This window comes from Salmo salar, chromosome 02, assembly GCF_965601325.2.
Source record: "Salmo salar chromosome 02, fSalSal1, whole genome shotgun sequence".
Classification (NCBI taxonomy): domain Eukaryota; kingdom Metazoa; phylum Chordata; class Actinopteri; order Salmoniformes; family Salmonidae; genus Salmo; species Salmo salar.
The window spans coordinates 56,963,552-57,035,123 of NC_138292.1; the positions used below are offsets into that span (position 1 = coordinate 56,963,552).

General features: G+C 43.0%; 1 protein-coding gene across 3 annotated transcripts; it reads left to right on the top strand.

Moving 5' to 3' along the window:
* The first annotated feature begins 14,201 nt into the window (after positions 1-14,201).
* LOC106588086 (integrin alpha-L) lies at positions 14,202-52,568 on the top strand. Of its 3 annotated transcripts, XM_014176755.3 has the most exons (32): positions 14,231-14,423; positions 15,082-15,150; positions 16,771-16,885; positions 17,717-17,814; positions 18,040-18,107; positions 18,454-18,568; positions 18,780-18,910; positions 19,837-19,979; positions 20,110-20,263; positions 38,045-38,180; positions 41,055-41,131; positions 41,382-41,505; positions 41,649-41,791; positions 42,028-42,168; positions 42,372-42,569; positions 42,692-42,822; positions 43,009-43,163; positions 43,658-43,824; positions 44,025-44,147; positions 44,302-44,372; positions 44,490-44,631; positions 45,053-45,151; positions 45,446-45,525; positions 45,756-45,833; positions 45,933-46,011; positions 48,937-49,044; positions 49,147-49,188; positions 49,308-49,424; positions 50,584-50,697; positions 50,805-50,834; positions 50,934-51,044; positions 51,140-52,568. In XM_014176755.3, the coding sequence occupies exons 2-32, from the start codon at positions 15,102-15,104 to the stop codon at positions 51,362-51,364; spliced, it is 3,564 nt and encodes a 1,187-aa protein (XP_014032230.2). In that variant the 5' UTR covers positions 14,231-14,423; positions 15,082-15,101; the 3' UTR covers positions 51,365-52,568. The 3 variants fall into 3 exon arrangements, with proteins under 3 accessions (XP_014032228.2, XP_014032230.2, XP_014032229.2); XM_014176753.3 differs by lacking the exon at positions 15,082-15,150 and having other exon boundaries at positions 14,202-14,423; XM_014176754.3 differs by lacking the exon at positions 14,231-14,423 and having other exon boundaries at positions 14,982-15,150.
* Positions 52,569-71,572: the final 19,004 nt, after the last annotated feature.

The window sequence follows — 71,572 nt, forward strand, 5'->3', positions numbered from 1 at the left end:
GGGCTAGGGGGCAGTATTTTCATGGCTGGATAAAAAAACATACCCGATTTAATCTGGTTACTGATCCTACCCAGTAACTAGAATATGCGTATACTTATTATATATGGATAGAAAACACCCTAAAGTTTCTAAAACTGTTTGTATGGTGTCTGTGAGTATAACAGAACTCATTTGGCAGGCAAAACCCTGAGACATGTTCTGACAGGAAGTGGATACCTGATGTGTTGAATTACCTTTAAGCCTATGCCATTGAAACACACAGGGGCTGATTAATGTTTTGGCACTTCCTATTGCTTCCACTAGATGTCACCAGCCTTTACAAAGTGTTTTGAGTCTTTTACTGTGAGATCTGACCGAACAAGAGCCTTGGAACGGTGATGGCCGATTAGACTCTGGCGCGCGAGTTCATGTTGGGTACCCTCGTTCCAATACGTTTTAAAAGAGAATGCATTCGTCCACCTTGAATATTATTCATGTTCTGGTTAAAAAAGGCACTAATGATTTATGCTATACAACGTTTGACATGTTTGAACGAACGTAAATATATTTTTTCCCCTCGTTCATGACGAGAAGTCCGGCTGGTTTAGATCATGTGCTAACAACACGGAGCTTTTTGGACATAAATTATGAGCTTTTTTGAACAAAACTACATTCGTTATGGACCTGGGATTCCTGGAAGTGACATCTGATGAAGAGAATCAAAGGTAATGGATTATTTACATAGTATTTTCGATTTTAGATCTCTCCAACATGGCTGTTTGTCTGTATCGCAAAGCGTATTTTTCTGGGCGCAGTGCTCAGATTATTGCAAAGTGTGATTTCCCAGTAAGGTTATTTTTAAATCTGGCAAGTTGATTGCGTTCAAGAGATGTAAATCTATAATTCTTTAAATGACAATATAATATTTGACCAATGTTTTCTAATTTTAATTATTTAATTTGTGGTGCTGACTTGACTGCCGGTTATTGGAGGGAAACGATTTCCTGAACATCAACGCCATAGTAAACCGCTGTTTTTGGATATAAATATGAACTTGATAGAACTAAAAATGCATGTATTGTCTAACATAATGTCCTAGGAGTGTCATCTGATGGAGATTGTCAAAGGTTAGTGCATCATTTTAGCTGGTTTTATGGTTTTGGTGACGCCTGTCTTTGAATTGACAAAACATTACACACAGCTATTGTCAATGTACTCTCCTAACATAATCTAACTTTATGCTTTCGCCGTAAAACCTTTTTGAAATCGGACAACGTGGTTAGATTAAGGAGATGATTATCTTTCAAAGGGTGTAAGATAGTTGTATGTTTGAAAAATTAGAATTTTGACATTTATTTGGTTTCAAATTTGCCGCTCTTGAAATGCACCTGCTGTTGATAGGGTGCACCACGGGTGGCACGCTAGCATCCCACATAGCCCCAAGAGGTTAACGAAGATTCCCTATCCCGACCGTTCATCACTGTGTGTGCTCCTAGAGGTGTGAGTATGGGGTGGTACCTAGCAGACCGACTAAGGGCAGGAGAGGGTTGGCGGTTTTTGGGAAGAGTAGGGACTCTGAGCTGCATCATAGTCTTGGTAATCTTTCTGATACATCCAGATCCACCACTTTCCAATACTAATCATCCGACACTGTTGTCATTGATAAGAAGTAAAAGATAAACTATATAATACACTGATGAGTGACATAGAATAAGGAGTCAAAGAAGATCAAGATGTAGGGTTTAAGGTAAACATTAAACAATTCCCTAGGAAAGCAAATAACTTTACAGGGATTGGGTTGGCCAGATTGAAGTACTTGGCCAACCCACCTCGGTTCACTTTAACTCCTGATGAGTACCAGTGTTATAGATACAAGAATGGCACCGAGAACTTAGATGATTTTAAGGGTTGAAAGGTAATCGTTAATGTGACTGACTTAGGTTTAGAAGTACAGGAGAAAATTCTTAACCTCACAGCACCTATAACTGATGTAGGGTGGGCTAGTACACAAAGGACACATACGACAGAAACTACCAAAAAGGGTGGTTAGGAACTTGCACCCCGGGGTTATTGGTCCAACCAGTTCGAGTTAGTCATCAGAGGCCAGTTATAGGAGGCTAAAGTAGGCACAGGAGGAGTTTTGACTCTCATTTCCAGGGCTCTGGAGAGATCGATGACGGAGCAGATGGTGAGATACGGACCGATTCCAAGTTCAGACCAGTGGGATGACAAATACCTACCGCCGAGCCTGGTGGAGGATTCATTTAATTACGAGGAGCCCATGTTAGATGAGACTATCTTTAAGGATTATCCAGAGTGACTTACAGTAGTGAATATATACATTTCATACATTTGTTTTCTCCGTAGCCCAAGCACACATCTAATATATGGTAAATTTGCCAGAAATTCTATATTTTGCAATGGCCATCTCAGTCTCCTGTGGTTTGAATTGAAGAGGGCGGTCCATACACGCAGACAAAGGATATCAAGGATCGAGAAAGATTCTGTATGAAGGAAAGGTCTAAGATCCCTCCCAACATGTTCTGCAATCTCAGAAATAATTTTATAAAAGGCTCAGTGTAGAGTAGTGTCTTTGTAGAAAATCAAAGGTGATGAATTAAAAATAAATAAAAGGTGTCTCTTTGATAAGAGAGGTCAAGGAACACGCAGCACTTGTCTGTAGATACATTTGACCTATCACAGGAAATATTGATACCAACGTTTTTTTCCACGGTGAGAGACTTGTTTTTAGAGAGGTGGATTTTTAAAAGTAGAAGTTCAAATTGTTTGGGTACAGACCTGGATAGTAGGACAGAACTCTGCAGGCTATCTCTGCAGTAGATTGCAACACCGCCCCCTTTGGCCGTTCTGTCTTGTCTGAAAATGTTGTAGTTAGGGATGGAGATTTCAGAGTTTTTGGTGGTCTTCCTAAGCCAGGATTCAGACAAGGCTAGGACATCCGGGTTGGCAGAGTGTGCTAAAGCAGTGAATAAAACAAACTTATGGAGGAGGCTTCTAATGTTAACATGCATGAAACCAAGGCTATTATGGTTACAGAAGTCATCAAAAGAGAGCGCCTGGGGAATAGGAGTGGAGCTAGGCACTGCAGGGCCTGGATTCACCTCTACATCGCCAGAGGAACAGAGGAGGAGTAGGATAAGGGTACGGCTAAAAGCTATGAGAATTGGTCGTCTAGGATGTCCGGAACAGAGAGTAAAAGCAGCAGGTTTCTGGGGGCGATAAAATAGCTTCAAGGTATAATGTACAGACAAAGGTATGGTAGGATGTGAATACAGTGGAGGTAAACCTAGGCATTGAGTGATGATGAGAGAGATATTGTCTCTAGAAACATCATTGAAACCAGGTGATGTCATCGCATGTGTGGGTGGTGGAACTGAGAGGTTGGATAAGGTATAATGAGCAGGGTTAGAGGCTCTACACGGAAATAAGCCAATAAACACTAACCAGAACAGCAATGGACTAGGCATATTGACATTAAGGAGAGGCATGCTTAGCCAAGTGATCAAAAGGGTCCAGTGAGTAGTGAGGTCGGTTGCGGTCACGGCGATTCAGACAGCTAGCCAGCTACTCTCTTCATTAGTTTGTTTTGGGCCCTTTTTGATTTGTCCTTCAGATTTGTTGTTATGTCACTGAACCACGAGATACAAGAATAGTCATAGTGTGTGGTAGCATACTATAGGAAGAGAGAGACTGTAGATTCATCTTACAACAACTTTATTATAAGATTTGCAAAAATGAAGCAATCAACCATTACCAAGAATGTTTCAGAGTTGAAAGCTTAACAAACATAGTCGGGTCTCTGCTTTTATAGAAAAAATACAATCCCTTTTTGTATGTGTAGGTCAACAGATAGTGTGTAAAAGGCAATTCGTTTTAAGATAGATGGTTGAGCCCTCGGTCTATCAACCTCATGCTAACTGCATTCACAACAGAAAACACAATAATGTGCTCCTTTCTGCAAATATAATATACTTGTAATATACTTGTAGATAATAAACCCATGGGATGTCGCATGCTGCGGTCACACCCAAAACGGCTCAGCTGTAAGCCCAGTCTTATGACTAAATCACAGAAAGACAAGTTTGTATCAGTTTAGAAAAAAACTATCATATAACAAGGCAGTAAAAAATGGGATGGCATGACTAATTACGTAATTTTTACATAATCAGTTTGTGCTTCTAGCTCCGACAGTGCAGTAATATCTAACAAGTAATATCTAACAAATTACACAACATATACCCAATACACGCAAATCTAAGTAGGAATGAATTAAGACTATATACATATGGACGAGCGATGTCAGAGTGGAATGGACTAAGATACAGTAGAATAGTATAGAAAACAGTATATACATATGAGATGAGTAATACAAGATATGGAAACATTAAGTGAATGAGATAGTATAGAAAACAGTAAATACATATGAGATGAGTAATGCAAGATATGTAAACCTTATTAAAGTGACTAGTGTGTTCCATTTCTTAAAGTGGCCAGTGATTTCTAGTCCATGCCTATAGGCAGCAGCCTCTAATGTGCTAGGGATGGCTGTTTAACAGTCTGATGGCCTTGATATAGAAGCTGTTTTTCAGTCTCTCGGTCCCAGCTTTGATGCACCTGTACTGATCTCGCCTTCTCGCCTTCTGGATGATAGCGTGGTGAACAGGCAGTGGCTCGGGTGGTTGATGTCCTTGATGATCTTTTTAACCTTCCTGTGACATCGGGTGCTGTAGGTGTCCTGGAGGGCGGATAGTTTGCCCCCGGTAATGCATTGGGCAGAGCGCACCACCCTCTGGAGAGCCTTGCGGTTGCTCGATGTGCAGTTGCCGTACCAGGCGGTGATGCAGCCCGACAGGATGCTTTCAATTGTGCATCTGTAAAAATTTGTGAGGGTTTTAGATGACAAGGCAATTTCTTTTAGCCTCTTGAGGTTGAAGAGGTTCTGTTGCGCCTTCTTCACCACACTATCTGTGTGGGTGGTCCATTTCAGTTTGTCAGTGATGTGTATGCCAAGGAACTTGAAGCTTTCCGCCTTCTCCACTGCAGTCCCGTCGATGTAGATAAGGGGATGCACCCTCTGCTGTTTCCTGAAGTCCACGATCATCTCCTTTGTTTAGTTGACGTTGAGTGAGAGGTTGTTTTCCAGGCACCACGGTACCAGAGCCCTCACCTCCTCCCTGTAGGCTGTCTCATCATTGTTGGTAATCAAGCCTACTACTGTTGTGTTGTCTGCAAACTTGATGATTGAGTTGGAGGCGTGCATGGTCACGCAGTCATGGGTGAACAGGGAGTACAGGAGGGGGCTGAGCACGCGCCCTTGTGGGGCCCCAGTGTTGAGGATCAGCGGAGAGGAGGTGATGTTTCCTACCTTTACCACCTGAAGGTGGCCCGTCAGGAAGTCCAAGACCCAGTTGCACAGGGCGGGGTTCAGACCCAGGGCCTCGAGCTTAACCTCTTACATCTAGATGTTCCGCTAGCGGAACACCTGCTCCAATAGCCAATGATAGGCGTAACGCGAATTACAAATTCCTCAAAAATCCCAAAACTTCCATTTTTCAAACATATGACTATTTTACACCATTTTAAAGACAAGACTCTCCTTTATCTAACCACACTGTCCGATTTCAAAAAGGCTTTACAGCGAAAGCAAAACATTAGATTATGTCAGCAGAGTACCCAGCCAGAAATAATCAGACACCCATTTTTCAAGCTAGCATATAATGTCACAAAAAACAAAACCACAGCTAAATGCAGCACTAACCTTTGATGATCTTCATCAGATGACACGCCTAGGACATTATGTTATACAATACATGCATGTTTTGTTCAATCAAGTTCATATTTATATCAAAAAACAGCTTTTTACATTAGCATGTGACGTTCAGAACTAGCATTCCCACCGAACACTTCCGGTGAATTTACTAAATTACTCACGATAAACAATCACAAAAAACATAACAATTATTTTAAGAATTATAGATACAGAACTCCTTTATGCAATCGAGGTGTCCGATTTTAAAATAGCTTTTCGGTGAAAGCACATTTTGCAATATTCTCAGTAGATAGCTCGCCATCACAGGCTAGCTATTTAGACACCCACCAAGTTTGACCCTCACCAAACTCAGATTTACTATAAGAAAAATTGGATTACCTTTGCTGTTCTTCGTCAGAATGCACTCCCAGGACTTCTACTTCAATAACAAATGTTGGTTTGGTTCCAAATAATCCATAGTTATATCCAAATAGCAGCGTTTTGTTGTGCGTTCAAGACACTATCCGAAGGGTGACGAACGGTTACGCGCACGACGCGTTTCGTGACAAAAAAATTCTAAATATTCCATTACCGTACTTCGAAGCATGTCAACCGCTGTTTAAAATACATTTTTATGCGATTTTTCTCGTAAAAAAGCCATAATATTCCAACCGGGAAACCCTGTTTTCGTTCAAAGACGAATGAATAAAAACATGGTGTCGCCTCGTGCACGCGCCTCAGTCTCATGGTTCTCTGATCGACCACTATCTAAATGCGCTACTGTTTTTCAGCCTGGGCCTGCAAAGGCATCATTCAGCGTTTTGCCGTCTTCTGAGAGCCTATGGGAGCCGTAGGAAGTGTCACGTTACAGCAGAGATCCTCAGTTTTCAATAAAGAGAGTGTAGAAGGCCAAGAAATGGTCAGAGTGCGCACTTCCTGTAAGGAATCTTCTCAGGTTTTGGCCTGCCAAATGAGTTCTGTTATACTCACAGACACCATTCAAAGAGTTTTAGAAACTTTGGAGTGTTTTCTATCGAAAGCTAATAATTATATGCATATTCTAGTTTCTGGGCAGGAGTAATAATCAGATTAAATCGGGTACGTTTTTTATCCGGCCGTGAAAATACTGCCCCCTATCCATAACAGGTTAATGATGGCAGAGGTGAGTGCTATGGGGCGATAGTCATTAAAGTCAGTTACCTTGGCCGTCTTGAAGCATGTGGGGATAGCAGACTGGGATAGGGAGAGATTGAATATGCCCGTAAACACACCAGCCAGCTTGTCTGTGCATGCTTTGAGGACGCGGCTAGGGATGCCGCCTGGGCCGGCAGCCTTGTGAGGGTTAACTCTTTACTCACTTGTGAGGGTTTAAATGCTTTACTCACATTGGCCACGGAGAAGGAGAGCCCACAGTCCTTGGTAGCGGACCGCGTCGGTGGCACTGTGGTATCCTCAAAGCGTGCGAAGAATGGGTTTAGCCTGTCCGGAAGCAAGACGTCGGTCTCAACGACGTGGCTGGTTTTCCTTTTGTAGTCCGTGATTGTCTGTAGTTCCCGCCACATACATAACGTGTCTGAGCCGTTGAATTGTGACTCCCCTTTATCTCTATACTGACATTTAGTTTGTTTGATTGCGTTGCGGAGTGAATAGCTACACTTTTTTTATTCTGCCATATTACCAGTCACCTTGCCCTGGTTAAATGCGGTGGTTCGCACTTTCAGTTTCGCATGAATGCTATCATCTAGCCACAATTTCTGGTTAGGGTAGGTTTTAATAGTCACAGTGGGTACTACATCTCCTATACACTTCCTTATGAACTCAGTCACCGTATCTGTGTATGCGTCTAGATTATTTTCACAAGCTACCCGGAACATATCCCAGTCCACGTGATCAAAACAATCCTGAAGCGTGGATTCCGATTGGTCAGACCAGCATTGAATAGTACGAAGCACGGGCACTTCCTGTTTGAGTTTCTGCCTATAGGACGGGAGGAGCAAGATGGAGTCGTGGTCAGATTTGCCAAATGGAGGGCGGGGGAGGGCCTTGTAAGCATTCCGGAAGTTTGAATTGCAATGGTCGAGAGTCTTAGTTCGCGCGAGTAGGACAGTCAAGATGTTGATAGAACTTCGGCAGCCTAGTCCTCAGATTTGCTTTGTTAAAATACCCAGCTAGAATAAATGCAGCCTCAGGATATGTGATTTCCAGTTTGCATAAAGTCCAGTGAAGTTCTTTGAGAGCCGCCAATGTTTCGGCTTGAGGTGGGATGTAACATCCGTGGCGATGACGGAGGAGAATTCTCTTGGGAAATAATATGGTCAGCGTTTAATTGTGAGCTATTCTAGGTCGGGTGAACAAAATGTCTTGAGTTCCAGTATGTGCCCAGAATTACACCATGAGTCATTAATCATGAAACACAGACCTCCGCCCTTCTGCTTTCCGGAGAGATATTTATTCCTCTCTGCATGATGTACTGAGAATCAGAGATGTTGTCAGGGTCCTCATAGTCTCTGTATCCAGGAACTTGGTGTCTATTTCCAGGAACTTTGTCCTGTAGTGAACCTTCCCAATGACTTTCAGAACCATGAGTTCACCTGTCATGTGTTGGTCCAGATTACATCCCAAGTATGTAATGCAGCATTTCTCCTTCACCGCTAGACCATTACACTTGACCGAGAAGTTGGAAGAGTTTCTCACTTTGTGTTTGGAACCAAACAGGATACATTCTGTCTTGCCTAAATGCAGAGACAGTTTGTTGTCGGATAACCACTTACTGACTTTAGTCAATTCATTGCTTAGGGTCTTTTCAATGGTCTCCTTATTCTTTTGTGAAACCAGTCATCCACATACTGGAACAGAGGGCATGAACAGGCTGAATCCATGTCATTTATGTAGAGCAAGAATAGGAGTGGATCCTGTTACAAAAAGAAGAATCTCACCCAGTCATAACACATGGTATCCAGTATAGCATAAATACCCCACAGGGAACAAAACACAATTTTAAGCAAAACAAAGACACAAATAGCATACAAATAAAGTGGAAAGACAGGATTAAAGTTGCCACTAGTATCAATACAACTGGAGGAGAAAGTTATGCAAGCCAATGTTGGGTAGCATGGTGGTTTCATTCGGTGGCCACATCAACTTTGATAAAATAATATGGTGTATAGGCTTCTTAACCTATAAGAGAAAACATTGGGATATCAATAAGGCTACCAAATAACTAGGAAAATGCAGAAGTTCCAGAAATAGAATGGCACTACTAATTTCTCTTGCTTCTAACCAGATCAGTAGAGCTGTTAATAATACTTAAGAGTCTAAACCGAATAGCACATTCATGAATTGCAAATAAAACAGTAAAAAATAAATCAAAAGGAATAAGGCTTTAAAATGTCTGTCCCATTTCTAGGAGATACTGTATAAGAAAGCTCTGGATGTTGTTGTTATTGGACACACATTGAACCCCATTTTTTGGGTAGGCACAAACTACCTCCATACTTCCATTAATCTTTTAAACTGGTACCGGTTACCTTCAGACGAGTCCTCTGACAATTGTGGGGGTCGTAGTGTTCTCCGTTTTGCTCTATATTTCCATAAAGTGGCCATACAAGCCAAACCGTCCGAACGATACAGTTGTTTTCATGAGAAGACCAATTTTCAGGATGTTTCATGGTTTTTCAAAAAACGCTGTAGCTCGGCAATCTTCCACCACAGATGCAGAAGGCCGCCATAAGCGGATTCGGTGGATTTAGCCACAGCCCATGCAAAAAAACAGATATCTATAGCTTAAACTGACTGATTTTGATAGGAATTTTTGTATTACATGACTTAGACTGACTCTTCGGAGCGTCAATAGAGTCTAGAGCAGTGGTTCCCAAACTTTTCATAGTCGCGTACCCCTTCAAACACCTCCAGCTGCGTACCCCCTCTAGCACCAGGGTCAGCGCACTCTCAAATGTTGTTTTTTGCCATCATTGTAAGCCTGCCACACACACACTATACAAAACATTTATTAAACATAAGAATGAGTGTGAGTTTGTCACAACCTGGCACGTGGGAAGTGACAAAGAGCTCTTATAGGACCAGGGCACAAATAATAATATAATCAATAATTTTACTCTTTATTTAACTATCTTACATATAAAACCTTATTTGTTCATCGAAAATTGTGAATAACTCACAACTAGTTAATGAGAAGGGTGTGCTTAAAAGGATGCTCATAACTCTGCAATGTTGGGTTGTATTGAAGAGAATCTGTCTTAAATCATTTTCCACACACAGTCTGTGCCTGTATTTAGTTTTCATGCTAGTGAGGGCCGAGAATCCACTCTCACATAGGTACCTGGTTGCAAAGGGCATCAGTGTCTTAGCAGCGCGATTTGCCAAGGCAGGATACTCTGAGCACAGCCCAATCCAGGAATCTGGCAGTGGCTTCTGATTTAAATTCAATTTTCACAGCACAGCTTGTTGCAATTTCGATGAGGCTCTCTTGTTCAGATATCGGTAAGTGGACTGGAGGCTGGGCATGAAAGGGACAACAAATCCAGTTGTTTGTGTCATCCGTTTTGGGAAAGTACCTGCGTAATTGCACACCAAACTCACTCAGGTGTTTCGCTATATCACATTTGTAAGCTTTAGTTCATTTGCACACAAAAAATCATACAATGATTACAAGACCTGTGTCCTTGTTAATGCAGACAGAGTAGAGCTCCAACTTCTTAATCATAACCTCAATTTTGTCCCACATATTGAATATAGTTGCGGAGAGTCCCTGTAATCCTAGATTCAGATCATTCAGGCGAGAAAAAACATCACCCAGATAGGCCAGTTGTGTGAGAAACTTGTCATCATGCAAGCGGTCAGACAAGTGAAAATTATGATAAGTAAAGAACTTTAAGCTCGTCTCTCAATTCAAAAAAGCGTGTCAATACTTTGCCCCTTGATAACCAGCTCACTTCTGTATGTTGTAAAAGCGTTACATGGTCGCTGCCCATATCATTGCATAGTGCAGAAAATACACGTTCAGGGGCCTTCCTTTAACAAAGTCAACCATTTTCACTGTAGTGTCCAAAATGTCTATCAAGCTGTCAGGCATTCCCTTGGCAGCAAGAGCCTCTCGGTGGAGGCTGCAGTGTACCCAGGTGGCGTCAGGAGCAACTGCTCCATCAGTGCAGATACCAACACATCTTGACCACCAAAGTCCATTTGATGTCACAAAGCTGTCCGGTACTTAAAAAATATCCTCTTCTGTTGTCCTATTTCCAGTGGTTTGCAGAAGAGGATGTCTTCCTTAATTTACCCCCCATAAACGTAACGGACATATACCAGAAACTGTGCCAGGCCCGCCACATCTGTTGACTCATCCAGCTGTAATGCACAGAATTCACAGGCTTGTATGCGAAGCAGTAATTGTTTCAAAACATCTCCTGCCATGTCACTGATGCGTCAGGAAACTATTGTTTGATGATGACATTGCCTGTATAGTTTTTTGGGCCTTTTCCCCCAGAATTGTCCCAGCCATATCCGCGGCAGCTGGAAGAATTAAGTCCTCCACAATAGTATGGGGCTTGCCTGTCCTAACTACTCGGTAGCTCACCATATAAGACTCTTCTAGCACTTTCTTATTAATGGTACCTGTTGTTTTTATACGTCTTACTACTCGAAAGTCGTCTTAATTCTCGCTCAAAAAACTCCTGTGGCTTATTTTTCAAATTGGCATGTTTTGTTTCTAAATGTCTGCGCAAGAGTGAAGGTTTCATAGAGTTGTGAGATAGTACTTTTGCACATATAACACACTGTGGCTTAGGAAAGACACTACTTCCAATATAAGTGAACCCCAAATCAATGTAGTTCTCATCATATGTGCGCCTCTTCGATGGTCCAACGTCCCTGTCTGTTGTTCTGTGCTTTCCCGGGTAAGGGGGCAGTAGCTCTTCGGCTGCATCAGATTCACAACCGTCAGTGTCCATGCTAGCTGAGCTAACAACAAATGTAGAATTACTGATGCTAGCATTAGATGTGCTCGTGGAAGCAGAACAACTTGTGTCGTCAACAGGTGCAGGTGTAGTACTGCTGGTAGTAGTGTAACCGATGTGAAATGGCTAGTTAGTTAGCGGTGGTGCGCGCTAATAGCGTTTCAATCAGTGACGTCACTCGCTCTGAGACTTGAAGTAGGGTTTCCCCTTGCGTTGCTTTTGTGGCACGGTGGGTAACGATGCTTCGTGGGGTGTCAGTTGTTGATGTGTGCAAGGGTCCCTGGTTCGAGCCCAGGTTGAGGCGAAGAGAGGGACGGAACCTACACTTTTACAGTAGCAGTAATACCAGTAGAGCTGGTATGTGTCTCTATGGACGCGGACCTTAGGAAATGGACTGTTTGAAAATGTGAATTTATTTTATATATATAAAAAAAAAATTATAGATGTGAATCACATTTTAATTTGGCTTACCCCCGACGGCATTGCCCCAGTTTGGGAATACCTGCTTGAGGGTTTTAAACCAGTGGCAAGTATGTAGGCAGTTCTGCAATTAATAATTTGCAGAAATTAGGCTTTTCGTTTAATACATATTATTATATATTGCTTTTCTAAAACCCAAAGATGCTACATAAGCAACTATAAGGAAAACCAACACAAAAAAGCAACAAATTACCTGGGATAGGGTAGAAGAGGAGGCAGGAAGAAAGAGAAAACACAAACAAAAACTTCTAGATGGTGTGTCAAAACAGAAGTGAAATGTTGCAATCACCAGAGGACATCCTCTGAACTTTGCACTCTACAATACACTGCAATAAGTCATGCAGTGACAGTCCAAACACATAGGGGGTTCCCAACACTAATGTAATATTTCTTATATTTAACCTTATTTTGACAGGGAGTCATATTGTGACCAATGTCTCTTTTGCAAATGAGACCTGTAATTACAAAGATACACACATCAAATACAATTATGATATGCAAAACAGCACAAACAGCAAACATTAAGGTGTTGAAACATTTCACACTGTGCAAGTGTGAAACTGATGTCACTGCATAGCCAAAGAGCATTGTGGTTAAAAAGGTACCAACACCCTTCCCCTGACAGACATTTAGCAACTAGCTAACTATTTATCTTATTAGAGCAAATGTCAATGTGTACAATGTGGCAATTAGGACAAAATTTGATTAAAATTATTAAGTAAAATTGAAGCAAGGAGAATCTCAATCAAACTGGTATCCAGAAGTGTCTGAGGTTAGACAAAGTAACTGTTCTTGCGCTGCTGCTAGGCCTATGTGATTTCAAACACAATTAATAAAACGAAACTATAGTCATACGTGAAATAAAATGAAACTCAACTGAATAGCCAAATAAGCTTTCTCATATGTTTGTTGTTGCCTCTGTAGTATTGTGGTGGATGAATCAGAATTAGTTGGGTAACATAGATGATTAAGCTGTTTTATTAGTATAATATGCTTATGTGAGATACTTGTCATTAGAAAGTGTCCTTTGCACTCTGGTATGTTTCAGTTGCACGTTTCCCTTAGCTGGGGCTCAGTCACTTGGGGCCCAGAGAGGGGGAGAGGTCAGACTTGTCTTTTATATGTGAATGTGTCTTTACCTATTCTTAAACCATGTGAAGGGATGGCGTGATTAATGGGAAAACCAAAGACTTGTCTCCACAATGTCTGTGAGCAAGTCACTCCCTCCTTTTCTTTATTGTGGGGAGGTTTATGGTAGTGTCTGGGACCATTGTATGTCCTCTCTTAGATCTTGCACTTATCCTGTGATAGTATATGGCCTAGAGGCTCACTCCCCCCAGTGAGCCTGTCCAGGAGTGGGAACAAGAGGTGTTTTACTGAGGATGGGCCTCTATGAGATAGCACTGACAGAGGAGATTTATGATGTATTTTGATAAGAACGCCTAAAAAGCATTCCAGAGGACATGAGCTAATCGTTCTGTTCAATACCGTACCAGGGAGGGACGGTTCTAAGGGGACCAGATACTGGGCTATATAATGAACCCTGTTGATATAGCAGTTACTGCCTGCTGTGTGGATATCTGTCATACAAAACTTAACCTTGTGACCCATTCTATGTATCTGTGGTTTGTCATGTACGTTGAGAGGGGTGGACCTTGAGTATAAAAACTCTTTGTATTGAGGTGTAGGCACCTTATTCAATGGTTCATTCGAGAGAATGCATTATTGAAGGTCAAGTGCTTTTGCAAAAGTATCTTAAGTATTAAAGATGTAGTTTAACTCAGACTGGTGTGTTTGTAACTCTCCTCATTTGGTAATGCAGAAATTAGCCACCACAGTATGTACTCTGTACCGGTTTTCTTGACAGGGTTCTCACATTTGATACTTATAAGGTATTTTCACTGGGGAAGTATAAAAGAAGGGGATGGGGCAATGTACCAATACCAATAGTGCAAAAGAGGAAATTGCATAAAACATGTACATCCACTTTCTCACCCAAATGATAATAATCCACCGCAGCTACTTTGCAGCTACTTTCGTGAGTGGAGACACTCTCATATAAGACGAGGCACACAGGAAACAAAGTGCAAGAATACAAGTCATTTTCATTTGCAAAGGTTGAGTGGTGCAATATTTTCCTCACCTCATGCTAGTGAACAAAGTGAGGGAGAAGATGTCCAGGCAGGGACCCCTCTGCCTGCTCACCTGCATGGCAGCCATGGGTAAGCGCTGACTATCAGGATTTCACTCAGCTTAATATTCAATTACATATTAAAGTGGTTGGAGAAAACCTCAGCTGAACTCGTAAAAAAGTAAATGACTTACATATTTTAAATTACAGTTTATTTTTTGGGGAGCTGAGTATGAAATACTGAAGTATGTTGAACCGTTCACACCATTGTAACCAATAAGTATAGTTGAAGTAGAGGAGGATATGTTTTCAAATGGATGCTTAACTTGCACAGGGATCATTTATGAATCTTCCACTAACATGGTTCTGTGGCAATGCACCACATAACCAATAAGCAAAGCATTAACAATGAAGGTTCCAACACACACTGGACCAGAGCCATTTATTTGGGCTGGACTAACCAATTATGGGACCCAGGGCAAGAATGTATTTAACCAACTGTTAGCCTAAATGTAATTCAGAACACAGTGCCATGTTGTAACGATTTGGGAGAAGCCCAGGTAACGTATAGGCTAACCTGGGAATGTACATCCACATACTCACCCAAATGATAGTGAACTACCACAGCTACTTTTGGGGGTGGAGACACCTCATATAAGAAGAGGCACACAGGAAACAAAGTGCAGGAAGACAAGTAAGTTTCATTTGCAAAGGTTGAGTGTTGCAATATTTTCCTCACTGCATGCTAGTGAACAAAGAGAAATAGAAGATGTCCAGGCAGGGACCCCTCTGCCTACTCACCTGCATGGCAGCCATGGGTAAGCGCTGATTATCAGGATTTCACTCAACTTAATATTCAATTACATATTAAAGGGGTTGGACAAAACATCATTAGCTCAAATAGTAAAAAGAAGTAAATTACTTTCAATATTACACGTTTTAAATTACAGTTTAGTTTTAGTTTTGCTATTCCTGACTAAATCTAAATATGTTGAACTGTTCACACCATTGCAATCAGTAGACAAACTTGAAGTACTGTAGAGGAGGATATGTTTTCAAAATGGATGCTTAACTTGCACAAGGATAATTTATGTAAAAGGAAGGTGCCTAATGTTGCCATTGCCATCGACTAATGGGGATCAAAAATTCAATGCTCTGAATTTAATTTACTTGTTAGATGCTCCATTGTCACTATTTGGGGGCTTTTTAGAAAACAGAACTAGTCATACAGTATCTTGTGGTTTCAAGTCAATAACGGTAACCGACTTCCACTTTTTTAAATTTAAGGCAGTAGTTGGTTGGGACCATAGGTCACTTAACCTTTTAAACCTAGATACAACTTCCTTGTCGATTCATGTGTTTTAGTCACTCAATGATAAGCATTAACTTTTGGCCATTTATCACACATTTTTCATAGTGAAAAAGTTATAAAGAAGTTATTTACAATGTTACAGCTACATTAACTATTGATGGCAGTTCTGGTTGAACCACAGTAGCCTATAGCACACCTATGTTCAGTCAAAAAAATGTAAATGATGATTCCTCAAAATACGTTTATGCACCTTTTCATCCATGTGCACATCTTACACATTGAACCTTTACTTGTTTTCACCAGAGCCTGCGCCAGACTATGATCAGCTGGGGGTATTTATTATGAAGAGCTATATGATATTTAAATCTGTCTCTGGTGGATATTCTATGACCCGGTCTTACATAGCACAGGTCAGGGGGTATGGCAGCCTAGGCCTACGAATGATTGATTAATATATGAATTACCCAAATTTGTAACACATCTCTGTCTTCACTATTCCCGTCTTGCGCAATTCACGCATCTCTGCAAGCATCGGCTCCACTGGCCTCTCTCTCTTCCCCTCTCCTCTCTCTATTGATAATAGCTCTTGTACGAGTATCCTAGCTCAATGCAAGTCCCAGGAATAGCAATATAGTTTGGTCACTTATTTTGAGCAATTTCTTTTAACTAATAGGGAGAAGCAGCTTGCTCTTGCTTGTTGAGTATAAAATAGGCTACAGGGTTGGCAATGAACTGGCGGGCAGTTTGACTGGCTAGAGCATGTAGCTCTGGTGTAGTAATATTTATATCAATAAATGACTGTATCCAAATGTTGATAGAAGGTTTTTTGGGTGGGCACAAAAGTCAAAAGTCAAAGTCATTGCCCCCCGCCCCAATGCCCCCATAGTGCCGGCACTGGTTTTCACTGACCACAATCTAAAATATGAAAATATGCCAATTTCCTGTGTTGTAGGGAAGATCGGATATCGAACATTTGTGTGAAATGCTGTTTAGATGACGTATTTTATTGTAAATCGTGGATTAGGCCTTATAGACAGCAAATATTAAAGAATATAATTTTTATGCATCTAACCCAAATAGTTGTGTCTATCATCCGATTGTACCCTTCTTTATTTTCACTCGCCAGCTGTCTCTTCAATGGCTTTCAACATCGATGAAGCAAACCCAAAAATCTACAAGGGGGCAGAACAGGATTTCTTTGGATACAAAGTCCTGCAATTCATATCTGGCAAGGAGAAAGGGCAAGTGTTACTGTTATCGTCATAGTGAAAAATGCTAAGTATTACAAACTTAATCTGCAAAACAATATCACAAACCTGAGGAAACAAAAATGACCAGAAAAATGCACCTGTATCTGCAAACATGCACTATATATATCCATAGCTATGTATTTAGAAATATATATATGTTTCTGTAAGCTCCAAAAGTATTGGGACAGTTACACATTTTTTGTTGTTTTGGCTCTGTACTCCAGCACTTTGGATTTTAAATGATATAATGACTATGAGGTTAAAGTGCAGACTGGCAGCTTTAATTTGAGGGTATCTTCATCCGTGTCTGGTGAAGCGTTTAGAAAGTACAACACCTTTTGAGTGTTAGACGTACAAATATCACACCCCAAGACATGCTAACCTCTCACCACTACAATAACAGGGGAGTTTATGCCTCTGTAACTTTCTCACTCATTGTTATTCAAGACTCATTGAGGATTATCCTTTCATGGTAGCATCCACATATTATATTCTTCTTTCGTTTCTTAAATGATGTGAGCTGCATCCAATGCCCATGACTAATGTGCATCAGTGTATTAGTTATGCATACGTTGATGGAATGGAAATTCTGACTTGTGTTCCGTCAAATCACACCTCTGACAACATCCTGCTTTCCTCCTTCACCATGCCGTTGCTATTCTAACCTTAGTAACCAAAAGAAAACAGATATACAAAAGTAATTTACCACATTGTCAGAAATGTTATGCAACCATTCTTGATCTAAAGTTTGTCATATGTATAACAAGTGTATGCAGTCTCATCTAAATTGGCCAAACTAACCTTTTTATTTTTCGCACACAGGGTAATGGTCAGTGCGCCACATCAGAAGAACGGATCTGGTGGAATCTGTAGATGTGCTCAAGACCGAACAAACTGTACAGACTGTTACACTCCTCAAGGTAGAGATGGATGTTGATGATGCACTATACTGTACTTACTGGACTGCAATTTAGAAAGGTGGCTACCTTAACAAAATGAATAATTATAAGTATTATTAGAACATGTAACACCTATCACGGTAACCATGGCTAATCGAGTATTAAAATATTGTTGAAATGTCAACAAGATCTTGAAAATGAGAAACACTAGTTGATTCTGCAAGTCTGCCTTTTCCCTTCCAACAGAAACTGACACAATCAAGTACATTGGACTGTCTATGGCTGGACAATCTACTTCTCCTCCAACGTTCACTGTAAGATAACCACCAAACATTTAATTTGATCATGTTCTTGTTTTCAAATACTCCATATGTAATATGTTTGGCAGCATTTACATAGGCAGCCCAATTCTGCATTTTTCTTCACTAATTGGTCTTTTGACCAATCAGATCAGCTCCACCAATTAGTGGAAAAAAGATCAGAATTGGGCTGCCTGTGTAAACCTGAATGACTTGTTTCACTTGAGTTATAAAACAATAGCTAAGCAATCTAAAAATGATCATGCCAAATTCCTGTAACTCTCTCTTTTGAAGACATCTGAGGTCCACCAGAAAATCCATTATTTTATCACATTTACAATGACGTATTCTCCTCATTCAGGCCTGCAGCCCTGGCCTGGCACACGAGTGTGATGGGAACTCCTATCTGAACAGTATCTGTTATCAGTTCAACAGCCAGCTCCACATCACCTCGAACTTCACACCTGCCTTCCAAGGTATAACAGTGAAACTTGAACATATCTGTAGATAAAATAACCTAAGATTTTTTGGTATATATTGACTGTTTATTCATGTCATGCTAAATTACATTAGGATTAGGTCACAAAATATTAATTGTGAATGATAAGATCTGGATTCCTGAATATGTGAAGAATGTTGTGAGTGTTGTACATCATATAGACTTATGTAATTCACTTTCTCTAACAGAATGTACTAAGAAAATAGTGGACCTCGTTTTCCTCTTTGACGGATCAGGAAGCATGACAGCGGATGAATTTGATAAGAACAAAGGTTTCATAAACAATATCATGACAACCCTAAAAAACTCCTCAATCAAGGTATTCTTCCCTTTTAAAGTTCATAACTTAAATCATGCTCGTGAGGTTGCTGAACATACATCTGTTTCTCTACACTCTTAGAAGTAAAGGTGCCTAGAAGAACCATTTGGGTTGCCATTCCGGCGGAACCTTTCCAGTTCAAACAGGTTCCTTGAGGAACCTCTTCTTAAAAGGGTCTTGGAGGAACCCCTGTGTAAAGGTTCAAACCATAACCTTTTTCTGATGGGAGGAGTTACATTTTGAACCTTTTTAATAATATATTGTAGTGGTGGCAGCCTATCAGATTGGAGCCGTGGCTTTCAGATAGGCACTTTTTGGACACCCGTTAGCGTAAATGTCATTCCTGTTCATCATGTTAAGTTTCACACTGCAAACTAAATCCTTTAATATTTATACATATTATATATTTCAATAAAATTGTAATAATATTAATTCTGTTCACATATAGTAATAAAGTGGCAACTATTCCCATTTTGGAAGAGCACAGGCTCTTGAGGAACACCTCTGTAAACCTCATTGACAATACAAAAATATTATTGTTTAACCTTCACATGTGATGACAATACAGCAGAACAGATAAACAGGAGTGACATTTACTCTTACGGGTGGCCTACAAAATATATACTGTATCTTAAAGCCACGCCCATACTAAGCCACGCCTCTACTCCAGGGTTCCTCCACGAACCCAATGCCACATTGAACCATTCAAAGTTCCTCCAAGAACCCCTCAACTAACCAAAGGTGCAAATATGAACCACTTGACTAGCAATGGTTCCTTGAGGAACTCCAGGGGTTCCTTGAAGATCTTCAGGGTTCCTCAAGTCACCACTAATTCTAAGAGTGTATGTGCAATGGAAAGTATGGTATTATGGTAAAGTATGGTATTAGTCAATATTAGTCATCTTTTCCTCTTTTGTAAACGACAGTTCGCAGCGGTTCAGTTCTCAACAAACACCAGGACAGTTTTCAACTTCAGAGACTACCAAGAGGAGAGAGCCTTGACTAAACTTTGGGAAGAAAAGCACATGGCTTATCTAACCAACACACATAAGGCAATAGACTTTGTCTTGTAGGTCCCAGTTGATAATTATTAATCAGTTTTACTTTCAAAGTTCTAACCGAATACTCTGAATCTGATCAAAGAGGAATGTGGTGTAGGAAAGATAGCTTGATCTGTTGTTTGAATACATCTATTTCAGGAACAACATTTTTGAAGACCAAGCTGCCGGCGCCACCGCAGATGCAACTAAAGTACTGGTCATAATAACAGATGGAAATCCCAGTGATAATGATAGAAGGTTAAACTCTATCAGAAGAAGTGATGAGAAAAACATCATCCGCTTTGTCATCGGGGTAAGTCCTATAATACCTATAATACCCCCTACACAACACCACACAATTGTATGACTTAATTCAATTACAACTGTTCATCCTCATGTTAGTTAGCTAATGCTAAAGCAGCAGTATTTTTATCTTCTCCATTTACCATAAACTGTTGTGGGATAATTAGGAGTACAGCAACACCTTCCATCCCTGGATTGAGATACATTTTCAAATTGTTTCACTTGAAGTTCACCGAGGTGCAAATATATTGGCATATGGCCGTTTCGACTAGTTGATCACCAGTGTATACCAGTGTTAGTGCTTTTAATGTATGATTTCAATGTATGCTGCTTACATTCATGTGTGTTTCCCAAATATTACACTAGTTGGGAGTTTTTTAAAGCTGCAATGTATGTACCTTTTTGGGCCACCTGACCAATTTCACATAGAAATGTGTGTTATAGATCTGTCATTCTCATTGAATGCAAGTCTAAGAAGCGGTAGCTCTGGTAGATATCTTCTATGTGCGCTATTTCTATGCTCCCCGTTTTTAAGTTTCGATTTTATATCTTTTACTTTCAGCTTTGTACACCAGCCTCAAACAGCTGAAAATACAATATTTTTGATCATGGAAACTATATTCTACAGCGGTTTGATTCTCCACACTTGCTTGTTTTGTCACAAACTGAAATTAAGCGAACTATTAGAAGTTCATCAACCAGGAAATATCAGAGTGATTTCTGCATAGTGCATCTTTAACCTATTAGAATCCTTTAACATTGTGGTACATGCCACAGGGCCTACACACAACAAAGGCCATACTCTTGATCTCGTGCTGTTCTATGGTCTGAATTTTGATAACTTGGAAACTATTGATGTGTGTGTCTCTGACCATCTCAGTATTGTTTTTAAAATGCTTTCTCCTCCACCTAAAAATGTGTCTGTTCCCACTCCCTCACCCATCAATACCTCCACAACTGCTAGTAAATTTACAAATGCTTTTTAATCCTCTACTAAGGATCCTGTTCTGTGTCATCACACTGATGATTTGCTGAACAGGTTCAATTACATACTGTATGTCAGGCTACGTTTGACTCAGTGGCACCAGATATAACCAATAATAAACTGTCTGCCAGAGTCTCATCTTGGTTAGATGACCACACTCGTTACCCTTAAAAAGGGTTTAAAAAAAATGCTGAACGTGAAAGGAAAGCCTGCAAACTTCAAGTATTCTATGAGATAATGAAGGATCTGATGATAAATTACAATGTTGTGGTTAAAGATGCAAGAGCAAACTACTTCTCTACCCCTGATCTCTGAGAACTCCCACAACTCGAAAATTCTGTTTAAGACAATTGAACATATTGTTTGTGCCAATCGGGCTTCAGCTCACTTCACAGCACTGAAACTGGTTTATTGAAAATCAATAATGAAGTGCTGTGGTGGTCAGGACATTTTGTCATACAGTTATTGTCATGCAAAAGGATTTAAGTAGTTCGCTCTTGAGAAGTAGTTTGCTCTTGCATCTTTAACAACATATATATAATTTGAAACATGTTGTAACGAGTGCACAGGGAGACGGGAAGCAAGTTCAGGAGAGCATAATTTAATAAACAAAACAATAAACACGAACAACGCACAGACAGGAAACTGAAACAGAAACAATAACGCCTGAGGAAGGAACCAAAGGGTTCCAATGGGTGTATATGTGTGTGTGTGTGTGTTTATATATATCAAATCAAATGTATTTATATAGCCCTTCTTACATCAGCAGATATCTCAAAGTGCTGTACAGAAACCCAGCCTAAAACCCCAAACAGCAAGCAATGCAGGTGTAGAAGCACGGTGGCTAGGAAAAACTCCCTAGAAAGGCCAAAACCTAGGAAGAAACCTAGAGAGGAACCAGGCTATGAGGGGTGGCCAGTCCTCTTCTGGCTGTGCCGGCCGGGGTGGAGATTATAACAGAACATGGCCAAGATGTTCAAATGTTCATAAATGACCAGCATGGTGAAATAATAATAATCATAGTAGTTGTCTAGGGTGCAACAAGTCAGGAACTCAAGAGTAAGTGTCAGTTGGCTTTTTCATAGCCGATCTTTGAGAGCATCTCTACCGCTCCTGCTGTCTCTAGAGAGTTGAAAACAGCAGGTCTGGGACAGGTAGCACGTCCGGTGAACAGGTCAGGGTTCCATAGCCGCAGGCAGAACAGTTGAAACTGGAGCAGCAGCACGGCCAGGTGGACTGGGGACAGCAAGGAGTCATCATGCCAGGTAGTCCTGAGGCATGGTCCTAGGGCTCAGGTCCTCCGAGAGAGAGAAAGAAAGAAAGAAAGAAAGAAAGAAAGAAAGAAAGAAAGAAAGAGAGAAAGAAAGAAAGAAAGAAAGAAAGAAAGAAAGAGAGAATTAGAGACAGCATATTTAAATTCACACAGGACACCGGTGTCGTGTCTTTGGGGTACCATTACACTGAAGATATGTTTATCAATTAGCTCCCTGTAATTATTATCACGCGATTAAACTGATTAATCGTTTAATTGTAATTAACTAGGAGATCGGGGCACCAAGGAGAATATTCAGATTACAAAGCTATAATTTTCCTAATATAACTTTCCTGTACTATAATATTCTATTCTATTATAGTATAGGCCGATTATCTTCTTGTTGAATGGTGTATGTTGAATGGTGTATTTTACCTCCAGTCCAGTCTCATTCCAAACGTCGTAAATTGTTGTATCTGCACGAACCCAGTCTTTACTGAAATCATCCATACATCAATTGTCTTAAAATCATTTATTTACTACACTAAGTAATTAACAGAAAAACATACACACAGTAATTATCGTCACAAAGGATTGGTATAGTAATGTGCCCTACTGGCTAACAAGCATGGCTGGTCTGTTAGACAATGGGTCATAAACGGTCAGCTGAGAAGTTTACACAGAGTTCATTAATATTAACAATTGACAATTGAAGGCTCACTCATTCGGGAACAATTGCAATCAATATATATATTTACGCTCATGTGTCGTCGTGATCCTTGTTCGAGAGTTCTGTTCTGTTGGGGAGTTTTGTCCGCGTTCTCTTTCTCTCTCTCTCTCTCGGTTAGAATGGATCTTTCAGAGCGACATTCATTAATGTCGTCATAGAATGGTTGTTTCGTTGGTCTTCGCGTTTGATGATATAATTTACTTAGCTGCAGACTAATAATTAATATCAAAGACTTGTTCTTATTCTGTCGGTATCAATAGTCTAAAAGTTAACCACGTGGTATGGTTCACTTTCAGTAGAGGAATTGGAAGGTAAAACCTATTAGCCAACGGAGTGTAGGCCTGGTCTGGGGAAATGTAAATCAAGGGGTGTTTTATAGTGCCCATAGAACAGCTTGTCAAATGACGCCTGGTCCTGTATGGGTCCCTGGGGGCGTGCCTATGGCTGAGTTAGATTTGGTTACAGAAATACAATTCTATCACATTACATCAGTACATAGCATCTCAATGTCTTACAAAAGCTTTATCCTTATTAATACATTCTATACAACCATTATGATGCTATTATATAAACAGTTTTATGGTAATATGGCTATATTGTCTCTTCTGAGTATCACAAAATTGTACCAAGCGGATCAGTTCGTAGCTGGATTCTTCACCAATCTTCCATACCTTCTCCAGAACACAAAATGTCGCTTGGCTTTCCAATTCTATGAGTTGGAAGAATTTCCTGTGTCTCTCTATGGGCCAAGTGGCCAGAGACTCTCCTGGAATTTTAGAGTTTTTACAACCCTTTACACACAGGGTGGATTGGGGTGGGAGGTAGGTTGGGTGGTGGTGCAACAGGGAGGGGGGGGTCAACTGTCCTCCCTGTACCAAAAGAGGCCAACGTCATGACATACCCCCTGGTGGTTTGGATCTTGTTTATCCTGCAAGTTACAAATCAACATAAAATCATGATCACGTGATGTCCCATTGGTAGATCATCGTTGCAGTCCTCTCTGGTGGTTGAACTTGGTAGGCTCTCTGAAAGCGGAGCCGTCCACCACAAGGATGGGCAGTTGATGTCCGGTTGGTGATCGCCGTTGCGGTCTCCTCAATTGGTGTACCTTGGTAGGTTCCCTGGAAGCTGTAAAGTACCCCAGGAAGGGCCAGGGGATGTCCTGGTTGGTGATTGCCGTTGCGGTCCCCCCCTCTGGTGGTTTACCTTGGTAGTCTCTCCGGATTTGGGGTCGCCGTTCCGGACCCGTCGTCCAGACTGGAAGATCTGGGCAGTAACTTAGGCAGATGTTAACAACGCACACACACTCATGAAATATATATAATTACATTCATTCCCCAATGAGCGGCGTTGTGGCACTAAGTGATGGTTGTATGGGGAAATGTTTATGGCTCTATCACTTCCTAAGTGTCAAAGGAACTGAACCGAAAAGGAATGAAAGCATAAACAAAACAAAAATATACAAAATATAGTTCACACAAAAAATCATCTAATTGGACTGTATTCTATATACGTCCAATGTTCTGGCAAAATGATTATCATGGCATTGTCTCTAATGACATATCTAGGGTTTTTCCTACTTGGTGTGTTGCTTAGGCGCTATCCTAAGTTGATAACTATATGATAAGTCTACAGCTGTAATGCACCAGTTTTGGGCAGTCTACAGGTATGACCTACGGACTTCTGGGAAGAAAACTGGTGAGTGCTGTAGAGTCAAAGGCCTAGAAGTAAATGTTCAACTTTACTAAGGCTGGTATATTGCTTGGGCCCTTAAGTGGTCCTAGCATAAATCCTAATTGGATGTTCCGTTGTGCATGTGCGCTTATGCTTACACAAGCGCGCATGTCAAGGGAAGAAAACCAAGTATCCGGGCAGATTACAACTTGTTCAGAATGAGTCTGACGTAGTCAGGTAATTTTCAGGTCAATGCCTGGAGGTCAGTCAGAATTGGTGTCAAGGGAGTCTGTAGTAGTTTTTCTACAAGTCACTGTCTTCCCCTATTGTAGTGGCGATAGGTATGAAGTCTATTTCATAGCTATGTTATCCACGGAGGAGCTAACCTCACGACGGAAGTACTCTTTAAGTATTGGACCAGTCATACGTGGTGTGATCGTGGTTCATGACTTCTAATAATTTTACTCCTGAATGGAGGGTCCTATTTATTAGTGACATGTGTGTTAACCATTGGAAGAGTGCACTGGAGATTCCCCTCCACGTGTTGCACTCTGAGTGACTCCTATGTCGCTGTTGTCAATGGTAATTTGATTGGTTAAGTCTCTAACCTTCTTACTGATTGTAGCTGGACTGACTGTTGCTCGTATTGGTACTGGTACTCAAGGGGACCAGTTATCCTACCGATTTATTCTGAAATATTATCTACCGGAACACATGATTGGAGCATTTTACTAGTTGTATCGTAGTGGAACCTACGCATGGCAAAGAATGATTATTGATGCCATTAGTTTTGGAGGTGGACAAGTCCACTGGACTTCCTTTACGACCAGTGTGGTACACCTCAGTACTATCTTAGATGTCTTCTAAGATAATCCCCGTCTAGGGGCCTGTCTGCTCCTCACTGTTCTCATAGGAGAGTTTACAACTAGATTTGATGTATGCTCTGGCGGCCTCGTACGGTGTTGTCCGTAGTCTTGACCCCCCCACCGGCCTCGATGAGGCTCATCATGGGTCTGGGCTACTATTCCCCCCCTTTGTGCCTCGGGACCCCCCCACCAGCGGTTGGTGTTGGTGTCCGATGCGCAAACGAGAAGATCGGACCCTACGTACGAGTTTTCAGCAGCCGCGTTGTTATGAGAGTGGCTGTAACCTTTCAACCAAATCTCCTGGTGTTTGTGCTTCAAAACGCTCAGTGGCTGTCGAGGCATGTCAGTCACCACCGCGTCCGCGTGTGGCAACCTCTTCATTACCTGCGAACTGAGACGAGGATATCGGTCTGTGATATCGCAAAGTGTTTCACAAGTGGGAGTCATCGGGTCAGTTGCTGGACTGACGCCATTAGTGTCATTGTAAGGGGTGACAGTCCCCCCAAAGCGGAAGGTGTATCATCGGAAGCAGAGTATACTCTGCGCATCAATGTTTTTCTTGCTGGGACGGCCGCAGTGCTTGTGGAAGTGTCCAAAGGGAAAGAAAAGTTCATCTCAACTACCGTATTACATGACTGCAAGGAGGAGGGAAGTTTCTTATTCACAGAGACAGCTGTCTCGAAATCATGAAAAGAATGGTCAATCAGGTTGGCTGATGGAATGTGTTGAGATATCGTACTATCTCCGTGGATTGGATTTTGTACCAAGAGGTTTCTAAACGTCTTTTTCTCAAGGGGTGCTTTCGACAGATACCCCTCGTGAAGGACTGCGTTGCAGCTAGCGTTAGGGGGAGACGGTGTGGTCAGTGGAGAAGGCACTGTGGCCTGTGACCATACCTGGTTGGTTTTCCAATCCATCAATGGGAGTAACCGATCCATCAAGTCTGCGCCAAGTAGCAGGGTTACAGTTTCGAGGCTGGTAACATACACAGGGTGAACGAGCGATACGTCCTGGAAGTGTAGTTTCAGCATGACTCTCAATGTGAGAGGCGAGGTAGTCTGAGTGACCCCTCGAAGTTTAGTGTCGCATCATTCCACTTTTAACCAACGTTTAGTTGGTTTCAAAGCCCTTTTGAGATCATCAAACAATGTTTGAGTGATGAGTGATATTGTCGCACCCGAATCAATTAGCGCATGACAAGCTAAACAGTCCTCCAGGACTGTTTCCAGGTATGGCCGTTTAGATTCGTGGTTAGTGGACATATTCCCCACAAAGTGGAGTGGTCGTTCGCAACGACGTGATGTGCCATGTCTGTTCAAGATGGAAGCAGATTGACTTTTCCGATTTTGAGTGGGCTTGGCTTTAACGAAGCGTTTGACCTTTTTCTTCGCAACTTCTGTATCAGAGTCTATAGACAGAGCCCGGGGGCTTGTTTCTTGATCAAGCGGGCCCTGGATAGGGTTTTGAATGAGAGCGGGAGAAATTTGAACTTTAACGTCCATGCTATGGGTGTTAATTCCTGCGGACCTGGTGTCCGGTAATTCCCCGTCTAGTCCTTGTGACTTATCTTTTACCCTTTTCTCAAATTGTTCTCGCTTAAGTTCTTCCCGTAATGGGACTTCTGGAGAACATTGGTCTACGTTTTGATCGTCCTTCAACCCTTTGTTACCCTTGTGCTCTGACACTTTTGGTGGGTTGGGTGCAGGAACGTAGCGAACGGGTCGATTGTAGCGGTAGTCATGTTGATGGCTACGTACTTTACAGTTATTTCGACCGCGGAGGTTATTGGAATCATGGTTTCGTGGTAGAAACTGTTGTTGTGCGTCATCTCTCGACGCTCCAATACCTGATAATGCACCCTCTAACTGGAGTGAGTGCTCCTGGTTAAACTTCAAAACTGAGTGGTCAGGGCTCTTAGCGTTGTGAACTTTTGATGCCTCAAAAGCTGAGCTTGCAAGCTCTCTGAGTTGTAAGATAGGCAAGCCAACGTGGGCTGCAGGGCCCAAGTAGGTAATGAAGGTGGGATACATGTTCGACAGAAACCGTTGTTTGAATGGTAACAGCTCTTCCATTCCTGTTTCTGTGAGTAGGCCAAAGTAAGCTGAACGAAGCCTATGATAGAAAGCTTGTGGGTGTTCGTTCCGAGCTTGTTTGACGGTGTTAGCCAGCGAGCTATCGTGTTTGCGAGTCGCAGAACCACTGAATTCTAATTTCAAAGCTGTGGCAAGTTTAGCATAGTCATTTAGCACGTGTTGCTGTTGTAGACGAATGGACCTCGTCACGTGTCTATTCGACGTTCGCTTCAACAGGTAAACCCTGTCAGAACCCGTAGCGTTCGGGTAGCCACCCAACGCGTCCTCTATGTCAGCTAGGAACGTCTCAGTATCGTTTGGCTGACCTGGAACGGGGTCAAAGGTGGGGAAATTCTTGACGAGTTTGTCAAGGTATTCCGCGCCAAGCGGGCGGAGAGGGTTGGCTTTATCCTGTGGAGAGATTGGGGCCGAAAGGCCAAGAGAAGAAGCCAAGCCTTGTTGTTGTTGGCCAAGAGGCGCCATATTACTCAGTGCCAAAGGGCCAAGAGGAGAAGACTGAGGGACACATGAGGGAGGCAAGGTCTGAAACCTATTGTCTTCACTCCTGTGAGTACAGGGCTCCGGTTGCTTGGATGGGAAGTCGCGCTGTAGAGCGTGACCATTCTGGATTTCCTCCAGATGGTACCTAAGGGTGGAATTCTGCTGCATTGCAGAGTCCACTTGAGCGCTTAGAGTACTGATTTTGGACACGTGAGTGTCACACCTGCTCCTTTCGGTCTCAAACTTATCTGTCATGGTTTGCAGATAGAGGTCTTGAGTACGGAGCGAGAGATTCAGTGATGAGATTTCCTCTGCTTGCTTAGAAATCAATATTTCCAACCTCATCACCTGAGTTCTCTCATCATTCATTTGGTCAGCGACTTCAATAAGTTCTGCTGATTTATCATCCAACTTTGTCATTGTGTTCATTAACTGATCGTCTTTGGTCTGCAGCGCTTTGAGGAGCACCGTGTTATTTTGAGTAACATTCAACAAAACAGCATGCATGTTGTCAAGTTGAGCGCTCCTGTTTGTAGATAACTCTTCAGATTTATCTAGTTTGGCATGGACATCATCGTATTTAGTATTGGCTAAATCGAGTTGTTCCTGTAGAAAACGATTTTGTTGAAGAGCTTGTGCTTGTTCATCGTCATACGTTTTTGCAATTACATTTAATTGTTCAGTTTTCGAACGCAGTTCCATAGCTAGCAGAATTTTTCCCTTTTCTGCATTTGTCATTGGTTTCCCGGTTCTCTCCACCTGTCCCTTTATGTCTACCGTTACCTGCTCGTGCTTCAGCTGTGCACTGCGGTATTGGACAGATGGCAATCTCGGATGGCAAGACATCAGAGCTAGACTGGAGAGAACCTTTACGAGGCCTGCGCCCGATGGTTGATTTTGGAAAACATTGTTGTCTGCTTTTCCACTAATGGCATAATTAGGGTTGTTATCGCTGCTGAGGTCAGAGATCAATCCATTTACGGGTGGAGGTTCACTAATTAGCGGGCAAGTGGGAACCACCCCCTCTGATAGCTTGCACATTATTAGAACATTTGAAAGGAAAAATGTTTTTCCTAATTTTCCAAAATTTGGTTTTGGAATGTGGAAAACTGCAAAGACGATTTTAATCTATTTATAGACGTTAATGAACCATCAGTACTGTACAGTACTGTGGAAGTTGGACGTGAATGAATTTGCAAAAGCAAATTGAATTAATCAATGCCAATGATTAGTCCTACCTGGGTAGGCTATCTGGGTATTAAACTTGAATTACCTGAGAGGTTGCTTCATCAAGGTTAATATGCAAAGTTTAAGTTGTCTCATTTAATTGGAAGAACCTAGAAAGGTATGTTCGACAATTTAACTAAATAAATTGAATGAGACGATAATCCATACAATCTCCATTGATTGGATATCATAAGTGTAAACCTTAGTTCAAATGTTGGGACCCTTCACCACTAGGGTACGCTCCTCCCTGGGGCTGAGCCACATGGGATTCACTCCCGTCAGTAATGGGTTTGGTGAATGTGCTTTGCTAAAGCAGATTTTACTGATTAATCTATTTATGATATATCAAACCTGTATAGGCTATTAACCTGAGAGCATTGCTTCATCTAAGTTAAGTTTGGAAAAAGTTAATCATGTCTCATTGTAGACGCCCAATCAATTTTGGATATTATTTGAAAGATCCACTTGAAAAGGTAAATCTGGCAATTTCACTTGTTAGTTAAATTGAATGAGACGTCATATCCAGTCAATTGTGATTGTCTGGATATGTTACCGTGCTCCACGTTTGGATTTCCCCTAGAGATGTACTGGCAATTCTTCACCACCAGGGTGCAGAATGCTGAAATTAAACGGAAGTACAAAGGTCGGACTTCCGTCGCGCCAGCGGAGAAATTTTAAACGTGTTACGGTGGAGGGTAAAATGTTCCCTCTCTGTTAGCTTACCCGTAATGCTAAGCTATTGCTACTTGGTTCAGGAGTATCCTTCCAAGCACCCAAATAGGATCCTTTCACTTATGGAAAGGGTGGGTTTTCTAGTGACGTCTCACCTTAACCCCATTCAGCATATTCTGCTGGCGTTTATGTTGACCGGAGCGACACGGTACTTAACTACAAATACGCATACGGTCTGCCCACACTGTCTTAGTGCGGTAGGCAAATTATTCGGCTCGGTTTACCGGACAGTTAACTTGTAATTTCTAACCTTACTCTAGAAGTTAATATTGACCGACAGAAATAGTACCGTTTGGCCTAACGGACTAAATCTGGAATTTAATCCTCACTGCTATCGACATAAGACCAGAGCTACTCTAAATAGCTTCTCTCAATGGAAAATGCACAATCACTTTGTTTACATAGCAGGCTGTTTGTACAATTCTGTTTGCACAATTGATATATAGAATTTCACAGCAAAGTCCAATTCTATCTTAGATTCCTCGCACGGGGGCTCCAAATGTCGTGTCTTTGGGGTACCATTACACTGAAGATATGTTTATCAATTAGCTCCCTGTAATTATTATCACGCGATTAAACTGATTAATCGTTTAATTGTAATTAACTAGGAGATCGGGGCACCAAGGAGAATATTCAGATTACAAAGCTATAATTTTCCTAATATAACTTTCCTGTACTATAATATTATATTCTATTATAGTATAGGCCGATTATCTTCTTGTTGAATGGTGTATTTTACCTCTAGTCCAGTCTCATTCCAAACGTCGTAAATTGTTGTATCTGCACGAACCCAGTCTTTATTGAAATCATCCATACATCAATTGTCTTAAAATCATTTATTTACTACACTAAGTAATTAACAGAAAAACATACACACAGTAATTATCGTCACAAAGGATTGGTATAGTAATGTGCCCTACTGGCTAACAAGCATGGCTGGTCTGTTAGACAATGGGTCATAAACGGTCAGCTGAGAAGTTTACACAGAGTTCATTAATATTAACAATTGACAATTGAAGGCTCACTCATTCGGGAACAATTGCAATCAATATATATATTTACGCTCATGTGTCGTCGTGATCCTTGTTCGAGAGTTCTGTTCTGTTGGGGAGTTTTGTCCGCGTTCTCTCTCTCTCTCTCTCTCTCGGTTAGAATGGATCTTTCAGAGCGACATTCATTAATGTCGTCATAGAATGGTTGTTTCGTTGGTCTTCGCGTTTGATGATATAATTTACTTAGCTGCAGACTAATAATTAATATCAAAGACTTGTTCTTATTCTGTCGGTATCAATAGTCTAAAAGTTAACCACGTGGTATGGTTCACTTTCAGTAGAGGAATTGGAAGGTAAAACCTATTAGCCAACGGAGTGTAGGCCTGGTCTGGGGAAATGTAAATCAAGGGGTGTTTTATAGTGCCCATAGAACAGCTTGTCAAATGACGCCTGGTCCTGTATGGGTCCCTGGGGGCGTGCCTATGGCTGAGTTAGATTTGGTTACAGAAATACAATTCTATCACATTACATCAGTACATAGCATCTCAATGTCTTACAAAAGCTTTATCCTTATTAATACATTCTATACAACCATTATGATGCTATTATATAAACAGTTTTATGGTAATATGGCTATATTGTCTCTTCTGAGTATCACAAAATTGTACCAAGCGGATCAGTTCGTAGCTGGATTCTTCACCAATCTTCCATACATTCTCCAGAACACAAAATGTCGCTTGGCTTTCCAATTCTATGAGTTGGAAGAATTTCCTGTGTCTCTCTATGGGCCAAGTAGCCAGAGACTCTCCTGGAATTTTAGAGTTTTTACAACCCTTTACACACAGGGTGGATTGGGGTGGGAGGTAGGTTGGGTGGTGGTGCAACAGGGAGGGGGGGTCAACTGTCCTCCCTGTACCAAAAGAGGCCAACGTCATGACACCGGATAAGACAAGAGAAATACTCCAGATGTAACAGACATACCCTAGCCCCCGGACACATAAACTACTGCAGCATAAATACTGGAGGCTGAGACAGGAGGGGTCAGGAGACACTGTGGCCCCATCCGATGAAACCCCCGGACAGGGCCAAACAGGCAGGATATAACCCCACCCACTTTGCCAAAGCATAGCCCCCACACCACTGGAGGGATATCTCCAACCACCAACATACCATCCTGAGACGGTATATATATATACTATATATATATATATAGTGTATATATGTGTGTGTGTGTGTGTGTGTGTGTGTGTGTGTGTGTGTGTGTGTGTGTGTGTGTGTGTGTGTGTGTGTGTGTGTGTATATATATATATATATTGTGGCAAACCTCTTCAAAGTTAGGAGCGTTTGTCACAAATTAAGTGGGAAACTGTCACCAAAGTCAGCCCAGAATGAAAGTTCTTTCGAACATGACAGTACCTGTGTGTTTGTTTCGCTGTCCTGGTCCACCCGGGCCGCATGTAAGGTCAAGGATAGCAGGGTTCGGTACACAAATCTGGTTCTCGGTAGGTCCAGGTCTAAACACCAACAGGTAAGTCCAAAACAGTCCAGCTCGTACACGGTAAATCCAGCCAATGTAGATTGTCTCTTTCTCTATGGTTCATAGATCCTTCCCGCCCTCTCTCTCTCTTCCTGGTTTTTCTTGACCTTTTATCTGTGGGTCGGCTCCACCTTCTGAAGGTTCCCCTTGCTTCTGGGAATTGTAGTTTTGGCAGTCGGCCATTTTGTGATCTGTAGTTCTGATCGGGGTGGCCATTTTAGTGATCGGGCAGAGCCCGTTTATTAGTTCTGCCCTCACATATCTGCCATTTATCACTCGACCCCCTTCTTTGCCACAATATATATATATATATAGAAGGTAATCAGGGAAGTGATTGAGTCCAGGTGATTCTGATGACGCGCCGCCTGGTGCGCAGCCTGGTGACCTAGAGGCCGGAGAGGGAGCACACGTGACACATGTCCGATAAACTAGATTTATAGTTATTTGGAATCTTTAGTTGTCAATGATACAAACCTTTAGAATGCCTTAGAAATCAAAAGATATATGGGCTGTTGGTGATTTGAGAAAGTCGCAAAAAAATCTTGCGCTCTGTTCATTGTCTCAGGCTGCACACACTCCCATCAAGTGATCATATTTTCGCACATTTAAATATGGTCATTAAATATTTACTTTACTAATATGTCAAATTAGTTTTGATTTAGAATGGCCTATTGTCAAATGGGCAGGAACAGGGGCAAGACAAAAAAGACATGTCATGGGTATGCACTCGAATAGCGAATGGAGGCCACTTTCCCGCTTGTACATTTTTAACTGGCATTGGTCAAGCTACTCCGGTTATTTCACTGCGTGACAGGTGATATTTCACCCAAACTCTGTATGCCATGGGCTCTCCAACCCTGTTCCTGCAGCTACCGAGTGCTTAATTTGGGAAACCAAGTGAAATCTGTTCGGGAACATCGATAGTAACATGTTTTCACAACTAAACATATTTCATTAAACTGTTCAGCCCCTCTCTCTGCACACTTTGTGTTGAGATATTCTGTAGCTAAAGGTTTCAACCTATTCATTTTGAAAATATTTAAAATTCCCTATTACTAGGCCATTCAAAATCAAATACAAATGTGCTATAATTGTAGGCTAACTCTGAATTAGCATCATTAGGCTAGACCAATTATGTACCAATCTTAAATCAGTGTTTTTTAAAAATGTTTTTCTGCCATGTGTAATATGCGGTAGGCTATGTATTGTATACAGTGCCTTCGGAAAGTATTCAGACCCCTTGACATTTTCCACATTTTGTTATGTTACACTAAAATTGATTAAATAAAAAAAATCCTCAGCAATATACACACAATACCCCATAATGACAAAGCGAAAACAGGTTTTTAGAAATGTTTGCAAATGTGTGTGTAATGTGTATATATATGTATTCAGACCCTTTGCTATGAGTCTCGAAATTGAGCTCAGGTGCATCCTGTTTTCATTGATCATCCTTGAGATGTTTCTACAAATTGATTGGAGTCCACCTGTGGTAAATTCAATTGATTGGACATGGGAGAACCTTCCAGAAGGACAACCATCGCTGCATCACTCACCCAATCAGGCCTTTATGGTAGGGTGGCCAGACAGAAGCCAATCATCAGTAAAATGCACATGACAGCCCCCTGGAGTTTGCCAAAAGAGAAACAAGGTTTTCTGGTCTGATGAAGCAAGATTGAACTCTTTGCCCTAAATGCCAAGTGTCACTTCTGGAGGAAACCTGGCACCATCTCTACGGTGAAGCATGGTGGTGGCAGCATCATGCCGTGGGTGTAACGGCTGTCGTCGGGAATAGAGGACCAAAACGCAGCAGGAATGTGGATGCTCATCTTGTAATTTATTTTAAATAAAGAGAACACCAAAATAATAAAACGAAGAACGCACGAACAACAAAACAGTCTTGTCAGGCTCACACAGGCAAAACAAGAAACAATCTCCCACAACACTACACCAAACAATTACCCGTATATAGGACTCTCAATCAGAGGCAACGAGAAAGCACATGCCTCCAATTGAGAGTCCAACTCCCCATTAACCTACACATAGAAATACCACAAACCAGAAAGAACATAGAGATACAAAACATAGAACATAGACCAAAACCCGGAAATAATAAATCAAACACCCTATTACAAAAATCACCACCCCGAACCACATAAACAAAATACCCTCTGTCACGTCCTGACCAAACTACAATAACAAATAACCCTTATACTGGTCAGGACGTGACAGTACCCCCCCCTAAAGGTGCAGACCCCGGATGCACCTCATAACTAACCAAAAAACCCAAAACAACAACAACAACAACAAAAAATACCCCTAAACTAAAGGGAGGGAAGGGAGGGTGGCTGCCGTCACCGACGGCACTTGTGCTACACCCCCCCTCCCCAACCCACCTATACAGGAGGTGGTTCTGGCTCCGGCCTACTGTCCTCCAGAATGCAGACAGACTTGATTAGTTTCGGGCCGTAGGCAGACTCCCCTTGTTCCGGATCGTAGGCAGACCTCTTCCTTTCCACACTGTAGGCAGACTCATTAAATACATAGTTAATCATTTTTAGTTCCGGATCGTCAACTGACTTACTTAGTTCCGGGTTGCTGATAGACTCCTTTGGTTCCGGGTCATAGGCAGACTCACACGGTTCTGGGTCACCGACAGACCCCTTCGGTTCCGGGTCGCAGGCAGACCCCTTCAGTTCTGGGTCGCAGGTAGATTCCCTCAGTCCCGGGTCGCAGGCCGACCCCCTCGGTTCCGGGTCACAGGCCGACCCCCTCGGTTCCGGGTCACAGGCAGACCCCCTCGGTTCCGGGTCGCAGGCAGACCCCCTCGGTTCCGGGTCGCAGGAAGATCCCCTCGGTTCCGGGTCGCAGGCAGACCCCCTCGGTTCCAGGTCGCAGGCAGACTCCCTCGGTTCCGGGTCGCAGGCAGACCCCTTCGGTTCCGGGTCGCAGGCAGACCCCCTCGGTTCCGGGTCGCAGGCAGACTCCCTCGGTTCCGGGTCGCAGGCAGACTCCCTCGGTTCCGGATCGCAGGCAGACTCCCTCGGTTCCGGATCGCAGGCAGACTCCCTCGGTTCCGGATTGCAGGCAGTCTCCCTCGGTTCCGGACTAGACACTGTTGCCGGATACTCTGGACTGCACACTGGTGCCGGATACTCTGGACTGCACACTTTTGCCGGATACTCTGGACTGCACACTGTTGCCGGATACTCTGGACTGCACACTGTTGCCAGATACTCTGGACCGCACACTGTTGCCGGATACTCTGGACAGCACATTGTTGCCGGATACTCTGGACCGCACACTGTTGCCGGATACTCTGGACCGCACACTGTTGCCGGATACTCTGGACCGCACACTGTTGCCGGATACTCTGGACCACACACTGTTGCCGGATACTCTGGACCGCACACTGTTGCCGGATACTTTGGACTGCATACTGTTGCCGAACTCTTGAGGCTGGGCTGACGCACTGGAAGCCTGATGCGTGGTGCTGGTACTGGAGGTATCAGCCTGGGAACACGCACCTCAGGGCTAGTGCGGGGAGCGGGAACAGGCCGAGTCGGACTGGGCTGGCGCACTGGAAGCCTGATGCGTGGTGCTGGTACTGGAAGTATCAGCTTGGGAACACGCACGTCAGGGCTAGTGCGGGGAGCGGGAACAGGCCGAGTCGGACTGGGCTGACGCACTGGAAGCCTGATGCGTGGTGCTGGTACTGGAGATATCAGCCTGGGAACACGCACCTCAGGGCTAGTGCGCGGAGCGGGAACAGGCCAAGTCAGACTGGGTTGACGCACTGGAAGCCTGATGCGTGGTGCTGGTACTGGCGGTCTCGAGCGCAGAACTGGCATCGCTCTTACTGGCTGGATGCCCACTTCCCCCTGGCAAATGCGGGGCGCTGGTATTGCGCGTACCGGCCTAAAAATACTTGGCCTCGCCACAATACCCATTACCCCGAAGCACGGGACCTGTCCATTCACTGGTTGCCCAGAAAAGGTATGGGGATTTGGCCTGGGGCTCACTCCTCGCCCAGCCAAACTACCCATGTGCCCCCCCCAAAAAAATAATTGGGGCTGCCTCTCGGGCTTAAACGCCAGTCGTGTTCCCCGGTAGCGTTCCCGGTCCTCACTAGACTTCCTCCATGGGCCCTCTCTGGCCAGAATCTGCTCCCACGTCCATTTCTCCCGCCAGTCCATATTGAATTGCTCCTTACTCCGCTGCTTGGTCCATTTGTGGTGGGAGATTCTGTAACGGCTGTCGTCGGGAATAGAGGACCAAAACGCAGCAGGAATGTGGATGCTCATCTTGTAATTTATTTTAAATAAAGAGAACACCAAAATAATAAAACGAAGAACGCACGAACAACAAAACAGTCTTGTCAGGCTCACACAGGCAAAACAAGTAACAAGCAAAACAAGAAACAATCTCCCACAACACTACACCAAACAATTACCCATATATAGGACTCTCGATCAGAGGCAACGAGAAAGCACCTGCCTCCAATTGAGAGTCCAACCCCCCATTAACCTACACATAGAAATACCACAAACCAGAAAGAACATAGAGATACAAAACATAGAACATAGACCAAAACCCGGAAATAATAAATCAAACACCCTACTACAAAAATCACCACCCCGAACCACATAAACAAAATACCCTCTGCCACGTCCTGACCAAACTACAACAACAAATAACCCTTATACTGGTCAGGACGTGACAGTGAGGATGTTTTTCAGCGTCAGGGACTGGGAGACTAGTCGGGATCAAGGCAAAGATGAACGGAGCAAAGTACAGAGAGATCCTTGATGAAAACCTGCTCCAGAGCGCTCAGGACCTCAGACTGTGGTGAAGGTTCACCTTCCAACAGGACAATGACCCTAAGCACACAGCCCAAACGCAGGAGTTGCTACGGGTCATGTCTCTGAATGTCCTTGAGTGGGCCAGCCAGAGACCGAACTTGAAAATAGACCTGAAAATAGCTGTGCAAAGACGCTCCCCATCAAACCTGACAGCTTGAGTGGATCTGCAGAGAAGAAGGGGAGAAACTCACCAAATACAGGTGTGACAAGATTGTAGCATCATACCCAAGAAGACTCAAGGCTGTAATTGCTCCCAAAGGTTTTTCAACAAAGTACTGAGTAAAGGGTTTGAATACTTATCTAAATGTGATATCAGGTTTTTATTTTATCTACAATTGCATTATGATATATTTCTTGGCAGGTCAAGAATGTCGATTTGACGAAATTAAAGTCCCTGGCATCAGAGCCAAAAGAGAACAACACTTTCCTCATCGAGGACTACAACGGACTAAAAGGAATCCTTGACAACTTTCAAAAAAAGATTTTCAACATTGAAGGTACAACTCCGGATTCAGATAAACTCTTAGTACTACTTACTTATTTTTCAGCAAAGTCCCTGTCAACTGAAAGTTATTATTCATAAAAAAACACAAAGTGGCACTACTGGTCACTTCCTGAAATATACTACATTTTACATTTTACATTTTAGCCATTTAGCAGACGCTCTTATCCAGAGCGACTTACAAATTGGTGCATTCACCTATAATATCCAGTGGAACAACCACTTTACAATAGTGCATCTAAATCTTTTAAGGGGGGGGGTTAGAAGGATTACCTTATCCTAACCCAGGTATTCCTTGAAGAGGTGGGGTTTCAGGTGTCTCCGGAAGGTGGTGATTGACTCCGCTGTCCTGGCGTCGTGAGGGAGCTTGTTCCACCATTGGGGTGCCAGAGCAGCGAACAGTTTTGACTGGGCTGAGCGGGAACTGTGCTTCCTCAGAGGTAGGGAGGCGAGCAGGCCAGAGGTGGATGAACGGAGTGCCCTTGTTTGGGTGTAGGGCCTGATCAGAGCCTGAAGGTACGGAGGTGCCGTTCCCCTAACAGCTCCGTAGGCAAGCACCATGGTCTTGTAGCGGATGCGAGCTTCGACTGGAAGCCAGTGGAGAGAGCGGAGGAGCGGGGTGGCGTGAGAGAACTTGGGAAGGTTGAACACCAGACGGGCTGCGGCGTTCTGGATGAGTTGTAGGGGTTTAATGGCACAGGCAGGGAGCCCAGCCAACAGCGAGTTGCAGTAATCCAGACGGGAGATGACAAGTGCCTGGATTAGGACCTGCGCCGCTTCCTGTGTGAGGCAGGGTCGTACTCTGCGAATGTTGTAGAGCATGAACCTACAGGATCGGGTCACCGCCTTGATGTTGGTGGAGAACGACAGGGTGTTGTCCAGGGTCACGCCAAGGCTCTTAGCACTCTGGGAGGAGGACACAAGGGAGTTGTCAACCGTGATGGCGAGATCATGGAACGGGCAGTCCTTCCCCGGGAGGAAGAGCAGCTCCGTCTTGCCGAGGTTCAGCTTGAGGTGGTGATCCGTCATCCACACTGATATGTCTGCCAGACATGCAGAGATGCGATTCGCCACCTGGTTGTCAGAAGGGGGAAAGGAGAAGATTAATTGTGTGTCATCTGCATAGCAATGATATGAGAGACCATGTGAGGATATGACAGAGCCAAGTGACTTGGTGTATAGCGAGAATAGGAGTGGGCCAAGAACAGAGCCCTGGGGGACACCAGTGGTGAGAGCACGTGGTGCGGAGACAGATTCTCGCCACGCCACCTGGTAGGAGCGACCTGTCAGGTAGGACGCAATCCAAGCGTGCGCGGTGCCAGAGATGCCCAGCTCGGAGAGGGTGGAGAGGAGGATCTGATGGTTCACGGTATCAAAGGCAGCAGATAGGTCTAGAAGGATGAGAGCAGAGGAGAGAGAGTTAGCTTTAGCAGTGCGGAGAGCCTCCGTGACACAGAGAAGAGCAGTCTCAGTTGAATGCCCAGTCTTGAAACCTGACTGATTAGGATCAAGAAGGTCATTCTGAGAGAGATAGCAAGAGAGCTGGCCAAGCACGGCGCGTTCAAGAGTTTTGGAGAGAAAGGAAAGAAGGGATACTGGCCTGTAGTTGTTGACATCGGAGGGGTCGAGTGTAGGTTTTTTCAGAAGGGGTGCAACTCTCGCTCTCTTGAAGACGGAAGGGACGTAGCCAGCGGTCAAGGATGCGTTGATGAGCGAGGTGAGGTAGGGGAGAAGGTCTCCGGAAATGGTCTGGAGAAGAGAGGAGGGGATAGGGTCAAGTGGGCAGGTTGTTGGGCGGCCGGCCGTCACAAGACGCGAGATTTCATCTGGAGAGAGAGGGGAGAAAGAGGTCAAAGCACAGGGTAGGGCAGTGTGAGCAGGACCAGCAGTGTCGTTTGACTTAGCAAACGAGGATCGGATGTCGTCAACCTTCTTTTCAAAATGGTTGACGAAGTCATCCGCAGAGAGGGAGGAGGGGGGGGGGGGGAGGGGGAGGAGGATTCAGGAGGGAGGAGAAGGTAGCAAAGAGCTTCCTAGGGTTAGAGGCAGATGCTTGGAGTTTAGAGTGGTAGAAAGTGGCTTTAGCAGCAGAGACAGAAGAGGAAAATGTAGAGAGGAGGGAGTGAAAGGATGCCAGGTCCGCAGGGAGGCGAGTTTTCCTCCATTTCCGCTCGGCTGCCCGGAGCCCTGTTCTGTGAGCTCGCAGTGAGTCGTCGAGCCACGGAGCAGGAGGGGAGGACCGAGCCGGCCTGGAGGATAGGGGACAGAGGAGATCAAAGGATGCAGAGAGGGAGGAGAGGAGGGTTGAGGAGGCAGAATCAGGAGATAGGTTGGAGAAGGTTTGAGCAGAGGGAAGAGATGATAGGATGGAAGAGGAGAGAGTAGCGGGAGAGAGAGAGCGAAGGTTGGGACGGCGCAATACCATCCGAGTAGGGGGAGAGTGAGAAGTGTTGGATGAGAGCGAGAGGGAAAAGGATACAAGGTAGTGGTCGGAGACTTGGAGGGGAGTTGCAATGAGATTAGTGGAAGAACAGCATCTAGTAAAGATGAGGTCAAGCGTATTGCCTGCCTTGTGAGTAGGGGGGGAAGGTGAGAGGGTGAGGTCGAAAGAGGAGAGGAGTGGAAAGAAGGAGGCAGAGAGGAATGAGTCGAAGGTAGACGTGGGGAGGTTAAAGTCACCCAGAACTGTGAGAGGTGAGCCATCCTCAGGAAAGGAACTTATCAAGGCGGAAAGGAACTTATCAAGGGGGAGGAGGATTCAGGAGGGAGGAGTACTGGTATTTATTTTTGGTGATAACACCTTACTCAAGAAATTCCACAGTAGAAGTATTAATGTATCGCTAGTTATATCAGTGTCCGTATGTTCTAGGTTCCAAGACTGCTCTGGCTGGAAACTTGACTAAGGAGATGTCTCAGAGTGGGTTCAGTGCTGTCTACGTTGATAAGGTGAGATACACAATAGTATGTCCAGCATGTTTTATCATCTTAAATGTTCATTTGTAATATGTATCAATTGTTTTAAAATGTTTAGTACAATGCTTCTACATTGTTCTGCAAATCCTTGTAAATGCTTAAATATGCATTTATAAATGTAATGACCACCATTGCAGCTAGTTTATAGACACAGTATATAGTTAATGAATGCTTATTAATAATATTTCATACAACATGACCCAATGTTTTATTTCCTCTACAGGACACCTTGGTTCTGGGCTCAGTGGGATCAAACAACTGGCGTGGATCTCTCTTTGAGACTGAGGGTCTGAGATCAGAGGAAAGGGAAATTCAGGACCCCACATTGGACAAAGATTCCTATATGGGTAATGGAATATTAAGCTCAACAAAATTATATTGCTCAAATGTGAATTTGAACAAACACTATTTTCAAGGCTCTGTTAGTTCAGATGTTTCAGTGAAGGGAGTGTAGTTACAATGGACCTACATTTCTTCATTGTTATTACAGGATACTCTGTAGCTGTTGGGAAGAAGAATGAGAACCTTCTATATTTTACCGGAGCACCAAGATCTGAACACATTGGACGGATCCTACTTTTTCACAAGGTTAACAACAACTGGACTGTGGCACAAAAATTGCCTGGAGAACAGGTTGGTAACATTAGCTAATTCTGCAAGCAGTGTGGTATCTGAATCAAGTTATACAATAGGGACAGCATGAAACCAGCTTTTGGGGTTACTTCAAAGGTTGAATCACTCCTCTGATAGTAAAGAGGAACACATGATGTCACTTTTTATGTTTACTTATGAGTTCCATTCAAAACCAGAGGACTTCTTAGAAAATTTCAAAACCATTTTTGTATGAATGTAAGTTTTGATTTTCTCAGATGGGCTCCTACTTCGGGGCAGAGCTGTGTTCTGTGGACATAGACTCAGACGGCAACACAGACTTCCTACTGGTGGGTGCACCAATGTTTCACAAACCTCCGAAAGAGGGCAGGATCTACGTCTACACACTGACTGATAAGGTGGGCTGAACTGTGAACCTCTGAACATTAGATTCAAATGCTGGATTTTTTGGTTGAATATGTTCATCAGGGACAAGGTAATCTGGGAGCCGATATTGATTCATTTGGATATAAATATCCATCATCTTCAATAATAATGCACAAAAAGACAGTGTAATATGGATTTATCTTCATGTGATCTCTCCTCGCCCTTCCGTTATTAGCTGGAACTGAGGATGGAGATGAATGTTTCAGTGCTGTCTCAGGGTAGATTCGGCTCCTCCATCTCGTCTCTCACAGACCTGAATGGAGATGGGCTGAAGGATGTAGCTGTGGGCGCTCCACTTGAGGATGATCACAGGGGGGCCGTGTACATCTACCTGGGTGAAAAGCTAAAGGGGATCCGCCCTGAATTCAGCCAGGTGAGGCAGACGAAGATGGAAATCATTAAAAGAAGCCCTTCATGATCAAAGAAAACAGACATCCCTCCTGGGATATCAATATCAATGGCTTTACATTAAATGTGTATGTCTTCTTATTGCAGCGCATCTCAGCTGTGATGATGAGATCTAAGCTCCAGTTCTTTGGCCAGACGATTGATGGGAAGATGGACCTGGGTGAGGATGGACTGACTGATATCGTTGTAGGAGCGCGTGGCGCAGTTGTTGTCTTGAGGTACGAGTCCAAAAAATGATAAGAAAAGACAGCTGGTTTAAACAGACAGTTGTTTAACCAGTAAAAATATCCCACTAGGGTGCGATCTGCACTGAACGGGGGCTGTGCTCAATGAGGTGTGGGCGGAGCTACCCAACATCGTACAATGTAGGCTAACATCCCAATCTTTATCTCGATCGCTCACAGGTCCAGACCGGTCCTCAGCATCTCTGCTCATCTCCACTTCCATCCCTCGGAGATCAGCACTGATAGATTTGATTGTCTGGCAAAAGAGATCATTTCCCCCGTGGTCACTTTAACAGCCTGCTTTAACATGGCAGAGGCAACAAAGAGTAAAGCTGGTAAGAACTCTCAGAACTTTAGGAACACTAAAGGCTTTGTGCTTTCCAACAGAAATGGAGTCATGATCTGAGACCACATAATTGTGGCCTTGGTGGTCCAGGTCAGAGCCTCGGTGAATAGCTAAATCACTGACCACAATAAGTGTGTCTTGGTCTCTTCCTAGTCTGAAGACCAGTGGAGGCTGCTGAGGGGAGGCTGCTCATAATAATGTCTGGAACAGAGCAAATGGAATGGCATCAAACACATAGAAACTATGTGTTTGATACCATTCCACCTATTCCGCTCCAGCCATTACCACAAGCCCGTCCTCCCCAATTAAGGTGCCACCAACTTGTGGTGAAGATGAAGTCCAAGTGTATCGAAAGGTTGGGCCTTGGTCTGGATCTGGGTCAAAAGAGTTAAGGTCTTGACTCCTAATGGTGTTCATCAGCAGACAACCATGAGGTTCAGAACTTCTCTCCCTGATAAGGAAGACTCTTGTGTACTTTTCCAGAGGTGCTGAGTGCAGGGATGAACGTCTCCTACTCGCTGGATGTGGATCCAGTGAGACAGAGGAGCCGAGCCTTTTACAGTGACACGAACAAAGGGGCCAGAAGTCTTCTCTCTACAGTGGAGCTGAGAAAGGAGCGGACCTGCTTCAACCACTCAGTCTATATGACAGTATGAACAATGACAAACTGTAGCTATGCAACAATACAACAACTATAATGTATCTCGTAAGGAGGGGATTTAATGAATAACATTAAGTTGTTAGGTTGTTGAATTCTTCTTGTGTATTGATCTTATTCAGTGATGAGAAGAATTAGGGTTTTTCAGCACTATGGATAGGGAAATTAATGCCACATTTTATTTTCTTCCAGCAATGCGTGATCGACACATTATCGCCCATAATCATCCAACTTCATTTTTCTCAATCTGAAAGCCAACAAGAGGGTCTTACTGCCATTCTGAATACTGCCAGTCCTACACAGGCTGTGGTCGAGGTACGAAGATACATTCTGGGTCTGACTAAAACCTGTTCACTTACAATGATCAAAAGTACTAGCAATGACTGTGGACTGAGTACTGTAGTTTATCCAAAGACTTGTAAAAACAGGTAATCTAAACACATTCACAGTTGTCTTGAATTCGTCATAGGTGCCCTTTGAAAAGAACTGCAAAGAAAATGAAACATGTGTGGCAGAGCTTGAGGTGGATTTCAACTTTATGTAGGTATCTGATAAACAGAGGCAACATAAAGTAACTTGTTTGTAGCTGTAATAATTACTGACTGCTCAAAAAAAGCATGTTTTCTCTGACTGTATGTATTTTGTCTCTCTTATCAGCACATCAACTTTATTAGTGGTGGACCAGAGTTACTTCAACGTGACTATAAGACTGTCCAATCATGGGGATGACTCCTACAACACCAGTCTAACTCTCCTCTACCCTCCTGGCCTCTCATTCTCCATGATGCATCTTCTGAAGGTAATACCGACACCACTCCATCTATTGTGTAATTCATTCTGATGTTTTCTTCTTGCTCTCATCTAAACCAGTGTTATTCAAACCTGGAAACCTAAAACATGTTCAGCCAATCAAGGTTTTGATGATTAGTTTAATCAGGGGTGTTCCTTCTGGGCTGGAACAAAAGCTTGCCTTGCTCATCTTGTGGGACTGCAGAACCAGGATAGGAGAACGTTAATTTAAACATCAGTTTTCCGACAAACATTTAAATGTTCACTACATGTGCTAATTATTCATAAAATGTAGCAACATATTTAGTGTTGAATTGATTAATTCCTTAAACTGTTAATATGCTTGTTTGTTAATTTTAGACTATGTCACTGACTCAGATGTACAAACCCGGAATTATTTACAAACTTGACATATTGTCTGTATTCCATAGTCTACAAGGAGAACGGTGTTCAGCTGTGGTGGTCTGGAAGGTGAAATGGACAGAACTACATGCAGTGTCAGCCTCCCTGTCTACCGTAGTAAAACTACAGTGAGTGATTACTTAGATATACCCGTAAATAATACTGTGAATCCACTGGTAAAGCTTTTAAAATGTTGTCCTTCGATGATAAAGACTCAGCGCTAAAAGCAGTGACAAAGCAGTAACTCAATGTCATTAAAACAGCTTTGATCTTTGAGTGATACATGCCTTGTGAAGAAAGAATTCAATTTAATCAATTTTGAATTCAGGCTATATAAAAAAAAATCCACTTTCCCAGTTTTTATGATCTCATTTCAAATCGTCTTTATTTTTTCTTCTGAACTATGCCATCTTCCTTCTCAGGCAGTGTTCACCAGTAAATTCCATGTTTTGAATAAATACGACTGGAACGACACAATGGAGATGACCGTCATCGGACTGAGGTAGAAATCTGCTTCCAGTGTGAATATGTTAGAGCAGTAGCTAGACGAGAGATTAGAATCAGTCCAGGAAACACCCTTCCTTTCCCCATGCAGTCGAAGTTTTGAACATTCATTGCTTACAACTAACTCGTTTTATACAACCTCAATACCTTCTACTCAATTAGCTGAAGGACTTCATAGCATTCCATTTATGTACACAAAAAATGCATTTGCCTTTCCTTTATTCACAGTGACAATGGAAACTCAACCAATAGTTCCCTTACCAGGACCATCCCTGTTCAATTTGCAGTTGACCTGGTAGTAAAAGCGTAAGTCTTTACAAGCCTGTACTTAACATTTTGTTTGAGAATGACTGCAAGTTAATTGAATAAAATCAAGGTGACTTATATATCTTGTTGTTGTTGAAGCCTTCCCCAAGACTCCACCACATACATGAACTTTACTCTGGAGGACACATCACCTAAAAGACTGGTGAATGTATATGAGGTAAACAATCAACTGCTATTGCTGTGACTGATATTAAAAGTGTGATTCACACGATGTGGGGGTAATGTTCTGTGTTTTAAACAAAACATACTTTATTGTTACTCAAACCATTTACATACATTCAATAATACGATTATTGTGAATTCTCTGATTAATATAATATTTTGATTAAAATGTATAAATGCATTGCAAAAATAAAAATGTCCCTTAAAATCCATTTTACATGGACAGCTGATAATCAGGCTACCTGATCGGACTGAAATTCTGAAGATCGCCAATCAAAATAAACATTGTATCACAACGATCATATCATTTTTGGGAAGCCCATTAGATTCTTAGTGTACAAAACATTAAAGATATCTTCCTAATATTGAGTGGCAAACACCCCCTTTTGCCCTCAGAACAAGCCTCAATTCGTCAGGGCATGAGCTCTACAAGGTGTCGAAAGCGTTCCACAGGAATCAAATAAAATGTTATTGGTCACATACACGTGATTAACAGATGTTATTGCGGGTGTAGCGAAATGCTTGTGCATCTAGCTCCGACAGTGCAGTAATATCTTACAAGTAATATCGAACAAATTACACAACATATACCCAATACACACAAATCTAAGTAGGACTGAATTAAGACTATATACATATGGACGAGCAATGTCAGAGTGGAAGTGACTAAGATACAGTAGAATAGTATAGAATACAGTATATACATATGAGAAGAGTAATACAAGATATGGAAACATTAAGTGAATGAGAGAGTATAGAAAACAGTAAATACATATGAGATGAGCAATGCCAGATATGTAAACATTATTAAGTGACTAAGATACCGTAGAATAGTATAGAATACAGTATATACATATGAGATGAGTAATGCAAGATATGGAAACATTAAGTGAATGAGAGAGTATAGAAAACAGTATATACACACGAGACGAGTAATGCCAGATATGTAAACCTTATTAAAGTGACTAGTGTTCCATTCCATAAAGTGGCCAGTGATTTCTTTCTTTTTTCTTTTTTTGTATTTTCTCCCCAATTTCGTGATATCCAATTGGTAGTAGTTACAGTCTTGTCTCATCGCTGCAACTCCCGTACGGACTCGGGAGAGGCGAAGGTCGAGAGCCATGCGTCCTCCGAAACACAACCCAACCAAGCTGCACTGCTTCTTGACACAATGCCCATCCAACCCGGAAGCCAGCCACACCAATGTGTCGGAGGAAACACCGTACACCTGGTGACCATGTCAGCGTGCACTGCGCACGGCCCGCCACAGGAGTCGCTAGTGCGCGATGAGACTAGGATATCCCTGCCGGCCAAGCCCTCCCCTAACCCGGACGACGCTGGGCCAATTGTGCGCCGCCCCATGGGTCTCCCGGTCGCGGCTAAAGTGGCCAGTGATTTCTAGTATATGCCTTTAGGCAGCAGCCTCTAATGTGCTAGTGATAGCTGTTTAACAGTCTGATGGCCTTGAGATACAAGCTGTTTTTCAGTCTCTCGGTCCCAGCTTTGATGCACCTGTACTGACCTCGCCTTCTGGATGATAGCGGGGTGAACAGGCAGTAGCTCGGGTGGTTGATGTCCTGATCTTTTTGGCCTTCCTGTGACATCGGGTGCTGTAGGTGTCCTGGAGGGCGGGTAGCTTTCCCCCGGTAATGCATTGGGCAGACCGCACAACCCTCTGGAGAGCCTTGCAGTTCCCCTTGATGTTGGCCCATGTTGACTCCAATGCTTCCCACAGTTGTGTCAAGTTAGCTGGATGTAACTTGGGTGGTGGACCATTCTTGATACACTCGGGAACCCGTGGTGCGTGAAAAACTCAGCAGCATTGCAATTCTTGACACAAGCCGGTGCGCCTGACACCTACCACCATACCCAGTTCAAAGGCACTTTAATATTTTGTCTTGCCCATTCACTCTCTGAATGGCACACACCCAATCCATATCGCAGTTGTCTCAAGACTTAAAAAATCTTTTAACCTGTCCCCTCCTCTTCATCTACACCTATTGAAGTGGATTTAACAAGAGACAAGGGATAAGGGATCATAGAATTAACCTGGTCAGTCTATATCATGGAAAGAGCAGGTGTCCTTTAATGTTTTGTACACTCAGTGTATAAAGTTTGTATGTGAAAAGTAATTATAAGATGCATACGTTAGGATTTTCTGGACTCTCATCACTCGCACCACAGAGGGATGCTCGCGGTGCTCATGATAGCAAATGCGCAGTTCAGATACATCACAGGATACAGATACACCATTAAAGGGATACTGCAAGATTCTTGTTCTACTCACCCAGAGTTGGATGAACTTGTGGAAATAATGTATTTCTCTGCGTGCAGTATGAAGGAAGTTAGTGGTCGTTTTGCGAGCCAATGCTAACTAGCGTTAGCTATCGCAAATACTGGAAGTCTATAGGTACGGTAGCATAGCTCTCTCACAGTGTCCCTTTAAAGGAGTTTACATGTTCCAATAATTTGAAAAGATTGCAAATAAGATGTTTTAATAGGTTTACGCTTACTTCGCTCATGAGCTTACGTCATTTAAGATCATCAGAGAAAGGTGTTTACATGACTAATGCTAAACTTAGTATTGCTATAATCAGTTAAATATTGAATTATTTGTGTGCATATTCTCTGTCCACAGGAGGTTGGTGGAACCTTAATTGGGGAGGACAGGCTCGTGGTAATGGCTGAAGAGGAATCAGTGGAATGATATAAAATACGTCAAACACATGTTTGATGCCATTCCATTTGCTCCATTCCAGCCATTATGAGCCATCCTCCCCTCAGCAGTCTCCACTGCCTCTGTCGCCCTAAGCTTGCTCATTTGGGGGTTTAAGTATATGTTTTGTTACACGTTCTGTGACAAATGCCTTTGTATAGAATCTCAATATAAATGATTGATTGAATGTGTCATTGTTTACAGGTGCAGAACCTAGGCATTATGCCTGTACCCATCACAGTCACCTTCACTTTCCCAACTAAGCTTGAGCACAAATTTGAAATGAAGGACTACCAAATATCTGTCTTACAGGTAAATTGTTCACATTGCTTACGAAAATGCTGACATTTTACTGCCACAATTTATTTCAATAGGAAACAGCCTAATACAAGTTGTGTTTCTTTTTTTATGAAGAACCATACTCAATGTGGAAAGATTATCAATTCAACAACAGAGGTGGGTATTCAAATATGCCCCTCACTCTTGACATTGTTGGTAACCTATCCAATCAGGTTACAACTCAGTATAGTAATCATGTTACTGAAACACACATTTTGTCCTGGCTGTGTTAACAGTACCGCTCTCCAGAAAAATCCATTGAGTGTGAAAGTTTCCTTTTGGAGAAGTTTTCGACAATTACATTTGTGCTGTCTGGAAATGTTTCCTTCAAGGACCTCGATCAAGATGCAAGGGTCTGTATTAAGCCAACTTGAACAAATGATGGTACAGAGTAACAACATGCTAATAATTAACGAGTCTTTGGGACAGCAAACATCCCTCTTTAAATCTTTGTCATGCTTATTATTCATTAGCACGCTACACCATTTAAGCTAGAAACGCCATTCAAACTTTAAAATGTGCAGAGTGGTCAGGACCAGTGTGCTTGCATACAACTTATTGATATATATATATTATACTTTTTAAACTATTGAGCTTTTTGTCCTCCATCTACTTCCATGGGATTTCTTCAACATTCTAAAAGTTCCATTGTTACAGACTCCCATGAATTCCAACATTCTATTATACAAATCAAGAGATTCAGATGTCTTAATAACAGCATCAACTTTATTCACTAAGTTGACTTCCCACTGTTGAGTACGCCATGCAACAGACGTGGCAAATAGCCTAGTAGTTTAAAAAAAACTTTTGTAGGCTTTTGAGTGGTCTTCAATGGGCAAAATTGTAGCGCAATAGTTAATAAACTTGAAGCTCATGCAAAAGACCAGGGATATGAACATGGAAGTATGACGTAGGAACGTGTCACTTGCTTGGCTTATTAACTGCCATAGAACTTTCAAATTAATAGCACTGGGTGAACACATTCTAAGCATGAGACAATGAGTAAACGGTGACTGAAAAATCAGCTACTTTCCCAAAAACTTAGAGGGTATGACATCTTGGTCTACTTCTCTGCTTTTCATGTGTAAAATCAGAACAGAAATATCTTCTACCTATCAAATGATGCCGCTTTGTTAGTAACTGCATCAACTACATTTTCTGTCAACTTTTACAATCTGAAATTTTGACCACATTCCGAACATTTTATACCACAACTTAGACATTATAACATATGGGTCTACTTCTCTGCTATTCAAATCTGAAATCAGACAGCTGTTCTAGTAACCTCAACTATTTTCGTCTAAACTTTTTGAAACAATTGCCGTTTTGACCACTTTCCCAACAAGTTAGACAAAAACATAGAGCTTCATCTAACTTCTCTGCTATTTAAATCTGAATTCAGAACACTTCTTCTACTACCACAAAATACTTTTAAAGAACTGAAGCAAGTAACACAATTTTACTTAATGTAAAATGACCACCTAGTTCTACTAACAATATCTCACTCTACAGAGCTTGTCATTGCCAAAGAAATTCACTGGGGATAGAGAAACAGTCAATTTCATCAGTTTTGTGAAACTCAGCTATGACAAAAAACGATTTGTCCAGACAGCGAGTGACCCAAGGGTAAGTTTCCTGTAAAAAAAAAAAACTTTCTTCAACAAAGATATAAATATTTATTGAGCAAAGATTCACAAAAGCATCAATTTTGTATGTATTTATTTGCTCATTAGGATAACTCTTCAAGCTTCCACCAAACACAGGTAATTCCATTTGTGGAATGAAACTGGTTTACTGTATAAGAATGGTTTTTAAATTGCTTCTTCCATCGTCACTCATTGTCTCAAAATGTATTCCTCCAGATTGATGTTCAGGCTGAGATCATCATTCCTCCCCATAGAGACCTGATAATAGGGACAGGAGTTGGAGTAGGACTCTTCCTCTTGATCATCATCACAATGGTCATGTATATGGTGAGTATCAAAGCTGCGACAGAACCTTTGCTTCTGCATTGTAAGGACCAACACTTTGATTCACATTTTTCACATTGTTTTTCCTTTCTACTCAGCTGGGATGTTTCAAGAGAAAAAGGCCTGTTGATAATGCACAGGAAGATGAGAAAGAAGGGCAACAGTGTGAGCAAGAGCTACAGCCTGAGAGTGGAGCAAAGGAGTCAAACCTTCTCCTTGACGACAGTCAAACAGAAAACAATGGCTTCCCCACTAGTGAGGCGGTAGGGGAGGGACCAAAAGAGAAACAGGATGTGTCAGTCAGAAGCAGGCTAATGGAGTAGAGAAACTCTTTTCACGCCACTTCCATATGGAAGGGACTTTTTAATAGCAGGTTAGGAGAACTTACACAGCAGGTTAAGATAATTAATGCAGCAGGTTAGAGAAAGGAGTAGAGGTCCAAGCAAAAAAAACTTAGATACAGAATAATTGTTAGATTAATTAATATAGAGTCTGACCTGACCACAGAACCATATATATCACTCAATATGTGATTAGGTCTGAAATACTTTTTCAAAAATAGATGTTTCATGGACATTTATGTTTGATAAAACATGACCAAAGTGATTCAGTATTATACACGAGTGGTCCCGTGTGGCTCAGTTGGTAGAGCATTGTGTTTGCAACTCCAGGGTTATGGGTTTGATTCCCACAGGGGACCAGTACGGGAAAAAGAAAATTTATGAAATGTATGCTAAAATCTAAATACTGTTTCAATGTTTATGTCAAGGTAAAAAATATGACTTTGTATGATTGCTGTAATGTCATTAATTGAAATGACTGTGTTCTTGCTAAAGAAATGTACATTATATGTAAGATGTATACTATATATACAAAAGTATGTGCACACACTTTCTAATTAGTGGATTTGGCTACTTCAGCCACACCTGTTGCTGACAGGTGTATGAAATTGAACACACAGCCATGCAATCTCCAAACAGGGCAGTAGAATGGCCTTACTGAAGAGCTCAGTAATTCATAGCCATAACATGATGCAGTCACCACCATTTCTTGAAAATACGACGAGTGGTAGCCAGTGATGTGTTGTGTTGGATTTTTTGCAGTATTTATTTTGCAGTGCCTTATTTCAAGCAGAATGCATGTTTTGGAATATATTTATTTATTCTTCTTTTCACTCTGTACAACATTGTTGAGTCATCCTCAATTCTCTCATATCACAACCATTAATAACTCCAACTGTTTTAAAATCACCATTGCCCTCACGATGAAATCCCTGAGCAGTTTCCTTCCTCTCCGGCAACTGGATGGATGCCTGTATCTTTGTAGTGACTGGGTGTATTGATACACCATCCAAAGCCTAATTAATAACTTCACCATACGCAAAGGGAAATTCAGCGTCTGCTTTAATCATTTTTACACATCTACCAATCTGTGCCCTTCTTTGCAAGGCATTGAAAAATCTCCCTGGTCTTTGTGGTTGAATCTGTGCTTGAAATTAACTAATCAATAAAGTGGTTTTACAGATAATTGTGTGTGTGTGGGGGGGTCCATACAACTTATTATGTGAAAGCACATTTTTACTCCTTAAATCATTTAGGCTTGCCAAAACAAAGGGGTTGAATACTTATTGCCTAAAGACATACATCTACAAACAAACTTCCACTGACATTATGGGTGGTGTGTGGAGATCAGTGAAACACAATATCAATATAATCCATTTTAAAGTCAGGTTGTAACATGTGGAAAAAGTAAATGGGTGTGAATACTTTCTGAAGGCATGAAAACCTTTACGTTCAGTTGTACATGTTACTTGTTTCATTTCAACTTTAAGTGGGTAGAGTATACAGGGGAAGTACTGTATATTCAAGATCTAGTGTATTTGTTAATTGCATACCAATATACTTTAGAGTTACTGTAAATACTAAGTTGAGAAAAATTCATGATCAGATCATAAAAAACAAGTAACATGCAAAATAAACAAAAACTATGAACAAACGTTTAATACTAATCACAGCCAAATCCTGAAAAGGCTCAACATAATATACCTTACTATAAGGAGGGAGAACCAATACATGCTATTTTTTTGTGTATAACATTTTCCTAATAGGAATAAGGACCAGTTGACTGTAATAACACTCCATTGTTCACTCATCGAATAACAGGAAATGTAGTCGGCACGAGTGGATGAAGAGAGAAAGGGTAAGTTGTTACTAGTTTACTGGCTAAGTGTTTTAGTATGTTACTTTCTGCTTTAATCACATTCAATGAACATGATTAGTGTTGATTAATTATATCAAAAAACCTTTCAACATTTTTGTGAGCTGTATGCCTCATCTAACGTAAAATCCCCAAACAATGCACACTGAGACAGACTAGGCTGACTATTACATTTACATTTACATTTTAGTCATTTAGCAGACGCTCTTATCCAGAGCGACTTACAAATTGGTGCATTCACCTATAATATCCAGTGGAACAACCACTTTACAATAGTGCATCTAAATCTTTTAAGGGGGGGGTTAGAAGGATTACTTTATCCTATCCCAGGTATTCCTTGAAGAGGTGGGGTTTCAGGTGTCTCCGGAAGGTGGTGATTGACTCCGCTGTCCTGGCGTCGTGAGGGAGCTTGTTCCACCATTGGGGTGCCAGAGCAGCGAACAGTTTTGACTGGGCTGAGCGGGAACTGTGCTTCCTCAGAGGTAGGGAGGCGAGCAGGCCAGAGGTGGATGAACGGAGTGCCCTTGTTTGGGTGTAGGGCCTGATCAGAGCCTGAAGGTACGGAGGTGCCGTTCCCTTCACAGCTCCGTAGACAAGCACCATGGTCTTGTAGCGGATGCGAGCTTCGACTGGAAGCCAGTGGAGAGAGCTGTTGCTAAGTAAAGATATCAAATCAAATTGTATTAGTCACATGCGCTGAATGCAAGAGGTGTAGACCTTACAGTGAAATGCTTACTTACGAGCCCCTAACCAACAATGCAGTTTAAAAAGAAAACAATACGGATAAGAAATAAAAGTAACAAGTAATTAAAGAGCGGCATCCATCCAGCACGACTACATTTCCTGAAGTCGTGCTGTACTTCGCTTCGCTCCGCAGGTAATATTAAACTTTACCAGCTAGCAGTACTGTATTATTTTAGTCAATAACATTTTTGCAATGTAAGCTTAACTTTCTGAACATTCGAGATGTGTAGTCCACTTGTGTAGCTAGCAGGACTGACTTTGTGTTAGCTAGCCAACGTTTAATTACTTCTGCGTTATGAAAGGAACTAGACACGGACACAAATGATCCATTGGTAATTTGTTGTAACCAAGTATTGGTGCTAACCGTGTGTTATTGGATGCTAGCATGCTAGTTAGCTACGGCGTCATAGGATACGGTGCACTGGGTGGGTTTCACGGAAGAATACTGTACCAAGTTATCTAGCTGAATAAACTAAGTTTGAGCCTATTCCTGGAAACATTGAATCACTGTAGTTTACATCAATTATAATTTCTAAAGTAGAAGTTGGAAGAGTTATATTTGAGTGTTTCAGTGAAAGGTTAGTGAGGGAGGCCCTGCTCTCTCGCTTCCCCAGTTGTTTAGCTAATTTTCATTCCAATCTCCTTTGCATTAGCGTAGCCTCTTCTGTAGCCTGTCAACTATGTGTCTGTCTATCCCTGTTCTCTCCTCTCTGCACAGGCCATACAAACGCTTCACACCGCGTGGCTGCTGCCACTCTAACCTGGTGGTCCCAGTGCGCACGACCCACGTGGAGTTCCAGGTCTCCGGCAGCCTCTGGAACTGCCGGTCTGCAGCCAACAAGGCAGAGTTAGTCTCAGCCTATGCTACCCTCCAGTCCCTCGACTTCTTGGCGCTGACGGAAACATGGATTACCACAGAAAACACTGCTACTTCTACTGCTCTCTCCTCGTCTGACCACGCGTTCTCGCATACCCCGAGAGCATCTGGTCAGCGGGGTGGTGGCACTGGAATCCTCATCTCTCCCAAGTGGACATTCTCTCTTTCTCCCCTTACCCATCTGTCTATCTCCTCCTTTGAATTCCATGCTGTCACAGTCACTAGCCCATTCAAGCTTAACATCCTTATCATTTATCGCCCTCCAGGTTCCCTTGGAGAGTTCATCAATGAGCTTGACGCCTTGGTAAGTTCCTTTCCTGAGGATGGCTCACCCCTCACAATTCTGGGTGACTTTAACCTCCCTACGTCTACCTTTGACTCATTTCTCTCTGCCTCCTTTCCACTCCTCTCCTCTTTTGACCTCACCCTCTCACCGTCCCCCCCTACTCACAAGGCAGGCAATACGCTTGACCTCATCTTTACTAGATGCTGTTCTTCTACTAATCTCACTGCAACTCCCCTCCAAGTCTCCGACCACTTCCTTGTATCCTTTTCCCTCTCGCTCTCCTCCAACACTACTCACTCTGCCCCTACTCAGATGGTATTGCGCCATCGCAACCTTCGCTCTCTCTCTCCCGCTACTCTCTGCTCTTCCATCCTATCATCTCTTCCCTCTGCTAAATCCTTCTCCAACCAATCTCCTGATTCTTCCTCCTCAACCCTCCTCTCCTCCCTTTCCGCATGCTTTGACTCTCTATGTCCCCTAGCCTCCTGGCCGGCTCGGTCCTCACTTCCTGCTCCGTGGCTTGACGACTCATTGCGAGCTCACAGAACAGGGCTCCGGGCAGCCGAGCAGAAATGGAGGAAAACTAGCCTCCCTGCGGACCTGGCATCTTTTCACTCCCTCCTCTCTACATTTTCTTCCTCTGTTTCTGCTGCTAAAGCCACTTTCTACCACTCTAAATTCCAAGCATCTGCCTCTAACCCTAGGAAGCTTTTTGCCACCTTCTCCTCCCTCCTGAATCCCCCTCCCCCCTCCTCCCTCTCTGCTGATGACTTCGTCAACCATTTTGAAAACAAGGTTGACGACATCCGATCCTCGTTTGTTAACCTCTTACATCTAGACGTTCCGCTAGCGGAACACCTGCTCCAATATCCAATGATAGGCGTGGCGCGAATTACAAATTCCTCAAAAATCCCAAAACTTCAATTTTTCAAACATATGACTATTTCACAGCATTTTAAAGATAAGACTCTCCTTTATCTAACCACACTGTCCGATTTCAAAAAGGCTTTACAGCGAAAGCAAAACAGTAGATTATGTCAGCAGAGTACCAAGCCAGAAATAATCAGACACCCATTTTTCAAGCTAGCATATAATGTCACAAAAACCCAGAAGACAGCTAAATTCAGCACTAACCTTTGATGATCTTCATCAGATGACACACCTAGGACATTATGTTACACAATACATGCATGTTTTGTTCAATCAAGTTCATATTTATATCAAAAAACAGCTTTTCATATTAGCATGTGACGTTCAGAACTAGCATACCCCCCGCAAACTTCCGGGGAATTTGCTAACAATTTACTAAATTACTCACGATAAACGTTCACAAAAAGCACAACAATTATTTTAAGAATTATAGATACAGAACTCCTCTATGCACTCGATATGTCCGATTTTAAAATAGCTTTTTGGTGAAAGCACATTTTGCAATATTCTAAGTACATAGCCCAGGCATCACGGGCTAGCAATTTAGACACCCGGCAAGTTTAGCACTCACCAATATCAGATTTACTATTATAAAAGTTTGATTACCTTTTGTTGTCTTCGTCAGAATGCACTCATAGGACTGCTACTTCAATAACAAATGTTGGTTTGGTCCAAAATAATCCATCGTTATATCCGAATAGCGGCGTTTTGTTCGTGCGTCCCAGACACTATCCGAATGGTAAAGAAGGGTCGTGCGCATGGCGCAATTCGTGACAAAAAAAATCTAAATATTCCATTACCGTACTTCGAAGCATGTCAACCGCTGTTTAAAATCCATTTTTATGCCATTTTTCTCGTAAAAAAGCGATAATATTCCGACCGGGAATGTCCATTTAGCTAAACAGAGGAATGAAAACAAACCTTTCGGTCGACGCGGGCACGAGCCTGAGTCTCACAGTACTGTAACCAGCCACTACCCAAACGCGCTACTTTGTTTCAGCCAGAGCCTGCAAAGCCACGATTCCGCTTTTTGCCGCCTTCTGAGAACCTATGGCAGCTGTAGGAAGTGTCACGGGACAGCTAAAATCCTCACTCTTCAATAAACAGAGACAAGAAGAACGACACCTTGTCAGACAGGCCACTTCCTGCATGAAATGTTCTCAGGTTTTTGCCTGCCATATGAGTTCTGTTATACTCACAGACACCATTCAAACAGTTTTAGAAACTTTAGGGTGTTTTCTATCCAAAGCCAATAATTATATGCATATTCTAGTTACTGGGCAGGAGTAGTAACCAGATTAAATCGGGTACGTTTTTTATCCAGCCGTGAAAATACTGCCCCCTAGCCATAACAGGTTAAGTCAAACGACACCCCTATGCTTTGACCTCTTTCTCCCCTCTCTCTCCAGATGAAATCTTGCGACTTGTGACGGCCGGCCGCCCAACAACCTGCCCGCTTCACCCTATCCCCTCCTCTCTTCTCCAGACCATTTCCGGAGACCTTCTCCCTTACCTCACCTCGCTCATCAACTCATCCTTGACCGCTGGCTACGTCCCTTCCGTCTTCAAGAGAGCGAGAGTTGTACCCCTTCTCAAAAAATCTACACTCGATCCCTCCGATGTCAACAACTACAGACCAGTATCCCTTCTTTCTTTTCTCTCCAAAACTCTTGAGCGTGCCGTCCTTGGCCAGCTCGCTTGCTATCTCTCTCATAATGACCTTCTTGATCCAAATCAGTCAGGTTTCAAGACTGGTCATTCAACTGAGACTGCTCTTCTCTGTGTCACGGAGGCTCTCCGCACTGCTAAAGCTAACTCTCTCACCTCTGCTCTCTTCCTTCTAGACCTATCTGCAGCCTTTGATACTGTGAAACATCAGATCCTCCTCTCCACCCTCTCCGAGTTGGGCATCTCCGGCGCGGCTCACTCTCCAGGTGACGTGGCCAGAATCTGTCTCCGCACCACGTGCTCTCACCACTGGTGTCCCCCAGGGCTCAGTTCTAGGCCCTCTCCTCTGGCTATACACCAAGTCACTTGGCTCTGTCATATCCTCACATGGTCTCTCCTATCATTGCTACGCAGACGACACACAATTAATCTTCTCCTTTCCCCCTTCTGATAACCAGGTGGCAAATCGCATCTCTGGATGTCTGGCAGACATATCAGTGTGGATGACAGATCCCCACCTCAAGCTGAACCTCGGCAAGACAGAGCTGCTCTTCCTCCCGGGGAAGGACTGCCCGTTCCATGATCTCGCCATCATGGTTGACAACTCCATTGTGTCCTCCTCCCAGAGTGCTAAGTGTGACCCTTGGTGTGACCCTGGACAACACCCTGTCGTTCTCCGCTAACATCAAGGCGGTGACCCGATCCTGTAGGTTCATGCTCTACAACATTCGCAGAGTACGACCCTGCCTTACACAGGAAGCGGCGCAGGTCCTAATCCAGGCACTTGTCATCTCCCGTCTGGATTACTGCAACTCGCTGTTGGCTGGGCTCCCTGCCTGTGCCATTAAACCCCTACAACTCATCCAGAACGCCACAGCCCGTCTGGTGTTCAACCTTCCCAAGTTCTCGCACGTCACCCCGCTCCTCCGCACACTCCACTGGCTTCCAGTTGAAGCTCGCATCTGCTACAAGACCATGGTGCTTGCCTACGGAGCTGTGAGGGGAACGGCACCTCCGTACCTTCAGGCTTTGATCAGTCCCTACATCCAAACAAGGGCACTGCATTCATCCACCTCTGGCCTGCTGGCCCCCCTACCACTGCGGAAGCACAGTTCCCGCTCAGCCCAGTCAAAACTGTTCGCTGCTCTGGCACCCCAATGGTGGAACAAGCTCCCTCACGACGCCAGGACAGCAGAGTCAATCACCACCTTCCGGAGACACCTGAAACCCCACCTCTTTAAGGAATACCTGGGATAGGATAAAGTAATCCTTCTAACCCCCCCCCCCCCCAAAAAATACAAAAAAAATATGATATAGATGTACTATTGTAAAGTGGTTGTTCCACTGGATATCATAAGGTGAATGCACCAATTTGTAAGTCGCTCTGGATAAGACCGTCTGCTAAATGACGTAAATGTAAAAAATGTAAATGCAGTAAAATAGCAATAGCGAGACTATATACAGGGGGGTACCGGTACAGAGTCAATGTGCGCGGGCGCTGGTTAGTTGAGGTACTATGTACATGTGGGTAGAGTTATTAAAGTGACTATGCATAGAGGATAACAAAAGAGTAGCAGTGGTGTAAAAGAGGGGGAAGGGGGGGCAATGCAAATAGTCTGGGTAGCCATTTGATTTGGTGTTCAGGAGTCTTATGGCTTGGGACTAGAAGCTGTTTAGAAGCTTTTTGGACCAACAGATGAAGTCAGAAATGTACATACACTTATGTTGGAGTCATAAAATCTCGTTTTTTCAACCACTCCACAAATTTCTTGTTAACAAACTATAGTTTTTGGCAAGTTGGTTAGGACATCTACTTTGTGCATGACACAAGTAATTTTTCCAACAATTGTTTAGAGACAAATTATTTCACTTATAGTTCACTGTATCACAATTCCAGTGGGTCAGAAGTTTACATACACTAAGTTGACTGTGCCTTTAAACAGCTTGGAAAATTCCAGAAAAGGATGTCATGGGACCACGCAGCCTTCATTCTGCTCAGGAAGGGGTCGCGTTCTGTCTCCTAGAGATGAACGTACTTGGCTGTGAAAAGTGCAAATCAATCCCAGAATCACAGCAAAGGATCTTGTGAAGATGCTGGAAGAAACAGGTACAAAAGTATCTATATCCACAGTAAAACGAGTCCTATATCGACATAACCTGAAAGGCCACTCAGTAAGGAAGAAGCCACTGCTCCAAAACCGCCATAAAAAAGCCAAACCACGGTTTGCAACTGCACATGGGGATAAAGATCGTATTTTTTGGAGAAATGTCCTCTGGTTTGATGAAACAAAAATAGAACTGTTTGGTCATAATGACCATCGTTATGTTTGGAGGAAAAAGGGGAACACTTGCAAGCCGAAGAACACCATCCAAACCGTGAAGCACGGGGGGTGGCAGCATCATGTTATGGGGGTGCATTGCTGCAAGAGGGACTGGTGCACTTCACAAAATAGATGGCATCATGAGTTAGGAAAATTATATGGATATATTGAAGCAACATCTCAAGACATCAGTCATGAAGTTAAAGCTTGGATGCAGATGGGTCTTCCAAATGAACAATGACCCCAAGCATACTTCCAAAGTTGTGGCAAAATGGCTTAAGGACAACAAAGTCAAGGTATTGGAATGCCCATCACAAAGCCCTGACCTCAATCCCATAGAACATTTGTTGGTAGAACTAAAAAACCGTGTGCGACAAGGAGGCCTACAAACCTGACTCAGTTACACCAACTCTGTCAGAAGGAATGGGCCAAAATTCACCCAACTTATTGTGGGAAGCTTGTGGAAGGCTACTCAAAATGTTTGACCCAAGTTAAACAATTTAAAGGCAATATTACCAAATATAAATTGGGTGTATGTAAACTTCTGACCCATGGGAATGTGATGAAAGAAAAAAAAGCTGAAATAAATCATTCTCTACTGTTATTCTGACATTTCACATTCTTAAAATAAAGTGAGGATCCTAACTGACCTAAGACAGGAAATTGTTACTATGATTAAATGTCAGGAATTGTGAAAACCTGAGTTTAAATGTATATGGCTAAGGTGTATGTAAACTTCCGACTTCAATTGTAGACTTGGCACTCTGGTACCGCTTGCCGTGCGGTAGCAGAGAGAACAGTCTATGACTAGGGTGGCTGGAGTCTTTGACAATTTTAAGGACCTTCCTCTGACACCGCCTGGTATAGAGGTCCTGGATGGCAGGGAGCTTGGCCCCAGTGATGTACTGGGCCGTTCGCACTACCCTCTGTAGTTTCTTGCAGTCGGAGGCCTAGCAGTTTCCGTACCAAGCAGTGATGCAACCAGTCAGGATGCTCTTGATGGTGCAGCTGTAGAACCTTTTGAGGATCTGAGGAACCATGCCAAATCTTTTCAGTCTCCTGAGGGGGAATAGGTTTTGTCGTGCCCTCGTCACGACTGTCTTGATGTGCTTGGACCATGTTAGTTTGTTGGTGATGTGGACACCAAGGAACTTGAAGCTCTCAACCTGCTCCACTGCAGCCCCGTCGATGAGAATGGGGGCGTGCTCGCTCCTCTTTTTCCTGTAGTCCACAATCATCTCCTTAGTCTTGATCACATTGAGGGAGAGATTGTTTTCCTGGCACCACACGGCCAGGTCTCTGACCTGCTCCCAATATGCTGTCTCGTCATTGTTGCTGATCAGGCCTACCACTGTTGTGTCATCTGCAAACTTAATGATGGTGTTGGAGTTGTGCCTGGCGTTGCAGTCATGAGTAAACAGGGAGTACAGGAGAGGACTGAGCACGCACCCCTGAGGGGCCCCCGTGTTAAGGATCAGCGTGGCGGATGTGTTGTTACCTACGCTTACCACCTGGGGGCGGCTCGTCAGGAAGTCCAGGATCCAGTTGCAGTGGGAGGTGTTTAGTCCCAGGGTCCTTAGCTTAGTGATGAGCTTTGAGGGCACTATGGTGTTGAACGCTGAGCTGTAGTCAATGAATAGCATTCTCACATAGGTGTTCCTTTTGTCCAGGTGTGAAAGGGCAGTGTGGAGTGCAATAGAGATTGCATCATCTGTGGATCTGTTGGGGCGGTTTGCAAATTGGAGTGGGTCTAGGGTTTCTGGGATAATGGTGTTGATGTGAGCCATAATCAGCCTTTTAAAGCCCTCATGGCTACAGACGTGAGTGCTACGGGTCGGTAGTCATTTAGGCAGGTTACCTTAGTGTTCTTGAGCACAGGGACTATGGTGGTTTGCTTGAAACATGTTGTTATTACAGACTCAGACAGGGAGAGGTTGAAAATGTCAGTGAAGACACTTACCAGTTGGTCAGCACATGCTCAGAGTACACGTCCTGGTAATCCGTCTGGCCCCACGGCCTTGTGAATGTTGACTTGTTTAAAGGTCTTAGTCACATCGCTTGTCTCGTAGGCTTGTGTCATTGGGCAGCTCTCAGCTGTGCTTCCCTTTGTAGTCTGTAATAGTTTGTGAGCCCTACCACATCCAACGAGCGTTGGAGCTGGTGTAGTATGATTCGATCTTAGTCCTGTATTGACGCTTTGCCTGTTTGATGGTTAGTCGGAGGGCATAGCAGGATTTCTTATAAGCTTCCGGGTTAGAGTCCCGCTCCTTAAAAGCAGCAGCTCTACCCTTTAGCTCAGTGCGGATGTTGCCTGTAATCCATGGCTTCTGGTTGGGGTATGTACGTACAGTCAGTGTGGGGACGACGTCCTCGATATACTTATTGACGAAGCCAATGACTGATGTGGTGTACTCCTCAATGCCATCGGAAGAATCCCGGTAACATATTCCAGTCTGTGCTAGCAAAACAGTCCTGTAGCTTAGCATCTGCTTCATCTGACCACTTTTTTATTGACAGAGTCACTGGTGCTTCCTGCTTTAATTTTTGATTGGAAGCAGGAATCAGGAGGATAGAATGATGGTCAGATTTGCCAAATGTGGGCGAGGGAGAGCTTTGTGTGTGGAGTATAGGTGGTCTAAAGTTTTTTCCCTCTGGTTGCACATGCTGATAGAAATTAGGTAAAACAGATTTAAGTTTCCCTGCATTAAAGTCCCCGGCCACTAGGAGCGCCGCCTTTGGATGAGCGTTTTCCTGTTTGCTTATGGCGGTATATAGCTCATTGAGTGCGGACTTAGTGCCAGCATTGATCTGTGGTGGTATGTAGGCAGCTATGAAAATTACAGACGAAAACTCTCTAGGTAGATAGTGTGGTCTACAGCTTATCATGAGATACTCTACCTCAGGCGAACAAAACCTTGAGACTTCCTTATCCTGCCGATGCAGTGTGTAACCCACCAGCTGTATGTTAATCATGTCGTCGTTCAGCTACGACTTGGTGAAACATAAGATATTACAGTTTTTAATGTTCCGTTGGTAGGATATACGTGCATTTAGCTCGTCCAATTTATTTTCCAGCGATTGTGCGTTGGCCAGTAGTACGGATGGCAAGGGCAGATTAGCCACTCGTTGGTGGATCCTCACAAGGCACCCAGATCTCTTTCCGCGATATCTTTTCCGTCTCTTTCTCCTGCGAATGACGGGGATGAGGGCCTGTTCGGGTGTCTGGAGTAAATTCCTCTAGTCCGACTCATTAAAGAGAAATTCTTTGTCCAGTTCAATGTGAGTAATCACTGTTCTGATGTCCAGAAGCTCTTTTCGGTCATAAGATATGGTAGCAGCAACATTATGTACAAAATAAGTTACAAAAAATGCGAAAAAACTAACAAAATACTATGGTTGGTTAAGAGCCCATGAAACGGCTGCCATCCTCTCCGGCGCCATCTTCCAAGCTGGTTCAGAGTCTATAATTTTTTTTGTACTGTTATTATGATGAAACTTACCACAAATAGCAACAGGTACAGAGAACGTTTTGAGTAAAGTTCAGTAATCAAATGCTGGGTAGGATGGAGGTTTCATTCCATGGCCAGATCACATTTGATCAAATTTTATGGTCTACAGGCTGCTAGACCTATAAGACAAAACGTATTGTTATATCAATAATGCTGCCAAAAGACTAGGAATGACAGGAAATAGAACATAATTAAAAGTGTATGGATTGCACAAAGGATACAGAAGTCACAGATACAGAATGGCACTACTTAGTTCTGTTATTTCTAACCAGATCAGTAGAGATGTAAGCCTGAATGAAACTACAGTTCTGCAATTCATAATTTGTATAAATTAGGCTTTTAGTTTAATACATATACTGCTCAAAAAAATAAAGGGAACACTTAAACAACACAATGTAACTCCAAGTCAATCACACTTCTGTGAAATCAAACTGTCCACTTAGGAAGCAACACTGATTGACAATACATTTCACATGCTGTTGTGCAAATGGAATAGACAACAGGTGGAAATTATAGGCAATAAGCAAGACACCCCCAATAAAGGAGTGGTTCTGCAGGTGGAGACCACAGACCACTTCTCAGTTCCTATGCTTCCTGGCTGATGTTTTGGTCACTTTTGAATGCTGGCGGTGCTTTCACTCTAGTGGTAGCATGAGACGGAGTCTACAACCCACACAAGTGGCTCAGGTAGTGCAGCTCATCCAGGATGGCACATCAATGCGAGCTGTGGCAAGAAGGTTTGCTGTGTCTGTCAGCGTAGTGTCCAGAGCATGGAGGCGCTACCAGGAGACAGGCCAGTACATCAGGAGACGTGGAGGAGGCCGTAGGAGGGCAACAACCCAGCAGCAGGACCGCTACCTCCGCCTTTGTGCAATGGAGGAGCTGGAGGAGCACTGCCAGAGCCCTGCAAAATGACCTCCAGCAGGCCACAAATGTGCATGTGTCTGCTCAAACGGTCAGAAACAGACTCCATGAGGGTGGTATGAGGGCCCGACGTCCACAGGTGGGGGTTGTGCTTACAGCCCAACACCGTGCAGGACGTTTGGCATTTGCCAGACTACACCAAGATTGGCAAATTCGCCACTGGCACCCTGTGCTCTTCACAGATGAAAGCAGGTTCACACTGAGCACATGTGACAGACGTGACAGAGTCTGGAGACGCCGTGGAGAACGTTCTGCTGCCTGCAACATCCTCCAGCATGACCGGTTTGGCGGTGGGTCAGTCATGGTGTGGGTTGGCATTTCTTTGGGTGGCCGCACAGCCCTCCATGTGCTCGCCAGAGGTAGCCTGACTGCCATTAGGTACCGAGATGAGATCCTCAGACCCCTTGTGAGACTATATGCTGGTGCGGTTGGCCCTGGGTTCCCCCTAATGCAAGACAATGCTAGACCTCATGTGGCTGGAGTGTGTCAGCAGTTCCTGCAAGAGGAACGCATTGATGCTATGGACCGCCCGTTCCCCAGACCTGAATCCAATTGAGCACATCTGGGACATCATGTCTCGCTCCATCCACCAACGCCACGTTGCACCACAGACTGTCCAGGAGTTGGCGGATGCTTTAGTCCAGGTCTGGGAGGAGATCCCTCAGGAGACCATCTGCCACCTCATCAGGAGCATGCCCAGGCGTTGTAGGGAGGTCATACAGGCACGTGGAGGCCACACACACTACTGAGCCTCATTTTGACTTGTTTTAAGGACATTACATCAAAGTTGGATCAGCCTGTAGTGTTGTTTTCCACTTTAATTTTGAGTGTGACTCCAAATCCAGACCTCCATGGGTTGATAAATTGGATTTCCATGGATTATTTTTGTGTGATTTTGTTGTCAGCATATTCAACTATGTAAAGAAAAAAGTATTTAATAAGATTATTTCTTTAATTCAGATCTAGGATGTGTTGTTTTTATAGCACTTTTATAAACACAAAGACGCTAAAATAAGGAAAACCAACAAAAAAAGGAAACAAATTATTTGGGATAGTGTAGAAGAGGAGGCGGGAAGAAAGAGAACACAAACGAAAACTTCCATATGTTGTGTAGATAGTTCAAACAGAAGGGAAATGTTGCAATCTGCAGAGGACATCCATGCACTCTGCAACACACTGCAATAAGCTGTGCACTGACAGGTTAAACACACAAGGGGTATCCCAACACTTACTTAAGATTCCTTGTATTATTTCTTATATTTTATCTTTAACCTTACTTGGACAGGGAGTCTTATTGAGACCAATGTCTCATTAGCAAATGAGGCCTGTAATTACAAAGATAGACACATCAAATACTATTATAAAATGCAAAACTGCACAAACATCAAACATGAGGGTATTGAAACTCAGCAACAGTTCACACTGTACGTGTCAGTGTCAAACGGATGCCACTACATAGACAAAGAGCATTGTGGTTAAAATGGTACTTAAACCCTTCCTCCCACAGACTATTTGTGTACTGAGCTATCATACTCTACTTATCTTATCAGAGCAAATTTCAATGTGTACAATGTGCCAATTGGGACAAAATTCGATATATTCATATGTGAAATAAAACGAAACTCAACTGAATAACCAGATAGGCTCAGGGTCACCCTGTTGAAGGCTGTTGTAGCCGCAACGCATCAGTGTTTTTTGTTTATGCCATACATAAGCCATAAGTCTTTAAACATTTTTCCACTACATGAGTGTCTTGAGTTCTTCTGGAAGTTTGTTTGGACAAGCGCTTTCCCGGCATTGTTTACTATCCAGCATCAACTTATTTTTGTTCTATAGTATTTTATCCCATGATCAAAGAGCACCTTGTGGATGAATTCTAAACCACAGAAGCACTCCTCTCCTGTGTCTCTAATCTTTCTCATATGTTTGTTGTTAGCCTCATTTAAAGCATCACTTCCAGACACCTGTTCTGTCTCAAATAAGACATTGTTGTAGATTGGGTGTAGTATGTAATCTGTATGTAGGTTTCTCACATTTAATACTTATACGGTTTTCTCACTATGGAAGTGTAAAAGAAGGGGACGGGGGAATTTACTAATACCAATCATGCAAAAGAGGAACAAGCAAAAAACATGTACTGTGCCTTCAGAAAGTGTTAACAGCCCTTGACTTTTTCCAAATGTTGTTGTTACAAAGTCATTTGTTGTCAACGATCTACAAAAAAACGCTGTGATGTCAAAGTGAAAGAGAAATTTGAACATTTGTAAAACATTAATGAAAAGTGAAACATTTACATTTTAGTCATTTAGCAGACGCTCTTATCCAGAGCGACTTACAGTAGTGAATGCATACATTTCATACATTTTTTTTTCTGTGCTGGCCCCCCGTGGGAATCAAACCCACAACCCTGGTGTTGCAAACACCATGCTCTACCAACTGAGCTACTGGGAAAACACTAATATATCTTGATTAGAATAGTATTCCATCTTGAGTCAATACATGTTAGAATCAGCGATTACAGCTGTGAGTCTTTCTGGGTATGTTTCTAAATAGCTTTCCACACCTGGATTGTGCAACATTTTCCCATTATTATTTTCTAAATTCTTCAGGCTCTGTCAAATTGGTTGTTGGTCATTGCTAGACAACCGTTCTCGGATCTTTTAGTCAAAACAGTAACTCAGCCACTCAGGAACATTCACTGTCTTCTTGGTAAGCAACTCCAGTGTAGATTTGGCCTTGTGTTTTAGGTTATTGTCCTGCTGAAAGGTGAATTCATCTCCCAGTGTCTGGTAGAAAGCAGACTGAACCAGGTTTTCCTCTAGGAGTTTGCCTGTACTTTTTATCCTGAAAAACTCCCCAGACCTTAATGATTATAAACATACCCATAACATGATGCAGCCACCACTATGCTTGAAAATATGGAGAGTGGTACTCAGTAATGTGTTGTATTGGATTTGCCTCAAACATAACACTTTGTATTCAGGACAAAAAGTTAATTGATTTGCCACATCTTTTGCAGTATTACTTTAGTGCCGTGTTGCTAACAGGATGCATGTTTTGGAATCACAGCCAATAAACTCTGTAACTGTTTTAAAGTCATGCTGAAATCTCTGAGTGATTTCTTTGTCCTCCGGCAACTGAGTTAGGAATGACGCTTGTATCTTTGTAGAGACTGGGTGTATTGATACACCATCCAAAGTGTAAGTAATAACTTCACCGTGCTCAAAGGGTTATTTAGTATCTGCTTTTTGTTTCATGTTTACCCATCTACCAATAGCTGGCCTTCTTTGTGAGGCATTGTAAAACCTCTCTGGTTGTCACGGCTCTTTGAAGGATCGGACCAAAATGCAGCGTGTTCGTAGTTCCACATACTTTCTTTATTGTGAAACTAAATGCAATACACGAAAAACACTTGAATACACAACAACAAACCGTGACGCAGAGATGAAAACACACTACACTAAAGATAATAACCCACAAAACAGGAAGAGAAAAACCCCTACTTAAATATGATCTCTAATCAGAGGCAACGAGGATCAGCTGCCTCCAATTAGAGATCAACCCAAACAATCCCAACATAGAAATAGAAAAACTAGAACTTAAACATAGAAATAGAAAACATAGAACAACCACCCAAAACACCCTTGTTACGCCCTGACCACTCTACTATAGAAAATAACAACTTACTATGGTCAGGACGTGACACCGGTGGTTGAATCTGTGTTGCTTGACTGAGAGACCTTACAGATAATTGTATGTGTGGGGTACAGAGATGAGATAGTCACTCAAAAATGATGTTGAACACTATTATTCCATGCAACTTATTATGTGACTTTTTAAGCAAATTTTAAAGCACATTTACGCTTGCCACAACAAAGGGGTTGAATCCTTACTGACTCAAGACATTTCAGCTTTTCATTTTTAATTAATTTTCACATTAACTTTATATGTTCGAATTCATAATCAAATATGCTTCCCAAAAATAACATGGACGCTGTGGAAGAATGTTTAATTTGATTGGTGATGTTCTGCATTTATCAGAGTGCCATAAGGTAGCCTAATTTCAGATGGATCCATTTAACAGGATTATTAAGGAAATTGTTATTCTTGCAAAGCATGTACATGTTTTAATCAAACTGTTATCTTAATCTGAATATCCACAATAATCAAATTATTGTGTGCATGTAACCATACTCATTATGTGGTATTGTATGTATGCCAGTAAAAAAAAAATGTGAAAAAAGTCAAGGGTGTAAATACTTTCTGAAGGCAATGTACATCCACATTCTCACCCAAATGATAGTGAACTACCACAGCTGCTTTTGGGGGTGGAGACGCCTCATATAAGAAGAGGCATCCAGGAAACAAAGTGCAGGAAGACGAGTAAGTTTCATTTGCAAAGGTTGAGTGTTGCAATATTTTCCTCACTGCATGCTAGTGAACAAAGTGAGGGAGAAGATGTCCAGGCAGGGACCCCTCTGCCTATTCACCTGCATGGCAGCCATGGGTAAGCGCTGACTATCAGGATTTCACTCAACTTAATATTCAATTACATATTAAAGGGGTTGGAAAAACATCATTAGCTCAAATAGTAAAAACAAGTAAATTACTTTCAATATTACACGTTTTAAATTACAGTTTATTTTTTGGGGAGCTATTCCTGAGTGTGAAATACTGAAGTATGTTGAACCGTTCACACCATTGTAACCAATAAGTATAGTTGAAGTAGAGGAGGATATGTTTTCAAATGGATGCTTAACTTGCACAGGGATCATTTATGTCAAATGTCTCTAATATCGCCATTAGTGTAGGCTAATGGGGATCCCAATCAAATCTAATGCTCTAAATTTAATTTACAGAACTAGTCATATCTTTACTTGTCGTTTTACATCAATAACAGTAACCCACTTCCACCAAAAACGTTTTGGGTTTTGAGGCAATAGTTGGTTGGAACCATAGGTCACTTCATCTTTTAAACCTAGATAACACTTTATAACGCATTCATGTTTTTGAGATAGTCAATGATGAGCATTAACTATTGGACACATTTTTCATAGTGAAAAAGTCATAAAGAAGTTATTTACAATGTTGAAGATGCATTACCTTTTTGAGGGCAGTTCTGTCTGAACACACCAAGCACACCCATGTTTACTCAAATATGTTGAAATGATGATTCCTCAAATTACATTTGTGCACCTTCTCATCCATGTGCACCTATTATAGACTGAACCTTGTTTACACCAGCGCTGGTGCCAGACTATGATCAGCTGCAGGTCATTTTTTTCTTCAAAGGAGGCCACTCTTTGATGCTCTATTTACAGTTAGGCTATATATAATATATGCCACGAATCTTCCACCAACATGATTCTGTGGCAATACACCATTTACATTTTACATTTACATTTAAGTCATTTAGCAGACACTCTTATCCAGAGCGACTTACAAATTGGTGCATTCACCTTATGATATCCAGTGGAACAACCACTTTACAATAGTGCATCTAAATCTTTTAAGGGGGGGGGGGGGGGTTAGAAGGATTACTTTATCCTATCCCAGGTATTCCTTAAAGAGGTGGGGTTTCAGGTGTCTCCGGAAGGTGGTGATTGACTCCGCTGTCCTGGCGTCGTGAGTGAGCTTGTTCCACCATTGGGGTGCCAGAGCAGCGAACAGTTTGGACTGGGCTGAGCGGGAACCGTGCTTCCTCAGAGGTAGGGGGGCCAGCAGGCCAGAGGTGGATGAACGCAGTGCCCTTGTTTGGGTGTAGGGCCTGATCAGAGCCTGAAGGTATGGAGGTGCCGTTCCCCTCACAGCTCCGTAGGCAAGCACCATGGTCTTATAGCGGATGCGAGCTTCAACTGGAAGCCAGTGGAGAGAGCGGAGGAGCGGGGTGACGTGAGAGAACTTGGGAAGGTTGAACACCAGACGGGCTGCGGCGTTCTGGATGAGTTGTAGGGGTTTAATGGCACAGGCAGGGAGCCCAGCCAACAGCGAGTTGCAGTAATCCAGACGGGAGATGACAAGTGCCTGGATTAGGACCTGCGCCGCTTCCTGTGTGAGGCAGGGTCGTACTCTGCGAATGTTGTAGAGCATGAACCTACAGGATCGGGTCACCGCCTTGATGTTAGTGGAGAACGATAGGGTGTTGTCAAGGATCACGCCAAGGTTCTTAGCACTCTGGGAGGAGGACACAAGGGAGTTGTCAACCGTGATGGCGAGATCATGGAACGGGCAGTCCTTCCCCGGGAGGAAGAGCAGCTCCGTCTTGCCGAGGTTCAGCTTGAGGTGGTGATCCGTCATCCACACTGATATGTCTGCCAGACATGCAGAGATGCGATTCGCCACCTGGTTATCAGAAGGGGGAAAGGAGAAGATTAATTGTGTGTCGTCTGCATAGCAATGATAGGAGAGACCATGTGAGGATATGACAGAGCCAAGTGACTTGGTGTATAGCGAGAATAGGAGAGGGCCTAGAACAGAGCCCTGGGGGACACCAGTGGTGAGAGCGCGTGGTGCGGAGACAGATTCTCGCCACGCCACCTGGTAGGAGCGACCTGTCAGGTAGGACGCAATCCAAGCGTGGGCCGCGCCGGAGATGCCCAACTCGGAGAGGGTGGAGAGGAGGATCTGATGGTTCACAGTATCAAAGGCAGCAGATAGGTCTAGAAGGATGAGAGCAGAGGAGAGAGAGTTAGCTTTAGCAGTGCGGAGAGCCTCCGTGACACAGAGAAGAGCAGTCTCAGTTGAATGCCCAGTCTTGAAACCTGACTGATTAGGATCAAGAAGGTCATTCTGATAGAGATAGCAGGAGAGCTGGCCAAGGACGGCACGTTCAAGAGTTTTAGAGAGAAAAGAAAGAAGGGATACTGGTCTGTAGTTGTTGACATGGGAGGGATTGAGTGTAGGTTTTTTCAGAAGGGGTGCAACTCTCGCTCTCTTGAAGACGGAAGGGACGTAGCCAGCGGTCAAGGATGAGTTGATGAGCGAGGTGAGGTAGGGGAGAAGGTCTCCGGAAATGGTCTGGAGAAGAGAGGAGGGGATAGGGTCAAGTGGGCAGG

What these genes read in the sequence shown, in the direction of transcription:
- LOC106588086 (XM_014176753.3), top strand. Translation starts at nt 14,348, where the DNA reads ATGCTAGTGAACAAAGTGAGGGAGAAGATGTCCAGGCAGGGACCCCTC. An exon ending in CTTCACACCTGCCTTCCAAG is followed by an intron (nt 18,569 to 18,779) that starts GTATAACAGTGA and finishes TTTCTCTAACAG; the next exon opens with AATGTACTAAGAAAATAGTG. An exon ending in CAAGCTTCCACCAAACACAG is followed by an intron (nt 50,835 to 50,933) that starts GTAATTCCATTT and finishes GTATTCCTCCAG; the next exon opens with ATTGATGTTCAGGCTGAGAT.